General features: G+C 36.9%; 5 protein-coding genes across 12 annotated transcripts; 3 read left to right on the plus strand and 2 right to left on the minus strand.

The window, feature by feature from the left end:
* The first annotated feature begins 10,439 nt into the window (after positions 1-10,439).
* LOC128854862 (aldo-keto reductase family 1 member A1) lies at positions 10,440-36,632 on the plus strand. The gene is made up of 6 exons (XM_054089295.1): positions 10,440-10,614; positions 34,585-34,765; positions 35,551-35,738; positions 35,796-35,912; positions 35,979-36,361; positions 36,439-36,632. The coding sequence occupies exons 1-6, from the start codon at positions 10,543-10,545 to the stop codon at positions 36,467-36,469; spliced, it is 972 nt and encodes a 323-aa protein (XP_053945270.1). The 5' UTR covers positions 10,440-10,542; the 3' UTR covers positions 36,470-36,632.
* LOC128854860 (transmembrane protein 245) lies at positions 36,503-46,986 on the minus strand. 7 transcript variants are annotated; one of them, XM_054089293.1, is made up of 9 exons: positions 46,779-46,986; positions 45,690-46,258; positions 45,052-45,630; positions 44,372-44,912; positions 42,316-42,494; positions 41,840-42,249; positions 41,610-41,762; positions 41,514-41,543; positions 36,503-36,879 (listed from the first exon to the last, which is right to left on the minus strand). In XM_054089293.1, the coding sequence occupies exons 2-9, from the start codon at positions 46,206-46,208 to the stop codon at positions 36,606-36,608; spliced, it is 2,685 nt and encodes an 894-aa protein (XP_053945268.1). In that variant the 5' UTR covers positions 46,209-46,258; positions 46,779-46,986; the 3' UTR covers positions 36,503-36,605. The 7 variants fall into 7 exon arrangements, 6 of the variants coding, with proteins under 6 accessions (XP_053945268.1, XP_053945267.1, XP_053945266.1 ...); XM_054089292.1 differs by having other exon boundaries at positions 42,316-42,506; XM_054089291.1 differs by having other exon boundaries at positions 36,503-36,876; positions 42,316-42,518.
* A 1,401-nt stretch (positions 46,987-48,387) lies between these two features.
* LOC128858677 (alpha-2-macroglobulin receptor-associated protein) lies at positions 48,388-50,271 on the plus strand. The gene is made up of 5 exons (XM_054095132.1): positions 48,388-48,771; positions 48,837-49,052; positions 49,205-49,415; positions 49,496-49,857; positions 49,915-50,271. Exons 1-5 carry the CDS (start codon positions 48,508-48,510, stop codon positions 50,041-50,043), a joined length of 1,182 nt encoding a protein of 393 aa, XP_053951107.1. The 5' UTR covers positions 48,388-48,507; the 3' UTR covers positions 50,044-50,271.
* Positions 50,272-51,423: 1,152 nt separating this feature from the next.
* LOC128854863 (abl interactor 2) lies at positions 51,424-54,509 on the plus strand. 2 transcript variants are annotated; one of them, XM_054089296.1, is made up of 7 exons: positions 51,424-51,569; positions 51,801-51,976; positions 52,042-52,245; positions 52,311-52,981; positions 53,058-53,145; positions 53,658-53,848; positions 53,926-54,509. In XM_054089296.1, the coding sequence occupies exons 2-7, from the start codon at positions 51,843-51,845 to the stop codon at positions 54,087-54,089; spliced, it is 1,452 nt and encodes a 483-aa protein (XP_053945271.1). In that variant the 5' UTR covers positions 51,424-51,569; positions 51,801-51,842; the 3' UTR covers positions 54,090-54,509. The 2 variants fall into 2 exon arrangements, with proteins under 2 accessions (XP_053945271.1, XP_053945272.1); XM_054089297.1 differs by having other exon boundaries at positions 51,826-51,976.
* Positions 54,510-58,240: 3,731 nt separating this feature from the next.
* Positions 58,241-64,050, minus strand: LOC128854864 (kinesin-like protein KIF19). The gene is made up of 8 exons (XM_054089300.1): positions 63,835-64,050; positions 63,595-63,773; positions 63,373-63,519; positions 60,606-60,875; positions 59,578-60,547; positions 59,363-59,511; positions 58,959-59,299; positions 58,241-58,692 (listed from the first exon to the last, which is right to left on the minus strand). Exons 2-8 carry the CDS (start codon positions 63,703-63,705, stop codon positions 58,476-58,478), a joined length of 2,205 nt encoding a protein of 734 aa, XP_053945275.1. The 5' UTR covers positions 63,706-63,773; positions 63,835-64,050; the 3' UTR covers positions 58,241-58,475.
* Between the last annotated feature and the right edge of the window lie 8,039 nt (positions 64,051-72,089).

Below are 72,089 nucleotides of genomic sequence, written 5' to 3' on the forward strand. Positions count from 1 at the left end.
ACGTTGTTTTTTAGCCATTCTTGGTTCACTCGAGCTTTAAGAGACGGTGCCGATTCCTGTTGAAACGTCCATGGTCTGCCACCGAAATGTTTGTCTGCACACGGCTTCAATGCAACCTCCAGAATACTTTCCCGAAAATTTTTCCTATTAACCTTGACGCCAGACTTGATGAAAACGATTGGATAGCGCCCATCTGCGAGTGCTGCCTCCTGGTGGTCGATCGATAACTCAAATTCTCGTATGAACGGTCGGTCAAATAAACCCAATCGTTTTAGAAGTTAACGAATTGCTCAATTTGAAAAATTTTCTCGTCAGAAAACACTACGTTCGGAAATTGACCGCTTTCAACTCCTTCGCTCTATCAAGTTTGACTTATTGCTACTTTGGTGTGAGATCATGCGCCTTTGAGATCTTGTAAGGCTTGACTTTGAGATAATTTTTAGGTATGCGGCGAATGCTAAGGTCAGATATTTTCAGTTCTTTCGCCATTTGATAGGCACTTCGTCGGGGATTTCGCTTAAGTCACTTCTTCACTTTTTGAACCATTTCACGTTACGTTGCAGTCTTTTGGTGACCACCTCCATGATGTTGCGCGGTGCTACCAATATCGTTGTAACGAGTAATGGTGCGATAAACAAAAACTTTATTTACTTAAGATGCTCAAATATAATGCAATCACACTTTCGAAATCCATTACTGATTGTCTTTTTTCGCGCAATATGCTTCCCCGCGCTTGTAAACAATACTCTGGACTGTTATTGTATTTAGTAACCTAACAGACAGCTGATGCTCGTGCATCAGCTGTGCGAGTGGTCTGAAGTTGGTTACACTTTAAGTTTCGAACCCTGTAGGTATACCCCTCTTAATTTACAAACTGCGGAGTACAAGTGGCATTATCACTTCAGCCAAGAGGAGATGGCCGACACAAAGAATTTGGTCAGAAAGAGACGTCAGGCGCTCAAAGGCGCTACTTATACGGTAAAGGAAAAAGGCCTTAGTTGGTTAATCAGAGGCCATTGTCTTCACGGTCGGCATGCTCAAAGATTGAATGTATCTCATTTCGACTATTGCAGACGCTGTAAGAATGAGGAGGACGAAGAGTCTGTCAGACATCTTCTTTGTCACTGTCGTGCGTGGCATGCCGCTGGGTTTAGATACTATGGCTCATCGTTCTTGAATGATACTGAAGGCCTTAGGGAGCCAGATCAATGGGTTTGAACTTAAAATGAAATGGTTTAACGAGGAGTAGCAGGCAAACTGCTACTGTATAATCACAGTGAATCGGCAACGGTCTAAGTGAGCTGGTTTAACCCTTTGCGGTTGATGCCTACAGAGCGGCGGCATTCGCAAGTCATCGTAAAAGTCGATGCCACCAGTCTGCCTGCAAGATGTCACTAAATGAAAGGAAACATTGCCGGGATCCGTCAAAAGCTATACTATTAAACAATAAATAGTTTCAACAAATTCTGTGTTTTCTAATATCCTTATATTTGCTTTAAATCGCTCCGAAAAGCGAAATTTGCTCCAACTAGTTGGTACTCCCATCAGAGAAATTTGGCGATCGAAAAGCGCTAAAGACCGACTGCCGAAGTGGCAGCATTTTTCTTACATTTTTTGAAAATTCTGTTGAGCTGAGAATACTTGGCCGGATTTAACTTCAGTATGTTACCAACCGCTATTATGCGAACAAAGTTATAATAGCCTGGTGCACTAATACACATGAACACGCAAATTCGTACAATTGCGTGATTTAGATTTGTTCGTAAAAGGGAATATCACTATCTCCTTTAAAACATATGGCAATATCTCAAGCAGACACGTGTAACTGATGATATGACCACTTAGGAATTTATGTGAACGTACGCAAATTCAGTGTCACCTTCCACTGGCCACTTCTAATAAAACATTTACTTTCTATAAACTCGGTGGACAACATTTGGCGAGCCCAAACTTAGACTTTTTAATAATTTAATTGTTCCATTATTTCGTGTGCGGGCTAATACATACATTGGGTGCATTAGGGCTGGCCGATTTTTATTATGTTTAAATAGATCTGAAATTGTTGCTTATTTAATATGTTGTACGAATTTATTATTATTTAAAAATGAATTTTATGTGTGCAAAAACGCAAGTTATTATCAAATATAACATTTTATAATGAAAACAAATTAAATCAAAATCATAATGTATCAAATAATGAAATTTAGTCGCATAAAAAAAAAACAAAAAAACTAAAACCTTGTTTTCAGACAATTTTTCTACAATTCTTTCCTCCGTTGAAATTTGAGTCTCTATATAAGTACGAGGTGGGTTCAAGATATAAGGTGAAGGTTTCAAATTTCACGGGCTACGTACATTCGATTTTCGATTATTATATATTTTTGTATGCTGATATGTTGATACACTCATCTCCAAAATATGTTCACGGCTGCAGCAATATACTTGTAGTATGTTTAGTTTGTTTGTGAGAGGCATAAATAAGGCAAGAGTTTTAAGTGTTCGGCGATTTTATGCTATCGACTCTTGGCTCTCCTGAATCACTCAAATCAGTCAAAAGATTGAATTGCTATGTCGATGGTTGAGCACGCACATGTGGTAAAATGAGTTATTTATATGTTAACACTTTTGGCGAAAATGAGTTAACTGTATTTTCTCAGTCTTCAACGTTATAAATACCTACCTGGTTTGCATTTGTTGTAATGACAGCTTAGAATGTAATGAAGAAATACGAGTATGTAAGTGGGTAAAAATTTAAATATTTTTCGGGAATTGTGTTAGTGGATTTTTTAACAATTTTTCATTTCTTTCAAATATCGAATCACTTTTGTTCTCCTCACCTAACCTGAAATAATAAGCACGCTGAGAGTATTCGGTTTCCGTATTGTATCTATCCGTCCATAGTGACGATTTAAATACCTCAAGCAAAAATCTCACCAAGCCAAAGTTGCTGGTAGCTTTACTAACGGAAATCCTAAAATTAATACAATATATTTCGAAAACAAACGGTACCATATCTTTTCTCAAATTACCCAAATAAATATACCAGACTATGTCTCATTTGAAAATATTCTGAAAGGGAAATATCAATGACCCCATTTGAAGCATATGACAATATCTCAAGTACATTTTTTGAACTAATTACACAGTCCTGCGAGGGTGAGTTTCTAGAATGGCTGTACTTGTTTCTTGTAGTTTTTTATGCGCTGAAAACGAATCTGACCTTCAAAATGCTCCATCACGTCAGGATTTTTGGTAAATGAAGCCTAAAAGGTCAAAAAATGGTTATTTTAGCCATTTTTGATCATTTTTTTTGGGATAGAAAATTTTTTTTTTCAATTTTCGACGAAAAGGTCGCATAGTACAAGCTCTTTAGCTTTAAACTCCATTTTTTTAAATTATTGTATGATTTTAAAAAAAAAAGTTATGACATTTTGAGATTAACAGTTTCAGTTACGCCAATAGACGTTATACCCAACGATTCTTTAGACTGAAACTGTTAATTTCAAAATGTCATAACTTTTTTTTTAAAAATCGTACAATAATTTTAAAAAATGGGTTTTAAAGCTAAAGAGTTGTACTATGCGACCTTTTCGTCGAAAATTGAAAAAAAAAATTTCTATCCCAAAAAAAATTATCAAAAATGGCTAAAATGACCATTTCTTGACCTTTTAGGCTTCATTTACCAAAAATCCTGACGTGATGGAGCATTTTGAAGGTCAGATTCGTTTTCAGCGCATAAAAAACTACAAGAAACAAGTACAGCCATTCTAGAAACTGAAAAAAGTTAAATTTCGCAGGCCTGTGTTATCTGTTTCATTTTCAAAATGTGCATATGTGCCAAAAAAAACGATTGGAGACAACGTCAGCGAAAGGCCACCTGCTCTTGCCATTTCTAATAAAAAATGTATTTTCTTCCAACTTGGAGAACAACATCCAAACTTATACTTCTTCACTTCCATAATTGTTTAATTGTTCCATTATTTCACGTGCGCGCTAATACATAAATATGCATGTGTAAGCGCATTAGTACGGGACTCCGCTGTGTTTTATAGATTATTACACTATTATATGCACTTCGTGTATTTAGAAACCAGCATTAACACCGATGAACAAGACTAATTATTTAAAGCCTCTCATTATGTCTGCCCTATTGTATGGCGAAGAAGCTTGGTCGATGACAGGATCCGATGAGGCGTACTTTGGAGTGTTTGAGAGAAAGATTCTGCGGATTTTCGGATCTTTGCACATTAGCAACGGCGAGTATCGCAAGTGATGGAATGATGAGCTGCATGAGTTTTACGGTGACATAGACATAGGGCAGCGACTATATATCCAGCGACTCCACTGGGGAGGTCTTGTGGTCCGAAATGCTCCGGCTCTGAAAGTAATCGAAGTGGTGGTAGTAGAGGCAAAGGAAGACCTCCTTTGCGTATAAGGTTTAGTGGAGAAGGACTTGACGCCGGTCAGCACGAGAAAGAAATTATTGTTTAAGCGCTCGATGTTGTGTTCTCAAAAACTAATAACTTTAAGCAGTTATACAGAAATTACTCTAGAAGCATCAATTCACATGATTTTGAAGACAATCGTAGAATATTTCCATTTATCTATGTTTTTGCGCTCTGATTGGTGATGCAGTGCCATCCTGCTGAACTCAAGGCTTTGAAAATAGGTCGCCTCTATACTGATCGCTATTGGCAGCGATATCTGGATTTCTTCGGGTTTGAGAAAAAGACACCGGCTATGCTCCAGCCCTTAAACTATGTCAAATCAAGAATTTTTCGGTAGATACCAGTTGTTAATAAGTCATTTTTCGACACGGTGTACAGAGTATAGAAGGTGGCGCCTTCCGAAAACCAATCATTTATTTTTCAAGTGAAAAGAAACCCGTGCTGCGAATAAACAAAGAAAGGGAAGAGATATTTGGATTTTCGAATTAAACAAATTAATAAAAATGAAGTGCCGCGTGTGGCATTGTGAAAGCACAAATGATAATAATACCGGTTTTTTTCTTGATGACAAGAAATTGTGTGTATAGTTTCTTGCGTTAGGCATTTTCCATTACTTTCGCTTACTTTTCGTTTTTTTTTGTCTGTTTTTTCGCAGATATTACCAAAAAAAAAATAACATTCAAGCTAAACAAGAGCTGCTTCAGCAGACGATGATGTCTTTACACTAATTTCAGAAATAATTTACTCTATTTTCGTAAAAGCTGTTCGAGTGTAAATGCTTACGTTATAAAATAAGAAACAATGATCTTAAAAACATAATGTATAAGTAACAAATTGGAAATGATGTCGTTTCTATATGCAATCATTTTCAAGCTGATGCAAAAGAATATTAGAATTATCTTATCTTTTTCTTCATACATTTTTCTTTATGGGCTATGCCATCGTATAAAGGATTTCGTCGAACTTTTTCTTTTTCGTGCCTGCTAACAGCAATTAAAAAACTCAAGTGAAACCAAATCCTTTCCTCTTGATCTTTTATTTTTGAATTTTACGCTATTTATTACTTGGTAGGCACAGTTTGAAAACTCCCGTTTGGTCTTAATTTGCTTACCATTGCATATCGATGTGTTTATAACGGTTGATTTTTTAGCTATTATTCTTTTAAACTATTTGTTTAAACAGTTGACGCACGTTTCGTGTTTTGTTTCACTGTCAACCATCTTCAGTTTGGTCTATAATTTAACCATGAATCGTCTTACAAACGAACAACGCTTGCAAATCATTGAATTTTATTATAAAAATGCGTGTTCTGTTAAGAAAGTTTATCGCGCGCTCCTTCCATTTTACGGTCAGTTTAATCGACCCACTGAAGCGGCTATTCGAGCTATTGTGACCAAATTTAGAACCAAATTTAATAACCAAGAAAATATCGCAGCTGTATCGGCCAGTGTTAATGATGACCATCAATTATCGATTCGTCGCCGTTCGCAGCAATTGGGCCTCTGTTACTCAACAACGTGGAAAATGTTGCGAAAGGATTTATGTGTGAAGCCTTTCAAAATGCAGCTGGTGCAAGAACTGAAGCCGAACGACTTACCGCAACGCAGAATTTTTGGTGAATGGGCTCTTGGAAAGTTGGCCACCCAGATCGTGCGATATAACGCCTTTAGATTATTTTTTGTGTGGCTATGTTAAAGCTCATGTCTATGTCTCATGTCAGACAAGCCTGCTTCAATTAACGCATTGGAAGACAACATTAAATCATTTATATGTAAGATACCGGCCGAAGCATGCCAACATGGAAAGAGTATGCCAAAATTGGACTAAGCGGATGGAGCATTTGAAGCGCAGTCGCGGTCAACATTTGCATGAAATAATCTGCAAACATTAAATTATATGGACTATACTATCGATTTAAATAAAAATTTCATACATTTTTTTGAATTTTACGTGTGTTTTTTTGAAAAACTTTCCTATAGCTCTTAAAAATCACCCTTTAGAACTCATACAGTTGCTCGTTTCAGCTGATTTTGCTGCCCTTGTTAACGCGAAATGGTAAATAGTGGCCATCCTATATCTAAGCATACAAATAACTCAAAACTTTACCTGTCTTAGCATCGGTTTGCTCTGGGGGGTTGAATTTCCTGTCTCAATTTTTTTTTCTTTTGTCAGTATATTGCAATTAGCATATGTAGATCAAGGGTACCAATTCGCGCAAATTCGCAGCACATGCGAACTTGCATTAGAATAATATCAGTTTGTGAGTGAAATTCACGTAATTACAAATCACGAAATGGACACAGAAATATCACTGATGATAAAGAAAACGTCACTGAATGGATCCATTTGAGACTAATACAGCGATATTTTTTGTTTCACTGGCACAGATTCGACACTGATGTGTGTAAATTGACCTTAAATCTTTGGATAGAATTTCACATAGAAGTAATTCTTGGTTGGTTTTCATTTTATCTATTCGAAAAATTTAGTAAACTATGTTATTATCGAGAATGTAATATTCTTTTCCTATTCTAAGAAGAAGAAAGAATACTTGATGTACGAAAGTATCTATTTTAGACAGTAAAAAATTTTAAAAGTAAGTATGTACATTATATACAATTTTGTTTGAAAATTATTAATTTATCTATTATGGCCAAATTCTTAAATCTCAAGTAAACTGTTTTTCGGATTAGTGTACCAAAACTAGTTATCACTCAATACAAATAAAAATTGCTCGGCAACCTAATCTAAATCACATAATACGTTCCTATCTATATAAATATTTTATTTTCAACATTTTCATTTCCGCTTTTACATTTGGTAAGCTTCTCAATTACATAATTCCTAGGGCATTTGCATCAATCACTTTTATCAAGAGAAATAGCTACGACTTTAGGGACTCGTACGCAAGAAAACTTTTGTACAACTCTTTTGTAAGGACTTAATTAGGATATGAAGCTATCATATGGATTTCTTTTTATGAAGTTTATAACAGAAGAAATACTGTTAACAAAAAAATACTGATTATCACCTCTTAGTTTGAATTATTTCTTCTCTTTTTTTATGCTTATACATCCAACTATGCCTTGAATGGACCCTTTACTATATCTTTAAATTAGTTGAATTGCTTAAATAAGAACAATTGCATTAATTTTTCCTTAAGTTACTTATTATTTAAAAATGTATTATTTTCGTATGTTAGTTCTTTGCCTGCAATAGGTGGTGGTGTCGAGTTGGTTAAGTTTCTCTGAATTTATTATTTGCAATAACTTATTTATTTGTTGACTTAAAAATAATAATATTGTAATAAATTTGGTATCCCATCTTGTTGCAGGTTTGCATTGAGCTACAGTAATTTGCTTTGCTTGGTATGCAGGTGAAACTTGTGTTGTAGTTTTGAGTAATTAATAAAACTTACGCCACCACCTTTTTGGTTTACAAAGTTCTTCTTGTTTTATTTATTAGTGTTACAAAGTTCTTCTTGTTTGATTTAATAGCATTACAAAGTTCTTCGGAAAAAAATAAAAAATGGCAAAGCTTCGAGTTTCTCTGTTCGCTTCAAGTGTTACTATGTATGTATATAAAAATGCAAATCATCGCAAGAGGCATAGTTACCAGCGGTCTTGAAGTGCTTGAATCGACATCTATGCGATTATCTCTGAATCAACTTGAATATTAACAATATTTCAACTTATTACTTTAACAACTTGTTCAGTGTGGCAGTGAGATCTGTGAGTTTAGTTGGATAACTCTTGCTATCTTGGTTGCTTCTTGATACACTATGCATTCTCTTGATATACTTTTACGAGGGTTTATTTTTATATTTTGTGACCAATAGTGAAAACACAGTAAAATAATAATGAAAATGACTTTATTATTTTTCAAAACACTTCTGCATTGGTTTGAATCAATTTCCATGACACTTTGGCCACTCAAACGTGGATACCTCCAAAACGAGCTGTTTAAAAGCTTCAACAGCTGCTTCAGGCATTGGAAAATGTTGAGCTCGCATTTTATTTTTGATATTCGGGAACAAAACGAAATCATTAGCCAAATCAAAGCTTTAAATTGCGAGACCTATTCATTCGATCTTTTAGGTGCTCATAAACTCTCTTGTATGAACCGATACGTGAAAGCTCGCATTGGCTTGGTGAAGAATATTTCATCGGATGGTTTTCTTTAATTCTACAAAAACTTCAGGCAAACGAATGATTGTTGTACCCTCATAATTGACTCTTTTAAGTTTTTCTAGCGGTAGAGTTACGACATGACCAGATATTCCGAAAAACAGGCAACCATTTGCTTCGAGGTGCTTTTTCCGCGTACGTCTTTTGTTAGATTAAGGTCTGCTTGGAACTGCCATACCATCGACTGCAGTTTTGTTTCCGACTCATTTCTTGAACATTTCTACATTTCTTTATATTAATGGACACAAGTCATTTTTTTAGCAATTGCCAAAGTATCCGATATTCAACTAGAACAAATCTTTTTGCCGACCAAATATATATATAGGTATGTACAGTCTGTGTCAGAAAAAAGGAAACGCGATTATTCATGTAGTATAAAATATATATATTTACATTTTTTTTTACATGAAAGTTTGTACAAAACTATGAGTCGCAATTATTCAATAAACCGTGTGGTCCTCATCGTTGTCGAGTATAGCCTGGCATCGTCTCTATGCTTTGAACCAGCTTTTCTGCGTAGCTCGTCGACAAACAGCACTAGATTTTGCGAACTTGATGCACGAGTTGCTTTAAGTCATGGACTGGCCTTCCGGCAAGATGCGTTTTCATAGCTCCCCACACATTTTCAATAGGGTTGGCGCCTGGGGGCTGCGAAGGCCAGTCTAATACTGTGACGCCATTTTCTTGTTTCTCAATGTGTTTTTCTGAGAGTAGTGGTTTTGTCGATGTAGGACGGTAAGATATGTTCGCCTCGTTCAGTCGGTGTTCGATGGTTTTGATACTCACATCAATTCCTGTTTTTAGCAAGAATTGATCGTGTTTGGCGTAGTCTCAAAGAAGGGCCCCGCTTAAAAATTGGGCGATCACTTTATCCTGCTTTTTGGCGTCACTCGTTTCAAGCCACGATCGGAAAAGTCATCAACATTTTTGTTTACCTTATACCGCTGATTCCACATCACAACAAACTTTTTTGATTTTTTTATCACTTTTGCAGCCACGGCGTAAGATAACTTCGGCCCTTTCAAATGCGTGCATAAAAATACCGCCTCAAAGCGTTGCGTTTACGGGAAAGTTTCGAACAACATTAACCTGTGTTAGCACTGGCGTCGTAGCCCTTGAGTGGGACTATTACGCAGCAAAAAGCACAACGAAATATATCATAAAGTTATAAGAAAAAAACGGTTATTTTCTTCTGACACAGACTGTACTTAATTCCATCTCTTTTGAACTCACTGAAAAACAATCAAATAAATCTATGTATAAGTGAAACCACTATATGTAAGTTTATGCTAAAAGATAACAAACTTTTCGATAAAAATATCGAATAACAGCTCATCCCACATAGTGTTTCAAAGGCGCAAAATATGATATAAAAGGTAACCCTCGTAAATAGATCTTCACAATGTTGTTCTCTGCATTATTGTTGGTTACCAAATAACATTTTCACAGATTTAACTTCCATAAATGATATTATCAAATTGTCACGCCTCCATTTTTCTGTCTCTATATTCAATATTTAAATCGTTTGTTTAAAAGTTTTGATGCCATTGTGCCCTGTATATTGATGCGTAAATGGGCCCGTCACCCATATAGGAAAATTGTTTATGCCAACGTAAGGTGGGTATGCACATGCATATGTATGTATGTATGTGCCATTTATAGAATAGCATTGACTTTTCCGTTTCAGAGAGCAGTTGATAAATTCAGTGTTGAAGAGCTGAGAGTGCATAAAAGTATAAAATGTGCACTGAGAAACCAGTATTTTTCGACACAATATCAGCCGGCTAAAAGTGTATGACCGCATTCAGATATCTTCAGAGTAAAATTGAAAGCAGTATAGTGAAGTTCATGGTTGCTTATTAAGCGCATAGAAACTGACAGGCATTTAATTTATTAATAAACATAAAATGAGTGAAGAAAAATACTTACAATTAAATAATGGCTTGAAAATGCCGATAGTCGGATATGGCACTTGGATGGTAAAATTATAAAATAATAATATTAATATGTACATCTATGTGTGCATTTATAAATAGTGTTCGTCACGATTATTAGCTGCTTATTACGAATTTCATTTGTCATTACTTTATTAAACTTTTATAAGAATGATAAGCGTTTTATGTGTGTTTTATTTATTTCTCTAGCAGAAAGTCTTGTAAAATGAAAAGATTGTAAATGTGCATGAAAGCTTGAAATACTCGTATTATAAATATTATTGCTGGCACTGGTGGGCACAAATCTATATACAACTATATCAAAGTGGGATTGACTTCGATAATAGTTGAAAAGCTTAAAAAAAATTTTCTATTTAATATTTGTAAAAAAAAACTAATTCAAAGTTTTCAATTTACTGTGGCTGCGCAACATGAAAGAAGAGCTGGTGATCATTTCTGCAAATTTATTTAAATAATTTTAATATTCCCCAAAAAAGCCTACGTGTATTACTCCCTTTTTTTGTTGCCAATTTGAAGCTGAGTATGCATGTAATGCCCCAATCGCACGTGCACTTAGTGAACTAAATAAGATCTCGAGTTCTATATCAATTGATTTTTCTTTAGCTAAATACGAATTTGCTAAAACTTTAAACCCTTATTCTTATTCTTTTACTTTCCTCAGTTTTTGTAATTTGTGATTCTTTTTTAAGTAGCAAACATTTTATTTTCCTATAGTCTGCAAGAAACTTGGATTTTCACAAACAAATTTTTTTTAGAATAAATATATATCTATATATATATTTTTTTTTTAATATGGCACTCTTCCTACAAGAGCAAGACAAAACTGTTATACAAATTTTAAATGGTCATAAAACAAAAAAAAACTGTTTTTTCTTTGTGCACAATATTTAACAGTGGAGAGCGCCAGTGTTCCAAAATCTAATAACAATTTTAATATTATCCAAAAATATCTAAAAGTGATGGTCCAATGCACGCTTGCTTTGTTTTGCTTTGCTTTAACCAGTCCTTCACTGCCGTACATACTTCTGAATTTTGGATGAAATATCAGTGACTTTCACGGCATGTCATGATTTTCGTTTTTTAAACCCATATACTCTTTAGTCAATCCTAAGCCCATCTTTTCGATACCCATTCGAAGCTAAGCTTGGTTGAGGGCCAATCATCAACCTTTTCAGTCGACTTTCTTTTCCTTACTCGTCTAAGATTGAGCTAAGAGTGTGCAACTAGCAAATTAACTAATACCACTAAGTTTGTGCATAATAATCAATTTCTATAAGCTTGCATTGAAAATAGGGTGATATCTCATCTTCACATTATTCAAATCACTTACCTACACTTTCTAATTGATAAACAAAAAGACTCACTCGTAAAAAATTAAAATTCACTGACGGATTAAGCCGTCTGCTCACTAGGCAGCTGTTTAGTTTTTTTTTATTTATTTATTTATTTACTTATATAAAATTAGCCGACAACATAAAACTTATAATTGTCTTACGAGCTATAACTGCTAAGCTTATTTCCATTTTTAGATCCGTTGTAAAAATTAGTGATTTTAAGGAATTTAGTTCCTAGGGGTATTGATTCAACTGAAGGGTCATGCGATCTAACTCCAATAGACTTTGTGGTGTTCTTTTTAAAGTAAAGTCAATGTGAATAAGCCAACAATGGTTCCAGCGCTGAAACACAAGTTAATGCGATTATGTGTAAGCGAGCCCTTTAAAATTTTAATTCTCGTCTGACAGCCTGTAGTCGTATTTTGAATACAAATAGTGAAACATGTTTTATTTTTAAACAACTTCTAGGCGCGTCATCTGAATGACCCTTTATAGGTAATTTCTAGCATGATTACATACATATACCCTCAGACGTCTTCTTTATTGTGGTAGGAGATAAATATTCCCTGTATGTTTGTATATAGAATAGACGAATCCTCTGTGGAATATTTGGCCGAGGTCCTTCTCCTATTTGCGTCGGAGGGCCTTAATGCTTTTAAATGAAGTCTTAATAGCAAGATGAAGTATAATTAATAAAGCGGGGGACGCCATTAAATTTAGAAGTCCCCTTTTAAATGATATCAACAATCAAAAGATTTGCTTCTTTTTGAGCTTGCAATTATTAGTACAGAAGTACTTATATTTAAAGCTATTGCCACATTCGTAAAACAGTCACGAGCTTAACTTGTTTGTTACTATTGTCGCAGTATATGGTAGTCATCAAAACCGCCACTACCAACTAATATTGTAACTCAAGAATCTCATTATGTAAATCAATGTATTGCATTTAGAATTGTGACAGAGCTGTCACAATGAGTCCGTTACGTTCGTTGCGGCAACGCATTTGATTAACGTGACTTGTAAAACGTACCGTGGTGCCACAATGAAAGTATTGCTGCATAGGCCATATATAAACAAAAAAAACAAACAGATGTTCTTATCGCGAAAGCAAATATTATATTTTATTGTGTATAAACAAATTTTTGTTGGTTGGGAAATATATTATTTAATTAATAAAGAGGGATTTAATAGAATTTATGGTAGTCGTAGACGTTGGATGCGGCCACAAGTACGAGATTGTGACACACACACTTGGTTAAGCCTAGCCTTTATCGAAAAGGTAATGGGGCATCTGAATTGACTGAATTAATATAAATACCCTTTATTTTCTGCATTTAATTTGATATAATAAAAACAACATTGTGCATTGGACTCAAACACACATAATCCATTCTGCTGTCAGTCAATTTCATTGCCTCAGCGGACGCAACGGACCCATTGTGACGGACCTATATCTCGATCACATTTTTGTGAAATATAATACACAGTTTTTATTATTGCCACCCACGGTGTACAGAAACTATCATTCCCGATTGCCACCAAAGTAAATTTCAGTTTACTTCCTTCATCTAAAGCGAATCTATAGAAGGTGATATTAGTAGAACAGCAAATATGTACCTATATTCCTCTTGGTACACAGTTGTCAAAAATATGTGTTTTGTTTACATATTTCATTGTTTGCATTCTTATCGGGAAAAGAAAGTTCTGATTTGAAGTTTAAATATTACTTTGAATAAAGCTTTATTATAAATAAAAACAGGGTATGGAATATTTTTTTTTCTAAGTATCCAAATTGGTAGAAACTTAGTTGGTGTGGAGCAGAGATTGTTGTATAGAGTTTACAACAAAGGAGAGGATATGTGCGGATCACTTCCAGCCTGTGAAAGGCAGCATTTGTTGCCGGACGCTGTTCCATATCCTCCACCGTTGCAAATATAAGCTCTAACTTTATGCCAGTTTTGCATGTATACTTATCATATATATCGCTTAAAAGCAGAAAACAGCGCTATCTTCTGATAAACAACAACAAACCACTTGCATTGAACACAGATCATTTCGAAATTTTAAAAGCATTTATTAAACCCACCTTCAGCATGAGGCAAAAGGAAAATGGCATGCTCGACACATACTTCTAACTGTGGCATAGTTTGCAAACTCGATTATTGGGTAGCCAATTGATTAGTGATAAAATTCTTTTTTAACAATTTAAAATGAGAGTTCAATAAAATTGGAAATTTGTTGAACGTCTAAGTGTCATGCCCACGATTTTCCACCACAATTTTGTGAGTCAACTTTTGATGACTGGCCATACTCTCATTAATGCCACATGTAATATTTGATTTTAATAATATCTAGTTTATTTAAGTACCAATGAGTTTTGTAATGTACATACATATGTATGCTTGCAAATATGAATACGTATTTACTTATTCCTGCCATAAATTTTGTGACAAATTTTACAATACACAGCACGATAAGAAATTCGCAGATAAAAGATCCGTTACTTTTGCTTTTGTGCATATGTATTGTAGTGACAGACAAAAAGAAGTGGTTGTCCTCCTGTGGTTCAAACCAGTACAGCCATAAAAGCCATAAAGAATTCACAGAAATCCCCTTAGAAAGCAGACAATCCAAGTGAAAAATAATTAGAGATCATCTCCACATGAAAAACTTCCGTCGCTCAACTAGTCATCATTTGACAATGCGCCTGAAGAAGATTCAACTCGACAGATACAGCAGCTTCATTGGTGACACGCGGTCAACGGCCATGAAAATATTCTTTTCACAGATGAGAAAATTTTTACTATTGAAGAAGTCTTTAATAAGTGAAACGACAAAATCTATGGTGAAACTTCTAAAGACGCTAAAATGTTGATCCTAGGGTTCAGAGTGGCCACCATTCAGCCTCCGTAATGATTTGTTGGGGAGTGTCTTGTAAAGGCATTACATCTCTTCATTTCTGCGAAAAAGGGGTTGAATTGAATTTGAAAAGGTCGAGCCAAGGAGCACCAGGAGATTTGGTGGCTCCTAAAACAGGCTAAAGAACCCATTGTATTTAAAGCTCTGGAAAGGGGGTGGATAGTCAAGGAGGGAAGGAGAAAAGTATCAGAGAAAGAGATGGGAAATAATAGAAACAGAGATAGAGATAGTTAGTTCTGTGAGAATTTTCCAGATTCTTTGGCAAATCTGTAAATATCCTCCAGTTTTAGAGAACGAATATTACTCATTCTCATGACATCGGAATCGAATGCTCGTAGCCTTGCTCTAGCAAAGGCAGGACACTCACAGAGAAAGTGCTCAGTGCTATCCGCCTCCTCCAAGCATGACAGGCATACCTGGTTCTCGATGATCCCAATGGTGGTCATATGCTGACCCCATGGGTTGTGTTCTGTAATGATGCCGACCATCAACCGAATATCTTTTATTCTAAGTTTTAGTAGAAAGTTTGACAGTTTTCTGTTCGGACTTGTCACAAAACACTTTGCAGTTCTGCAGCGTTCCAGACCGGACCATCGCTCTTTATGTAGATTGCCTACATAATCGCTGCTCCAATTCTTGATTCCTGCGGAACTGATTCCGATTATTGGATCTGGCCCCTGTGGGGGCACCGCTGAACCACAGTTGGCCAATTCGACGGCAATTTCGTTTCCTTGAACACCGGAGTGTCCCGGAACCCATATAAGTACAAGCCTGTTTTGTCTTGTGGCAGAATTAAGCTTCTTCTTACATTGATGAACAATCTTTGAGGTTTGCTTCGCGTTCTCCAGGGCCTTCAATGCAGCCTGACTGTCACTGAAGACTCCAATCTGTTTCCCGCTCCATCTTCTCTCGATTATCCATTCGGCTACTTTTAGGATGGCAAAAACTTCTGTTTGGAAAACAGTTGCCATTCCCCCCATAGCATAGTTGTTGTAAAGAAAAGAGGATTCTAATTTTTAATAGCTTCTTTGATTGATGCTTTAAAAAACCTGTAAAGGTATTTATTTATTTTATTCTTTTAGTTTTTACATATTTTTTACAATTCGTAGTTTAATTATATTTCAGTTTTCCTTTACCTTAGTTTTCCTCTCTTATTCTTTATTTCTTTCAATTAGGCCTTATATGTGTCCGCGAGCACCGATAAAAATGAAATGAGCGATATAAAAGAGCAAAGCTTAGTTATAGTGACAAGTCATAATTTCGCACAGAGTTGCTCTATTTCGTAAATTTTTACGGGTTGCTTAAGTCGGCAACAATGTCCCCCCGGTAAGCGGACGAATCTTCGGAGCTTGCCTTGTCTTTGCCGATGTCGAGCACTGCAAGCTTTACTGCTGGTCGTTCTAAAACACCTTGCCTCGTTTTTACTTTAGCACGCCTTACTTGTCCATCTTTTGCCATCGTTGTTTCGACGACTATACCTTTTAGCCAAGTGTTCCTTTCTGCGTTTTCATCGACAATCAATACGATGTCACCCTCGCTTATGGGTTCCACTTTTTCAAACCATTTACTGCGACGTGTAAGTGATGGAATCATTTCACGTACCCATCGACGCCAGAATAAATTCGCAAACATCTCGCTTTGACGTAAATTCATTTTTAAGCTAATTTCTTCAGGTTTACAAAACGGCTTGGCTCCATTTGAACTACCCAAAAAAAAATGGTTTGGGGTAATCGGTTCCTGGTCTTCATAGTCGAGCGATAGATATGTCAGCGGTCGAGAATTAATGATCATCTCCACCTCCAGCAAAGCCGAACGTAAACTTTCATCAGAGAATCTCTGCGACGGCGAAATCTTATACAGCACTGCCTTTGTTGTTCTTATTAGGCGTTCCCATGCTCCACCCATGTGAGGTGCAGCTGGTGGATTAAACTTCCAGGCGATACCTTTGTGAGCAAGTTCACGTTCTACGATAGAAGCATTCAGTTTAAGCAGCTCGTCTTTTAAAAAGCTATCTGCCCCGCGAAAATTCGTACCGTTATCGCTATATATTTCAACAGGGCAGCCACGGCGAGCAATGAAATTTCGCAAGCACATTAGACAGGAGTCAGTACTTAGAGAATGGGCTATTTCTATGTGTATAGCTCTTATTGTCAGGCAGGTCAGCAATACTCCCCACCTCTTCTTCGCCTTGCGGTTTTCAGTAACTAAGATCGGCCCAAAATAATCGATTCCAACATATGTAAAGGGACGAGAATATGCGGCAAGCCGGGCTGTTGGTAATTGCGCCATTTGTGGAGCTTGCGGAGCGGCGTTCGCGATTTTACATACTTGGCAATTTCGCCTCACAGCTTTAAATAACGATCGCAGTTTTGGTATAAAAAACAATTGTCTTACCTCATTCAAGGCTGTCTCGTGCTGAATATGGTAAAAGCGTTGATGATAGTGATCTACTATAAGATAGGTTACTCGATGACCAGGTGGTAGAACAATGAAATCACGTTGAGGCTGGTCGCATGACTGAAAATATGTTGCCCTATTTTTCACGCGAATGAGATGCTCGTCGTCCATATAAACTTGCAGGTTTCGTAGCGGACCAGTTTTACATACAGGCTTACCAACTTTAAGCAATGACCAGTCGTCAAAATGTTCCATTGGGATTGTCTTAAAAATAAACAGTTTTGCACGCCGAAAATGGCATGCGGTTAGATGACTGCCTTCCGATGTGATTTGGAGCCGTTGTTTAAGTTTTTCGATGTAAAGCACACAGTTTGCTATAGCTCTATATAGTCGAAGCCAATTCGAAAAATATTCAAAGTTGATATTTACCTTTCGCACGTTGTGAATTAGAAGCTTAGTTCGAAATTCGCTAGGGTTCACCGTACCCAGATCTTCTTGTTCCGGCCACTCTTTAGTAGGTAAAGTAAGGAAAGCGGGACCATTTATCCACTGATGAGCTACCTCAATGCAAGGCCTCGTTTTCGTAGCAATATCAGCGACATTCATTTTTGTTGGTATCCAACGCCATTCACTGATAGCAGTTGCTTCTTGGATTTCAGCGATACGAAACATTACAAATTGTTGAAATTTACGCGGATCACCATGAAGCCACTTTAGAACGGTTTTTGAGTCGCTCCAGATGCAACGTTTCTCAAATTTTATATGATGTGCTTCCTCAACCATGTTTGTTAAACGTGCACCAATTACCGCAGCCTGTAGTTCCAGTCGTGGTATTGAGAGCGGGCGCAACGGTGCGACCTACTGACGACGTGACCTCCAGCTTCAATACGAAAATATGATACGGCTGCGTATGCATTTTCACTTGCGTCTACGAACGTATGCAGTTGTACTTTACAGTCATCCTCGTAAAGGAGTGGAGAGTAGCAACGCGGTACCGACACGCTAGTAATAACGGGAATGTATTCAATCCAAGTTTTCCATTTCAATGAAAGTTCATAATTTAACGGTTGATCCCAGTCTATTCCACTTCGCCAGATATCTTGAATAAGAATCTTTAGATACGAAGTTAAGCAAGCTACTAGTCCCAGCGGATCGAAAACTGACATGAGCACTTGCAATACTTCTCTCTTTGTAGGGACGACCCTGTCCGCGAATACATTGCGCTTAAGCCGAACAAATTTGAGCACGTAGCTGAATGTATCGGATTTTGGTTCCCAGTACATACCAAGTATTTTTTCGAAATTTATGACATCCTTACTGCAGTCAAATGATTTAAGTTGTGGCTCCCCATCTCCATTAAGCGCTGCTAAAACATCTGGCGAATTGCTTGACCAATTACGCATGTTGAAACCACATTTAGAGTGAACATCTCGAACATTTTTTGCCAATTTGATAGCTTCGTCGACGGTTCGAGCCGAATCAATAAAATCATCGACGTAATGGTGATTCTTTATTGCACACGCTACCTGAGAATTTTGAGCAGCGTGTACCGAAGCATTTAGATTTCGCACGTAATGCGCTATACATGGAGAACAAGAAGCACCAAAACTTAAAACGTTGAGCCTGTAAACGTTTATCGGATCATTCATGTTAGTACGCCAGAGAAAACGCTGAGCATCTGCGTCTGGGTGTCGTAACTTAATGCGGTGGAACATTTCTTCGATATCACCGCATATTGCGATTCTACCCATTCGAAAGTTGAATAATATATTTACTAGTGGAGTTAACATATCTGGCCCTTTCAGTAAGAAATTGTTTAGGGATACATCTCTAGATTTTGCGGCTGCATCCCACACAAGTCGAATTTTATTTGGCTTGTGCGGATTGCGGACAATAAAAACCGGCAAATACCAAATTTTGTCACCACGGTCATTTATAGCTTCGTTCGGTAACTTGGTCGCATAATTTTTCTTAACTAAGTTGTCAATTTGTTCCTGCATATTGCGTTGTAGTTCAGGATTGCTAGATAACTTACGTTCCAGACACTTAAAGCGACTAAGAGCTGTTGGCAAGCTGTCTGGCAATCGTACATTATCATTTGACCACAGCAAGCTCGCGGTGTACTGACCCTCATGCAACTCGCAGTTACCCAAAATTTCTATGGCTCGTTGATCTTCCATTGAAACTGGATTTACCTTTGGCACTGAAATTCCAATATTTTCATTCAACATGAAAGACTTTACGAGTTCATGCAAGTTGTTATCGCTCTCGCAGTCGCATTTATGTAAGTTTAATCCGTTACCTTTACTCTGATTATTACCGCCACCAAAAATTGTCCACCCTAATCTGGTTTTCGCCCCTACGGGATCTTGCCATCCACCTTCACGTATCTTCTGTGCCATTATCAAATTGGGGTTATTTACACCAATAATTAGCTTAGGAACTATGTCAATAAAGTTTGGCAAGGGAATGCCTTTTAAATGTGCATATTTTGTTTTCAATTGGTCAGCAATCAATGTTGATGATGACATATTTAAGCTACTAACCGTGTAAACACCTCGGAGTGGATATATTTTCGCACCTTGAATATTACCTGAAATTCGTAAATCGAGCCGTTGCGAATCAGCTTCATATCGGTTTATATCTCCAGTCCAGTGAATGCATAGAGGATCGGGAACGCCAGCCTCACCCAATTCATCTGCAAGTGTTTGATCTATAAGTGTTAGTGTAGATCCATCATCCATAAACGCGTATGTGGATATTGTTTTATTTCTTCCATACAAAACTATCGGTAAGATTCGAAAATATGTGGTGTTGTTGCTGGAAATCGAACGGTGGTTATTCAGCATCGTTGAAACTTCACTATTTTTGTTAACATCAGAATGAAGGAGCCTGTGGTGACGTATTGTGCAGCTATCCACCCCACACGACTTGTTACTCCAGCAGCGGCGAGAGTGTGTTCCCAAACACTGGCGGCATAGATTTTTCCTCTTAACAAAGTCCCATCTCTCATTCATAGTGAGTGCTTTAAACCGGTCACACTGAGGAACCTTATGCGGGTTATTACATACTGCGCATCTGGGCATAGATTTTGCTTCTTCGTATTGTTTTAAAACGGCATCAGATTTATGCGTGTGCAAATGAGCTTCACGCTTGTTAAGTTTCTCTGAGAGTGATGCCGGATTCGTAACACGGCAAGCTGCTTCAGCCAATGTGGACAACCAGGTAGAAAAATCTTCCAAGCAAGGGTTATTCATGCCAGTTGAATAAATTGCCCAGTTAAGTTTTGACTCCTGAGAGAGCTTCTCAACGAATTCCTGCAATAGTAATGGGCTGTTGAGGTAACCGCTTAGTTTGCTTGCATGAATTATTGCTACTATATTCTTGATAGCAAATGCAAAGTCGATGAGTAGATCAAGTTTACCCTTAGGCGATGGTAATTGACGCGCCCTATCAATAAGTACTCTAAGTATTTGCTCAGGACGTCCAAAATACATTCTGAGCGTATTTATAATATCAGGTACCATCTCCGGTAATACCAGTAAATTGCGCACGACCTCCCTAGCCTTACCACGTAGACACTTTTGAAGGCGAACTAAATTCTCGTGATGAGAGTAACCAGCCATTTGTGTGCTCTGTCCATATGCACTAACAAAAATATGCCACTCTTGGGGGTCACCGCTAAATACCGGCAAGTCTTTTGGCACGCATTGCCGCGCTGCAAACTGCGAAGTCGTCAAATTACAGGTTTCGGCTGATTGACTTGCGAATACCTGATTTGGCGAACGTGCTGTACTTGTTGGTGCTGTGAACGTTGTAAATATGTTTGGCGAATTACCGTTGCAGTCTACATGTAAGGCCTGACTACGCTCTGCCGCAGTCCGCGTCGACGGCTGACGTGGTGACTGCATAACCGTATGTACCGGTACCTCACGCGCAGGACATATGTTGGTTCTGTTATTTTGTACAGGCTGCACTGGAGTAGGCGAAAATGCTGTGTTACCGCTCACATTAGTTCCACACATTTTGGTGGGGCCAATAACACATGAACCTTCTATTTCCTCGTCTGCATCTTCTGCGTTTAAAATGCGAAATTTTTCCCGTAAATACTCTTCTCTTAAACGCATGGTCTCTTCTAGTTGCTGTAAACGGAGCTGTTTTTTTCTGCTATGGATTAGCAATTCTTGTGGTGCGCTGAGACTGCCACCGTCGCCATCTAGATTTATTTGTAAATTTTGATCTGCAGGCGGTGCAGGACTAGTGACGTTATACTCACAATCATTTTGCACTACAACTTCTTCAGCCATTGTGTTTAGCGTTGCTGGAGCACCGTTTAATTCCGCCATCATTTAATAAGGTTTTTTAAAGATTTTGTTGTAAAGAAAAGAGGATTCTAATTTTTAATAGCTTCTTTGATTGATGCTTTAAAAAACCTGTAAAGGTATTTATTTATTTTATTCTTTTAGTTTTTACATATTTTTTACAATTCGTAGTTTAATTATATTTCAGTTTTCCTTTACCTTAGTTTTCCTCTCTTATTCTTTATTTCTTTCAATTAGGCCTTATATGTGTCCGCGAGCACCGATAAAAATGAAATGAGCGATATAAAAGAGCAAAGCTTAGTTATAGTGACAAGTCATAATTTCGCACAGAGTTGCTCTATTTCGTAAATTTTTACGGGTTGCTTAAGTCGGCAACAATAGTGATACTTATTACTATCGTTTAAGTACCATCCGGCTCCAGATTTCATTCTTGGACCCACCGGTAAAGAAAATATCCGTCAAACCTCCCTGCATGCATTCTGGATTGCTCTGACATCAAATTTCCTTCCAAATGAAACTGTGGGTATCAGGTCATCTTTAGGTGCCAAAAACTGTGGATACTGCTCCGACAGCAACTTAAAGATTTCTCTGTGTCCCGAAGTTCAATCTTCGTGCCAGAAACCATATTTATGGAGCCTACACATTGCTTTTATTGCTTCCTGTTGTATCTTAAGATCCAGGGAGAGCAAATCAAGCATAGCACTTAGGGCATAACTAGAGGTTGTACTCATGGCACCCGTGATGCATAAACATACATTTCTTTGCAGCCTGTATAGTTCCCGAATTGTGAACTTAACCATGCTCCGTCGCCACCAGACCACAGAAGCGTAAGTAATGATTGGTCTGATAAGTGCTGTGTATATCCATAGGACCACAGCAGGTTTCAGAGCCCAGGTTTTGCCAAAGGCTCTACGGCATTGCTGAAAAATCTTCAATGCACGATTCACCTTCAGTGAAACGTGTGTCTCCCAAGTCAACTTCTTATCCAAGATTACTCCTAGATATTTAACTTCGTTGGAAAGACCAAGTGTCACACCTTTCAGTGCTAGAAGACTGAGTCCATCCAATTTCCGTTTTCTCGTAAACAAGACTATGGTTGTTTCGTTCGGATCAACGGAAAGACCTTGTCTCATACACCAGTCATCGATTTTTTGTCAAGAAAAAGGGGTTAAGACCGGGGCAAAAGTGTACCAGGAGGATGTCTTAGAAAGCGTGGTGAAGCAGTTGAGCAGTACTCTCTTCAATCGGGAGCGTCGGATCTTCCAAGAAGATTCCACTTCAGACCATAAGGCAAAAACCACCCAGCAGTAGCTAAACTATATTCCTGGGTTCATAGCCACAGAATATTGGCTGTCTGGAAGTCCAGATCGAAATCCATTGGACTACAGTTTGTGATCAGAATTGGAGAAAATGACCTGCCGAAGCTTTACAGAAATTTTGGGAGTCTCAAACAATCTTTAGTTCTACAAGAGACCTCAATATCTATGAAAACCGTGCGTGCTACAATAGCAGAATGGCTTAATCGTTTGAAGGCTTCTGTAAAAGCAAATGGTGACCATTTCGAATGAAAATTAAAAACAAAACTTATTCAATATTTACGATATTAAATAAAACTAACTTCATTAAAAAAGTATAATAATTTCATATCTATAACGGACTTAACTTGTAGCAGAACTTATGGCAGGACTAAGTGGAAAAAAAATCAAATTCAGTTAACTAAAATTAGCTAAATAGATACATTATGACAATATAAAATTGATCGCTAAAAGTTGGAGTGCATTTCATATTAAGTTTAAAACAGCTTCGAATATTGAAATATCCGATCAACTCATCCACTCATTTGACGTAAACGTGGCAGCAGCTCTCAACTCCAAATCACCACCAGTGAATGACAAATAACATAAGCCCGATGACCTGCTGGAAAAGAAATATGGATAACGAAAACTAAAACGCAAAAATACTTAAAATTTCTTAATCCTCTTCCATTAACTCGGACAAATTGTGGCCAACACTCTAAATATTAATAAACAGATATGTTGCAAAGCAACTGTCGATTTGATGATCACCCAAGTAAATTGTACCGGTAACGCATTTACATCGGTGAAACCTCTTTTAGGTAGTAACTTGAGAACTGCTGGCGCAGTCAATTTTCTGCACCTACTATTCACTAATATTTAAACAATGCAAATAAACCAAATTCAAAATTTGTATTTGCAAATTTCTTTCTTAAAATAATTAGACTTTGAATTAACCAGTTGGCTTTGGGCATTTGTGTACCCAAAGTAAAAACAAAATTAATTAATTAAAATAAAAATTTAATTAATTAAAACATATATACCGGATGCATACGGTAGTTGAGGGCATGCATATACTACTTATATATGCGGCTTTAATTTCCCGAAAGCATTATTTTTCTTTTTGCTCTTTTTCAGATAAGACGCCCTCCATGTCTTAACTCAAGAAATGAAAAGACTTGCAGTTATCGTCGCAATATGCGCAAATCACACCGATCTATAAATCTCTAATTTTCTTAAGTGCGTCCGTTCATTCGTTCATAAGGTTCATCGGGAATTGACCTGGTACCCTGAAGCGCCTGAGAGGTAATGATTTTTTTCTGACGAAACAAATTTTGACCAAGACCAAAATACCAACCGTAGAAATGGCAGATGGCTTTGTTCCAATCTTACAGAGGTTCCTATTGTCATTAACACGAAGCTTCCAGCCACTGTAATGGTTTTAGGCCGGTTTTACGTGTTGTGAGTAACAAAAGACATGTCATGCCACCACACTTCTTTACTCAAGGATTTCGATTGAATTCTGCAGCATATATCGAAATTCTATAGACAGTAGTCGAACCCTGGAATGATAGTATGCGTGGTGATAGCTCATACATCTTTCAACAGACTCTGCTCCTTCACACAAACCTATGCCGATACAATAACATCGAACTTATGGTCGCTTAACTCCTCAGACCTTGACCCTCTGGATTACTACGTATGAGAAGTAGTTGAGCGGGAAACCAATAAGCCTCCCATTTCCTCTCTGAAGGCTGCAATTAATATATAACAGCCAATATGAATAAGGAGCATTTGATTCGGGCATGCAATCGTTTCCGGACCCGGAAGCCAATACAGATGAAGGAAATTTAATCAAATGATCTAAAGAAGATATATAATATAATTAGTTAATGTTATATAAAAAATTTTTAAACTTCATAAAATTTTGTTCAAAATAAAAGCTAAGTAGTTTCACTCTCAAGTTGCCCTCAAATACCGTACGCACCCTATATACAAAAGCGTCAAACACTATTCACTATTCACTTCTTAAGTTACACCTTCAGACATGTTTAGCGAATTACTCGTTTACTTTTGAAACTGGTTTAAGGTTTTGTTTATATTTTTTCTTTAAATAATTTTTTCTGCTTTCACTGCACTGCAACGTTCAAGATGCTAAGCAACCGTTAAATAAAAAGAAGCTAAGAGTACCATTAAAGACGTTTTTCCGCATTCTTTAGGACCTGTAACAGAGAACAAGTAGGGAAACACAAACAGCCAAGCATACATCTACATACACTTGCGCTCAAATAATTAAGTGCACTACTAAATCAGACAAAAACACTCATTTATAAAAAAATAATTCGGGGAAAGTTGAAAAATTAAAGTGTAATATGAATTTTTCAGAAAACAATCTATTCCACCACAGGTTTTGTGCTCATATAATTAAGTTACAACAAAGTTATTAATATTGTGATTATTTCTATACCTTACATATAAATATATATATACATATATATGACGCTTACCTGCTTTTCTGGGTATTTGGCCGAGCTCCTCCTCTTATTTGTGGTGTGCATGTTTTCCGTTTACTCGCCTACAACTTCAAGTTTACGGTTTTAATAGTGCAACCATGTTTTAGACAATTTAAAATTCGGCTAAATGGGCTGAGGCATATGCAAGACTGAGTAGAATTAAACGTGTTAGCCACAAATGGGGGACCTACAGTTTCATGTCTACTCCGAACGGCAGATAGATCTTTTTATGCTTTTTCAAGGCAGTGTTTGGGAAATTTTGTCTTGCTGTAAAGCCCAAGCAAGCGGCGAATTATCGGCGTGCTATTGGAAGATTTCCTTCCTCATAATTTCAGTCGTTTTGATTTGAATTTGTATAATCGGACCAACACCTGATGATGTAAAACAGCTCCACACCGTATCCGATGGACCCCACCATTTTAACTGTTGTTTATTTTAGTGTACTTGAGATTTAATTCCTGCAGTGGTGAGCATCTCACGTAGGTTTTTTCACCAATCTCAAACACATTAAATTTGAACTCGTCACTTCAGACAATTGATTTCTAAAAATTGGTGTCTTTATTCAAATGTAATTTGTCAAAGATCAAGCGTTTTCAAATATTTTTACGAATACATTGGGTTTAGGTCGAGTGATACAGCCGATTAAACAATATTCCTAAAGTCGTTTTCGAACAGTTAGGGATGATATATTTCTTTCACTTGCTGTGCCACAAAACACAGAAAATTGTTTAATACCTTTATAATGCATGCAGTATGGCATTGAACTATGGTATACGAATCTGTTCGCTGAAAAAATTAAAAATTAAATTGTGTCAAGGGTTAGTTATTATTTTTGGTCTTTCTTTTTCAATTTTATTTCCTAGTGACTTAAATGTATGAGCACAAATGTACATGAATAATTGTTTTTTTGTTGGATTAAGATGTAAAACGACAAAACGCCTTTTTAAATGAAGCTTTCTTTTGTAGGCAAACAATTAGAAACACTTAGTGAGGCCAAGCTTTGCTTAAGCAACAGCTGCTTGCATAGGCCAACGGAATGTAAATAGAAGTAGATATAGTATGTATACATAGGTAAACGGTTCTTCAATAAGGGCGCTGGAACTTTGACAGTGTGTAGCGGTCGTCTTGGGAAAGCTTAAGCTGTCAAATTTGATGTATTGACATTAAACTATGAAATTAAATATTACAATTTATTAAATGTATGCTCTCTTCGCCAATCGTTCCATGCGCCTTGTGCATTTTATGATCTCGTTGCCAATCGAGGCTCATTTCTGATTACGGCAGATGCATCAACGGCATCGTCACTTCGAAAAAAAGCATTGTTTGGTATGAATCAGGCTTTATTCCTCCAGTGACACCTAAAGACCAAATGGTCCACTAAGATGCGTCACCCACAACGGACCCGGGGCGGCCATTTGTTCCTAATTTTATTCACCATTGCAAACAATTTTATTATTTAACTTCAAAATTCGAGCGTTCTTAATTAAAAAGCCTTTATATATGAATGTATGTAGATATCCATACCAAAATGTTCAGAATCGGATGATGAACCAGCTTGACCTGTATACCTATCCATTCAGATCTCCGTCCATCCAAATGAAATCTCGAGTGAAAATTGAGATATGTCAAGCTTTCTTTGACACATGGTCGAGTTTTTGGATTGGTTGATTTGAGTAAAATTTGAATAAAATCTAAAACAAATTTCATTCGTACCCAAATTTCTTTTGGTATATACATAGTGCATACTCGTACGTATGTTGGTGTTAGAAATAAGTTAAATCGTTTGGATTTCAAAAGTATAAAAATATGCTATAAAAACGACTACTATAGAAATGTACCTACGTAACAGAATCTTCCACTTCGTAATATATATAAATATGTGCACACATTATTATTTTTATTACAGTTGGATTTTATTTTATTTCGTACGTAAATATGCACACATATTGTTATTATTTGTATTACAGTTGGATTTTACTTGATTTCTTTATATATTAATTAGAAAGATAATTATGAATAAATATATTACACAACGAAAGGCACTAGTAGCTAAGACTAAGGGCTTAGATTTGGTTTTTAATAACGTGCATTTTCGTCCGTCCGTACGGTTGCCTTCAGGGGAACTAAATTTATTTCAACTTTAATTAAAATGGAGGGAGAGAAATCCACAAAACGCCTGGGTATTCTACCCTCTGTGAGATCGAACTGACGTAAAATCGTTCACGCATGCCGTTATTACGGCAGCTTCTTGTTTTTTATGATTTATATAGTCCGACGTAAGAGTGTATTTCGACATGGAACATTGAACTGTACTTATCTGTGCTGCTACTATGGTAGCTCCTTATTTATCTTTATATTTATTATTTTCTGGATCGAGTTAAATTATTTTAATTTTAAATCGAAGGTTTAATATTCATTTTAGTGCATTTCATATTCATTTATTAAATGCAATTTCTTTTCATTTTTCGTGCTTTTTATATTGTAAATTGGATTTGGGTTTTAAATTCATTTTAACATTTAATATTTCTTATATTGGCGTATTTTTTTAACTCATTTCAGTTTTTTTATTATATTGGTTTTACTTCCCTTTAATTCCCTTCCCTTTATTTTTGTTGCATCTCATAAGACATTTTTATATTTTACTAACTTATTATATTGCAAGTTGGGTTTGATATGGATGAATAACTGTGAATATGTGTGATTTCGCATCACTGATCGTCACTGACTAACTCGGCACGAGTTCCACATAACCGTAAATGAACTGAACTTTTATACCACAACAAAGATTATAAGTAAAATAAAAATGACAAGATTTGGTTGATGATTATCAGTAAGCAAGTGGAAAAAATAACAAGACAATATGATTGTAGGCTTGACTTGCATATAGGTAGCGTGCATATATCAATACTCATAATTCAATATTATGCAAAGAAAGTATGAATACAGAACATTCTTAAAGTTGCTCTTACTTTAGCTGCTGCGAATCGCAGCTGGAATTGAATTCCAGGTACGGATGAAAAACACTCTTGCAGAGGTTAGATAATTGTGCTAACGTAGAATCACAACATTTTGGTGAGCCAATTTTGTGCAAGATAATTTCTCATAAATATAGATAGGTGTCTTATCCAACATAAGTCGGTGTAGAAAAATACAGTTTCTCATTTTGATGTATTATGATAATTAACATCCCATTCACCACGATTTTCAACTGGAGATATGCTCATATTTCATTAGTCCACATACAAAGTGAATAACAGGATTAAAGGTCATATCATATTTGTTAGCGGAGTGAGAATTCAATCGACTGCAGACTAGTTTGCTATAGCAGATTATTGGCAATATCGGTAAGTTCTAGGGCAAGTTTTCATCTGATACCTGTTGTTAACGCTGCAGACATTCTCAAATTTCTTAAAATATTACACACTTTGGATATGACGGAATTTACGAGATCGATACAAGAAATATATATGTATATATAATTGGCGTGGGTATTTGGGCGAGTTCCTCCTCCTATTTGTGGCGTGCGTCTTGATGTTGTTCCACAAATGGAGGGGCCTACAGCTTCAAGCCGACTCCGAACGGCAGATATTTTTATGAGGAGCTTTTTCATGGCAGAAATACACTCGGAGGTTTGCGATACAAGAAATACTAGAGTTAATAACAAAGCCAAGATTTGTAGCTTTCGTAACAAATTAAAGGGATTATAACCAACGCAAAGAAATGGAATAGTGGAAGAATTAACATATTTTTACAAGTAGGTCACACATAAGACTTGTCATTGTTAAGACATAGACCAGTTTTTAAAGCTCTCGAGGTTATAAATGATAAGTCGCCGTTGAAACTAGAACACAAGTCAGCTATTTAGCTAAGAGTTTCTGATAAATAAAGCTGAATATTATTCACATAAGTGCGCATTTTTAAATGTTGGCAAGCACCAAAAATGTCATTGATACATAAACCAAATAGCAGCGGCCCGAAATACAGCTGACAAAAGTGACTTTTACTATGAGAGCTCGGAACCAATTTTTACATGTTGAGTTCTGTCTGCTAGATAACTCCTCATTAGCTTTACTATGAATAAATCGATCCCAAACTAAGGCTTTAGTTTATAGTTCATGATTAACCGAGTCAAAAGCTTTAGAAAGCTTAGGCATAGCAATGTTAGACGATTAGCTTGATCAAGCCTAATGGCTTGAAGAATTTTAACAGCCATGGAACAGCTATGCTTTGCGCTAAAATCAAAATGGAATGGAGACTGCAAACCTTAATTTATTAATTTGCGAAGATATTTGTTTAGACATAAAAGACTCAAAAACCTTATACACTCTTATACAGTCTCTATAAGATATTTATTGGACGAAAATCAGAAGAAATGCATACAGACTTATTTGAATGGAACCACGACTTATGGCCATATTTTATTTAAAATGCTTATGTTTTCCTTCTTCAGCTCTGGTATCATCTCGGTCTTACTGGCACATACCATATTTTTCACGTAGCTCCAGACAAAGAAGTTCAATGGTATTAAATTGCAAGGTCGGGGCGGCTATTTGACTTCGTTGATTCGTGAAATGATGCATGTTTGGAACTTTGATCGTAATGGGGTAATTATTTAATACTCTGTAGGGCAATTGGCAACGTCCCGTTGAAACTATATATCGTTCAAGTCTATGTCATCTAAGTCAGGCCATAAAAAGTTTTTATCATGTCACGATAACGTTCACCATTCACCGTAACAGTGTTACCGGCATCATTTTAGAAGGAGAATGGTTCGATTACTCCGCCAGCCCTGTGGAACAGTTTTGCTTTTTAACGTACCCCCCTTCGGTGAAAATGTGCCTATTATGCCCATACTAGTGAATAATCAATAATAATAAGTAATAACGAAAGTAAGCTGCTTGAACGCAGAAGAGCGAGATAATATTGTTCAAATACAAACACACATACACGCACTGAGGTGAATGGCCTATACAATCAAAATATACTAATGCTAAGGTGAATGGCCTATACACTCTAAATATATCTACTTATGCCTGTATGTAAATATATATATATATTATTATTATTACTTACGCACTTCCTTACTTTTTTCAATATGAGCTGAGAAACGTAGAGCGAATTTGGGCGGTACAGTTTTTATAAGTCGGCGGTTCTTCGCTTTCTGACCACCCTTTTACCTACATAGGTATGTGTGCCTATAAAATTTTCCATATCCAAAACAGAAAAAATGCTTGCACTATTTACACTTCGGTTCATGAGTCATACTTAAATCGAGAACCATGAGGCTTTAATATCGATATACATATGCACATATGTATATTATGTAAGTTCATAGCTCCAAAAATGTCAGCATTGCTACAAAGCAACCTGTTGTGTTAGCTTTTACGATATACTAAAATTAAAGCAAAAATGTAAGCAAGCTAAGAATTCTGGCGATTAGTTTACAGGTAATTGAAGCCGTTAATATTTTTACCCATTGACAATCTTGTACTTTTTAACATATGTATGAGCACATTTGTTCACTAATTTTTTATGTTAACAAATATTTTGACTTTGGTAAATTATTCTCCGTGCCTCCTTTTTTCATCAAATGCTAAATGTGGAAAATTGCCGAACGATGACTTATTACGTCTATGTTAACCGCTTCGTACTTCTGATAAAATTCATCAGGTGGATACCATCTAAATCTGCTAAATCTACAAGCATAGCAAAAAACTTAAAGTTAAGATACCTAAATATTAGCCCCTCGAGAGAACACCAGCTGTGGAAGCTAGTGCACTTGCCCAGGGTTCGATGTGTTGACGCGAAGACCACCTTTCCAGCACAGCACAAGTAGTTAATGGGGGCCCATTCTGCTTCTTCTTATTTCATGGAGAAACTGCCTAACAGGCCTCCCGTCTCGCTAGCATGATGTCTCCAGCAGTACAATAATCAGATAGGGTTGAAAGAGAAGTCAATAGTTCCCGACATTTTCGAGCACACTATCAGTGAGCCAAATCTTCTTACCGGTTCAATGGATGAGCAATACGCTAAGTACAAGAGCCATATCAATCATATGGTGGAATATAACGGCAAATACATCCAGGGGACCCCGAAAGGTGCTGTTTTATCATCACTAATCCGAGTTTTGGAGTTTTTGAGAGAAAGATTCTGCGGAAGATTTTTGTACTTTTGCACATTGGTGACGGCGAATATCGCAGACGATGAAGCGATGAGCTGTATGAGCTTTACGACGACATAGACATAGCGCAGTGAATAAAGATCCAGCGGATACATTGGCTGGGCCACGTCGTCTGAATGGATACAAACGCTCCGGCTCTGAAATAATTCGATGCGGTACCAGCTGGTGGTAGCAGAGGAAGAGGAAGCCTCCTTTACGTTGGAAAAACCAGGTGGAGAAGGACTTGCCTTCACTTGGTGTGTCCAACTGGCGTCGGTTAGCACGAGAAAGAAACGACTAGCGCACTTTGTTAAACTCGGCCAAAATCGCATAAGCGGTTATCGCGCCAATTAAGAAGAAGAATGGTGGCATAGTATGACTCTATGTAATAGAATTCAATTATTATAAATAAAAGTTGGTATACTAAGATGGAGCTGTACATAAATCCAGCAAAAACGACCATTGTAACATTCACAAGAAAATATAAACTTAAACAACTTACTTTACTTAAATGGGATTGAGATAGAACTATAAAGGGGAGTAAAATTCTTCAGTATAACATTTGGAAATCGCACATAGAAGAGATGGCGGGAAAGGTCACAATAATATTCAATATGTATAAATCGATTGCAGAGAAAATTAATAACAGTAATAAACACACAAGGTTACAAAAGCTTGCGTGGGCGTGCATAACAGGAGCCATACGTACATTCCCCACGACATCACTGGAGGTTCTCTAGGATACCCCGTAAGAACTACCAAGCGTTTATCAAAATCGCAAGGAATTTTATATATAATACTTGCTGAACTAACTCTTGAGATCTTGCCATATGACATGTTGCTACCGATGCTCAGTTTTGTCAAACGCTTCAAGGCTGAACTTGGCAATAAAAAGGCTTGAGGAGGATTCTAAGCGTATGTGATTTCAAAAAATATAGTTTCTGATCAACAAGCCATATTCTTCCGTATTTCTACCTTCAGTTCAATGCCTGGCTATATAAAGTCAGTTAAGAAAATTTCCCATAATCTATTTCTTCTTGTAAAGAAAGCAAACGAAAGATGGCGTAATGAAGCCACCTGCAAAAACGCCCGTCAACTGTGGCCGACTCTAAATGCTAAATGCACAGAATCTCTGCTAAGCCAAAATAAACACAGTCTTAGCACATTGATCTCAGTCATAACGGGGCACTGCCTCATAGGTAGACACGTCCAAGGGATGGGTGTGCAAACGCATGACTTCTGTAGAAGTTTTCTAGATGAGGACGAGGAAGAGACAATCTCGCACCTACTGTGTCACTGCCCTGCTCTATCCAGACGCAGGTTTACTATTCTGGGTAAACAATTTTTTAATGATTCAGAAGATCTCAGTTCTACAGAAATCAGAGATATTTTAAAATTTTTGAAAAGCACACACTGGTTTTAGGAGAGATAGGGACAAGCTCCCCACGCGGCATCACAATGGGCTATGAGCCTGAGTGGGTCCCACAGGACAACCGCTTCAACCTAACCTAACCTAACCTATTTATTGTACAATTTGTGGCTTTACGTTGCCCCACAAATAGAGGAATTCATATTTTTATAATGCCCTATAACTTCTTCGATCAACAGTAAGATTCAACTAGCCTTTGAAATGCTTTAAAGATAAAATATGAGAACAAAATTGTTCCAAAGTAATACCCTCTTCCCGACAGTAACATTCAACAGGAATTTTGCCACTCTCTTTCCATCTCAGGAGGAATGGAGTAAGGAATTCTCACTAAACAGATGGCTCCAAAATAGAATGTGGTGTTGGAGAAGGAAGGGTATACATTCTCATAGACTTAGAATTGAAAAATATCTACATCTTCCTAATGCCTGCAGTGTCTTCCAGGCGGGAGTACTGGCAGTTGGGGAAGTTTGTAGGTTACCAATATCAGATTTACCTTTTAAGGGTAATATACGCTTAACACCTTGAGTGAAAACCATAACTTTACCTTAATCTGGGTCTCGGGACATCGGAACATTGAAGGTAATGAACAGATGAACTGACAAGAGGGGAATCTGCGACGTTCTTGTAGAATCGGTATTCACACCACTAGGTGCAATCAACAAGACAATTTCCTCAAAATACCTCCGAAGTGCAGATTGTATTGTAGATGCAGAGACCAGACGACATGCAAAATTAGCAGAACTTTATGGCCCACCTACAGGCTCAAAAAAACGTTAACATTGATCAACATGAAACGAAGGGACTAACGGCAGTCATAACTGGCATTTGGTCTATCAAAGAACAAACGGCCAAAATGGGTATCCCTCACAATACATACTGTTACAGTTGTAAACAACCGGATAAAAAGGAAACAATCTTCTATTACGCCCTGCATGCCCGGCAAACCGCTGTTCGAGATTCTCGAAAAACTGTCCGGTTTAGATGTTAAAAACCTAATAAAATTCTTAAGTCATGCTTTAAAAAACCGTTCAATAAGTTGGTAACGAAGATATGGTAACAAAATGCTGCGGAAGCGCTGGTTGCATTCTGGATGAATCACCACTTCAACCAACCCTCTTTATTCATGAAATGATAACTATCTTCAGGCTAATCTAATTCAAATGGAAATGATTGAAACAAACACAAGCAGTTGAGGTACATTCCAGTCAAAGCATCACCAGCTCTTTAGCTTCCTGTAGAATTACGGGAAATATCTCGCCTGCTCGGTTAAAACAACTCCAACGTCTTCTTAGAACTATTAGCCCACTAATCATATGGCTAACAAAGGAGAGACTCTAATAAGCTTTTAAAATAAGAGGGCGGATCCTCAACTATTTTTTAGCGAAATCTCTAGAAAAGAAAACATGCCCATAGCATTCTTGTTTGGAGTACTTTTTGAAACATTTAGGTGCAATATATTCTTCGCAGACATTTGTTATTTGATTTTCCAACACTTTTTGACTAGTCTACGCATCATATGCACAGTGTCATAATGGAATCAATTATTTTAAAAATCGTTTAATTGAAAATTTTAATTTTCATTTTACTTAATTCTTCTTTTTTTTTTGTCTCGTTTTGTTGCACAGGCAAGTGAAGAGGAAATAACCTTTGCTGTAAATGAAGCTCTCAAGGTAGGCTACCGCCATATTGACACAGCACCGGTGTATTTGAATGAGAAGGCTATTGGAAACATTCTGAAAGAGTGGTTATCTGAGGGCAAAATTAACCGATCCGATATTTTCGTCACTACAAAGTTGCCACCACCAGGTAATTGACATGAAGCATGGAGTATGTTGAACTGTTGCAAAATTAGTGCACTTTCGTTGCACTCTCTGCTTCAAATACGATCTAGCTTTGTAGCCGTTAAAATTACTTCTTGATGAAATTATTTAAATATGTTACTATCTCGAATTTTACCGCATTTTAGGCATCGAAATAATTATATTTTTTTGAAGAATGCAAAATTTCTTTGCCAGTTTCCAAAAGACCATACCTTAAAGCGTCATAATTCACAAGAGTTAATTTTTTCTATCAATTTATGTTAAAAGGCCACACTTATAAATAGATTTGATTTTTTTCACGAAATGGCTCTTAATTTTTATTTATATTCGAACATTATTTAAATAAAAGAGCTTAAGCGCAGTTGTATTACATTTAGCTTTTGAGACATCAATAAGTGTACTATAATATAATTTTTTCAAAATTTTGGAAAACCAAATATTAATAAACAACATAAGTCGGACTTTAAAGATCCAGTGTGCCGACCGTGCCGGAAAATCTGTAATACAAGATGGCGCAAAATTAATCATTCTAACGGAAGATTTATATTTTTTTTTAATGGCGTCTTATTTGACACTGAACTAGACAGCTGCACTACACAAACAGACAAGCAACGGAGCGTGTAAAGGTCAAAATGAAGATTTTCTTCACCCAAAATCTTTTTTTTTTAATTCGTAAAAAAGTTATTAAAAAAAATGGATTATTAATTTTGCGTCCCCCAGTATATGCAACTCAATTATAATGCCACAAATAATTAATATTCCCTTTAACAGCCGATAGGCTCGATCTAGTTGAGCTGACCTTGAGAAAATCTCTGGAAGATCTGCAACTGGATTATGTCGATTTGTATTTGATACATACACCATTTACGGTGGTACTTGACGAAAAAGGCGAATTCAAACGCTATGAAGATGGCTCCATCGTGGTCGATCCCCGCACCGATCACGCAGCTATTTGGAAGGTAAATTGATCGTTTTTTAAAAAGACAGTAGAAAGAATTAATGTTATTAATTTGAAGGAAATGGAAGGTCTTGTTGCAAAAGGTCTAATCAAATCCATAGGTATATCGAATTTCAATCTGAAACAAATTAAAAAGCTAATGGAGCATTGCACCATTCAGCCAGCAGTTTTACAGGTATAAATATCGCTCTGTGTGGTAACCGAAGTATTTTATTGTCAATGTTACTTCAAATTTTTACAGATTGAGCACCACATCTACTTGCAACAACCAGAATTGATTGATTATTGTAAGTCAGTGGGCATAGCGATCACCGCCTACTCGCCACTAGGCTCTAAAGGTGTGGGCGCTTTGAACAAGATGGTGGGTGTAGAGCGTGAACTGCCCGATTTATTCGATGTGCCAGAAGTGAAAAAGTTCGCTGAGAAGTATAATAAAAGTCCAGCACAAGTTTTGCTGCGTTGGATTGTACAAAAGGGTATATCGGTAATACCGAAAAGTACAAATGCGAAACGCATGCGTGAGAATAAGGATATCTTCGACTTTGAACTAAGTCCGAAGGAAATCGAACAGCTCAATAAACTGGATGCCAATGTGCGTATAGTGGATTTTGCATTTTTCAAAGGGTGAGCAAAAAATTAAAAAAATAAAAAATAATAATAATTAATGGCAACTAATACATTTTTACTTTTTTCCTTTGCAGTGTTGATAAACATCCGGAATTCCCTTTTTAAATTGGGTATTCAAAACTGGTCATTTACTTTATTTATTGCACATGCATATACTAATATATAAAATATAATTAGATTCAAAATGGCACATGGAAATATATACATATGTACTATACTTATATTTGTAGAAATATACACCTCACTTATTAGTTTCTGCAGCAGGCAATAGTGTTTTCTTTATTATTTTAAGTTCGATCGCGTGTGGTTTTTCCGTGCTGAAGTCATTACATTCGCTGGCTTGTTGGACGGGTGAATTGTTCTTTTGAGTATTAGATTCGTCGCTTTCCAATCTCTCTATTGGCTTTGCCGTTGCTCGCATCGGTTCACTAGTCACCTCTTGAGCTCCAACAACCGTCTCTTTAGCTTCTTTAAGGACCTCAGTTTCGATTTGGGATACATCTTCACTGCCACTGCTGGATAAAATAATACATATTTTATTAAATATAGCACTTGTTAATAAATATAATAGGTGCTCCTTTAAGGCTGCCTGTTTTAAAGTTGTGCAAATATAATAATGGTTTTACGGGTCTGCATATTATGTTTCGGCTATATGTATGTATATGAAGGTCGTTAGAAAAGTCCGTGCAAAAATAAAAATTAATTGTTTGGGGAAAACATTTTTTTTATTTTTCGACATAGTCTCCCTTTACACACTTCGTTCAACGCTGCTTTAGTTGTGGTTGTTGTCATCACCTCCTCGATTGAGCAAAATCATTTTGTCTTCAAATTTGGGAACAAATAGTACTTGTAGTCCGAGGGAGCCAAGTCTGGAGAATAGAAGGAATGTGAAATAAGGTGGAACCCTGTTTCCATTAATTTTGCGACCACAACTGGTGAGGCGTAAACTGGTGCGTTATCGTGATGGGCATGGAAATCATGCGACTTTCTCGATTCAAACGAATACCAAACACAAAAAAATAGAGCGATCTGGCTTAAACTTGGTGTGTGTTCTTCCAAGAGATGCTACCAATCCACCAATTGTGTCATCTCTCTGACTTTGCACGGACTTCTCAAACGACCCTCGTAATTTAGCACCACAAGTTGTAAAATCCAATACCGTTGAATTTTTTTTCTTGTGTTTCTATTTTTTAAGAAAAGTACATCTTTTCCACGTTTAATAACCCTGGAATAGTTCCTGGACTGAATGGCAAGATTCGACTCACCATTCGGCACTATGCCAAAATGCCATCGAAAACAAATTCTTTATTACAATAAAAACATAAAAAAAAACTCTTTAAAAACACTTTATTACAATATAGACAATTTAAAAATGGCGGCCTTAGGGGAATACTATATTTTTTGCTCGCTATTGCAGTAGGAAATCAATGGAAGAGAGTTAGCTTCAAGCCACTGATGCAGCCAAAAATAATATGCAGTTAGCTTTACTAATATTATAGTACTGGACAATGCACACGCTAACCAACTTGGGATTACACTACTCACATTAGAGCAGAATGTAATATTACATACTATAGCAACAGTATATAAGATTTTAGTATATGTATATCCTATAGTTGTAGACTTATCGGAACAGACAGGACAGTCAACACAGAATGGTAACTGGCTTGAGTTGAATGAAAATCCAGACTATGCTATTTCTCAGATTAACTTTAAAAATGAGCTTCACACACACCTTTGAATTTTTCATAATTAGATCTAAAACCCGTGGAGGGGGTGCCTGAGGCCAGTGGAATATTTTCTAAGCCGATATCTACGCTGAAATTAAAGCAGATAAATCAGCAGGATAAAGCAGAGAGTTCCACAGTGCGGCCCCCTTTCTCACTTATTGCCCACTTCCTATGTTACGAAGCTCACTCAAGCACCATATGGAATTTCATTGATCCCTTACGCTGATGATTTCTCAATATTGGCGCTTAGCAATGATTTTGATGACTTGTGTTCAATGTTCAATTACACGAAACCCAATATTCAAACCTACAAAATCCACGACGGGACTGTTTACAACGAGAACGAAAACAGGCTAACTCCAATTGAAGGCACAAGTTGATGACGCACCATTTTGTTAACACAACTCCAAGTACTGGGCGTCACCTTTGGCAGTTTGCTCTCCTTCTCGCCGCATGCACTTAATTCCTAAACTAAAGTCCTCAAATCGCTAGCCGTTCACCCTTGAGATAAATACAGGGAAAATTGCTAGCGGCATTTAAAACTATCGGTTGTTGTTGCAACAGTAACTTTGCCCTGTGAGAGTAGTGTAATGACCGGTCGTCTTCGTCTAGCTCATCTATCGGTAGGCCCAGGAAACTAGCTGTTTCGACAGGTTGGGTCCAGAGGGAGAGGGGTGTTAGATGAGTGAGTTTTATGGGGCATGTGAAAAGGTGGTTAGTGTCGTGTGGGGTGCCTTCACATGCCGAACATATGTTTAGTATGACGGGGTCGATTCTGGATAAGTAGGAGTTGGAGTTTAACCTGCTACAGTATCCAGAACGTTAAAACTAGCGGTCTGGTAAAACGCTGCAAACGAAACTACAGTTCTGTCATAACACTGAGTCCAGGACTGCAACGAGATACCTTCTGATGTTTCCTGAACACCAGCTACGCTGCTAGCATAAGAACCACCCTAGCGGTTCCCTGCTGGATACGAAGCCAACTCCTAGATTCGCCATAAATCATCTTTTACAACTTACCGACGACATCTGGACATACATATTCATATTAAAAACTCGACCACGGCAGTCAGCTCTACGTAACCAGAACGACCCAGATTTATATTCTGCTCAGGACTGTCATTCCAACAGCATTCTCCAAATATTTATGGAAACTGTGTATGATGTTACAACAACAAGCCACATCGACAATGCAGAATCACGATTCGCGACCTCTACTATCACTATCTACCGGACATCGAGCCACAAAGAAACGGAAGAGAGTGTGCAGTCGGTTTAATATATATCCTTTTCCTGTCTTAGCTATAGGGTTGAGCTGAACGAATTTATTATTAGTAAATGCCTTCTAATGCTTTCAAGGGTAGATTGTACCTAAACTATTCTTCTTCTTCTTTGTTGGCGCGATAGCCGCTTAAGCGAGTTTAACAAAGCGCGCCAGTCGTTTCTTCCTCGTGCTAACTGGCGCCGATTGGACACACCAAGTGAAGCCAAGTACTTTTTCTCCAGAGGGGAGGCCTTCCTCTTCCTACCACCAACAGATGCCGCATCGAATAGAGCGGAGCGTTTATATCAATTCGGACAAGCCATCCGAGCTGAAGGATTCACAGCACTATGTCGTCGTAAAGCTCATACAGCTCATTGTCCCATCGCCTGCGTTATTCGCCGTCAGCAACAGGTCGTGCAGAGGTCCAAAAGTCTTCCACAGAATCTTTCTCTCAAACAATCCAAAGTGAACACTACTATCCAGTGAATAAATTGCGGCTGGTGTAAAGTTGAACATTTTAAGATTATCTTGAAGTAAAATTTGTGGACCTTCTTACTTTGCAGACCGCAAATATGATCTGATTTGCAATATACCTGTTTTTTACCTCATCAAGGCATCGATACGTGAAACTTACTTCTTCATATATTTCTTGACAATAGGATACCATTTCTGTGTTACAATTCTTGATCCGCTAAGCCAAGTCAACCTAACCGAAGCTACTATATGCATATTCTGATATGTCGTTGCCCGTTGCGAAGTGGAAATCCATAAAGATAACTAACATAAAGATATTTAATATTTTGCTGGCTCACTGCTTAGATGGAGCTGCATAAATTTGACATTGGCATTATGTTAAGTGTAAATGCTTTTTTTATTGTATAACAATTCCAAGCTTGTAAAACAAATAGGCAAACATTTGTTACATACATTTTCATTAATTAAAATTTTTCAGTTTTGCTGGAATATACATACATACATATATTATGTTAAAACAAAAATATGTCATGCTACTAGGCGTAAAGCTTAAATTATTGTTATTCTATTTTATTAAGTTTAATTTATTATAAATTATATGATCAACAGTTGTTTTTTGGAAGCAATACCATTCATAAATCTAAGAATCTCGTTGGTCTAAGGCTCCATACGTATTTGTATTTCACAAGTTCTTAAACTATGAACATTTCTTCTCTCCGGACAAAAAAAAAAATTATTTTTTCTCAAAGAATATAACCAAACAAGTAACACTTCTACTTTTAAGGTAAATTTAAAGCTGTACGTTTTATAAAAGATGTATTTTGAATCGTCTTAAAAAAATGTAATACAAAAAAAACTCATTTGACATATCACTTGGGTAGATAATGGGCGGAGCACGTTACATAAAATTTATATAAATTTTATAATTACACAACAAATCAATAAATTTCATTGATAAATTTTTTCATTGTCTGACTGCAAAATTCGTTATCATTATTTATTATGAGTGTAATTTTTCTTTTAGTTTCAGAATCAACTGCTATTTATACATACGCCATGTATTGCAGTAGTTAGGTACATATAGATTTAACACATAAGTAGTTACATTTGATTCTCAAAGTATTCGAGCCTGTTGCGCCACTTTTTACATTAATTTCATTAATTCAATCAATCGAGTCAAGAAGTAAATTTTTAATTGCTGCTATTTCATGCTAATATTATAGTAATTTGCTTAACGTTAGTAGTCATAAAAGGAATGCCTGCGTAAGCTGAAAATATAACAAAATTACAATGCGATAAAATTAAAAACTGTTGAATCGTTTAAATCCAAAAAAAAAAAAAGAAAAGAAAAATATATGTATTATAATTAGAAATGCAAATGAATTACAGGATAGCAGCCGGTTTTTGAACTATTCATAAATAAACCTTTTTATTACTTTTACAAATCAGCGTGGATGCATGTTAACATTGATCCAATGAAGGAGCTCGAATTCAAGAACTCTTGTTAAAAGCTAAATTTATCAACGCTCATAAGTTGAAGTTGCATGAAACGTATTAGCATGAATGAAGTGTGTTAGCAGCAAGTTTAGTGTTTGGCGAAATACATAACCACGGGTAGAGTTATTTGCTTTGAATGCTTATGTCATTTGGCATGTGTCAATGAGTTCAATAAGCAACTCACGTCGCGCGGGTGTCTTCTTCAGAGCTGCGTCTAAAATGGAATTGATTGAGTTTGTAATGAATAATATACTTACGAGTGAATAAATCATTAACTCACCTCAAATCATCATTACTACGCATAGCTACAGCTGCCACTTCAAAGGTGCCAATGAAGAAGCAGAGCATGAGCGGTCCAAAGATTGCACCCTGCCAACCAACCCAATACATGCCGCCGGCAATAGCTAAACCAGTCAAATATGGATGTCCACCGCTGAGCAAGAATAACAAAGAAGGAATTATTCAATAAATTATTTAAAAGCCAAGCATGCACTATAATCGCAACACTACCCCTTCATTTCTGTATAGATGGCTGCCTCAAAGTAGGGCGGCACAAAGAATTGCAACAGGAAGAGCACGAGTCCAGCGTAGAAGCGATCTTGTGCCAGCCATAACTCTAACAAAGCGGGCAAAGCACACCAATAACTGCCCAGAAATGGAGCCGCAGACAAAATCGCTGCCAGCGCCGATGGCAGAAAGACAATACGGGCGCCAAACACTGTATGTACCAGCCACGTGAAGAGGCCCGTAAAGATGGAGCATTTAAACATGGAAATTAGCACACCCGAAATAGAGTTTTCCAACGCATCGGCGATCTTGGAGCCAGATGTAGGCAGTCCCAAATATTTGGTGATTTGTAGTGGCGCATATTTCGTATTGCTGCTGGACAGCAAATAGAATAGCGCTGTGAAGAAGACAATCTGTGTATGTATATGAGATTATTTAATTACAGTAAAAATTAAAGGGAAATGCATAACACTATTTACCATATCGAGTATGAATTCCACACAAGCCTGACCTCCAGACATCAACAAAGATAAGATTTCACCGGTAAACGTCATTATCATCGAGAGATTCGTACGAATGATGTGCCACAGAGATTCAGCTACTTCCAGTATGGTCTGCGTATTGCTCTTCGCCCAACCGATAATGCCCTGTTTAGCCACTAAAACTAGCTCTTTAAAATGTCCTTCATTAAAAACACATTGCAATTGGTTAGCTTTTGAAACATGCAGTGACCCATGAGAAATTACAAGGAAGGGGAAACAAACCAAAAACAAGGGAGTTCACATATTTGCACATATAAGTTATATATTTTTTGTGTACATATTCATATACTTTCGAGTGTTTTGTCGGCAAATAGCAGGAGACCCTAACGTGTCTTCCCTTTGTGCCTTAGTTTTTGGTAAGATGATGATTCAATATTCATACGAATATGTGCGATTGATTCTTAAGCGGTATAGAAATGGATTTCATCGAAAACTCAATTGAATTTGAACTTTGTGGGTACTCATAAACAGTAGAATTGTTTAGTAATATATCAAGTCTAACGCAAACTTGAAAAAGATAAGAATTATAATGTAGGCATACATAGCACCAGGAAATGATTATGAAGAGATTCGTCTATGATTCCGAACATTCATATTTCATAAATATTTATTCATATTGTTGTTGTATTATATGAGTTGCTGCTTTACTTCAAAAATTCAATACCACGTACGTATTTAGTTAATTCATTAGTATTTACAAGCATTTTGTGAGTGAGTTTAGTGTTTTCTTTAAAAAAAATCTGGTTAAAATAATAATGAAATAATTTGGTTATTAAAAAAAATACCAATGTCCCTCTTTTATATCACCCGTCACCAGTAATATTATTGTATTTTATTCAAGAGGCATATATCTAAAAATCATTGCCACTTTTTTGGCACTTATAACAGGCACTTTATAACAGCAAAATTACTTAAGGGGTAACACCACTGTACACGCGTAAAATAAACACGATTTTTAAAGAATTTTTTTGTATAGAAGGAAAGGGAAAACAATCACTCTGATTTGGGAAGTTATTACTTATATACTAAAATACAAAACTACAAAGTTTGATCGAAAAATTTTACAAAATGGCAGCCTTGGAGACATTTTTGTAATGTGGTTTCTCTTGAAGGAGCTCCGCGGCACGCAGCACAGAGGGTGCAAATTTTAATCTGGAACAAAGAAGCATTTTTTTTCTTAATCTAGATAAGAATAGCTAGAGAAACACGTAGGGGATTTAAAAAATATTTATTTTTGTGGAATTAGCAAGCATTTGAAGGAAAAAACTCTATTTTGGACTAAAAAAACGGGACTTAAATAATTATAACAATCGTTTAAGTTAATCTATCGAAAATCTCCTACGCTCTTCTCTTAAGAAGGTTATTATACAGACGTAGTGAAAAACCTGATTAAAAATATTTAAAATTGTTTGAGTTATGCTGCGTGCCAATTTCAGAAAATGTGTTTTGAGAAAAACGCGTTTAAAGTTTGGAAATTTGGAGAAGTCGTTAGGTAGCAGTCACTAACGCTTGGTTAAAAGCTTAAAATATTTATGAAATGAACTTCGGCAACGTATAAAACTTTTTGTTCTGTATTTTAAAAGGTTCAAAGAATTTTTTAAGCTTATAACAAAAAAATCAATTTTTTGAAATTCCTACAGTGGTGTTACCCCTTAAGCAAATGAAAGATGAAAATCATACAAATACTCGCAAGGTTTTAGAAATTTTCATACAACACGATTTTGTTAATGTATAAGAGTTGTTGTTGTTGTAGCAGCATAAACATTCCCAATACATATACGGGGAATGTTGCTAAAGTGACAGTCCTTGCCGGATATAAATCCGGGTCGTTCCGGTTACGAAGGAAAGGTGAATACGTGTAGATATGTATGTACAGATGTTTGTATAGATGTTAATTATGCGATGTGTAAAGTAGTTTTTATGCAATTGGGTTAATAGAGGATTAAGTAAACAATCACAAATAACGGTATATCGATATTGATTTCATGCTTACCTGGATTATCAACAATTTCACCGAATGTCGTCTTTAGCGCATCAGTTGGCACACGTGGTCCATATGAGGAATCAGATTTATTTACATCAATCCAATATTGTATCAAACGATCCCAAACATCTAAAATTTGTTCCTTCAATTTGGTTGCATGTACTGAATCCGCTTCAGCAAGCCAATCATCGATATACGTTTCGATTTTCCGACGTCCATAATGATGTGCATTATCCAACGCATCATCTAGGGAAGACTGTATATTCTCCGGCAGTATATCGACTAATTCAGGACGATCAGTAATTGTTTTGTTGATCAGATCTTTTCCCAGATAAGCAACCTCAATTGTTTCCGAATAAATATTCACGCAGAAAAATACTCCCAAGAAAGTAATTATCAAGAGCATAAGAATAATCATCAATATGGAAGTAACTAAATCGACGGAGGACTTCAATGAGTCACGTATGATTGCGTTTATTTTATAATTCAATTCAAGCACTCCAGGCAAACAAAGTGGCAATACGGCAGAGTGATGATCGATAGCCCACGACTGGAAGGAAAAGAAAATAGGAAGTATTGAATATATTTCTAGAAACAACTTGTCTAAAAAGCAAGCACAGTAACAGTCACCAACAATTATTGAAGGGTGCTTAATTACTGTTCAAAATAGTTCTTTATATTGTTTGTACCTTCAGTGTTTCATAGACTTCATTGAGTTTATTTGAAATGAATGTCGTAAAGCCAGTCACATTGCCCAATGTGTATAACAGATGCAATGATGTGGGTATTGCGGCCAATATGAACATCCATATGTTTCGGTACAAAAATGTGGCTACGCATGCATAAAACAAACACTTAAAATACATATCACTTAAATGTTGGCCATGCTTTTCGTCCACCAACTCTACGGTATCCAAGGAATCCATCGTTTCACTCATTGATACATCCTCAGCATCTGAATGTAAGCTTTGCTTCTTTATACTAATGTTTCTCACGGACTTTTCAAAATCTGTTTTGTCGAGCAACTTCTTTAGTTTATCTATACAACTGCTGGACCCCTCGACAGTACGCATATGATAAATAATAGATGCACCCACGTATAACATAATCGAAATAAAAGCAGGTACTTGCAGTGCCCCTAAAAAGCTGCAACCGTAACTGACGATAGCAACCCACAGCGACTGACCAGCCATGACAAACTTAGGACTATTTTCTGGTTTCCACAAAAAATAAACCGAAGTCAAGTAGACTACGATTATTACAAATAGCTGTAAAATTAACCATATTTTATTTATATCGAATTTTATTTTAACTACATTTTACTTACCATGTAAATATTCAGAAAACCAATTAATCGTACGAAAGTAGTATGCGAAAACACCACAAAGCGCCAGATGGCACAGAGAAATCCTTTGGGCGCATACAACATCAACAGTTTAAAGCACGCAGCCAAGCCAACACCTGCTGTCAACAATTGCCAGTGTTCCCGCAACCAACTCACCAGCAAGCTGCCGCAGTACTCGGTTGCTTCGAGCGGGGCCAAACATATCGACACCATAACGTTTGAATCACGGTCTTCTAGGCGCTCAAACCAACCGTTTAGCAGTTGTGCTAAACGCCGTTTGAAAGGAAAAAGAACTGCGCCCATAAGAAAAGCCCAAAGAAGTGGACGTACAAATGGGCCGAGAATGAAACAGACAGCAACGAATGCAGCAATGCCAGCTGCTATTAGAAAATTGTACATTGCTGCTTTGAATGTTTCATTATTCTGTGACCGCATACGCATCAACTTATTGAGAACGCTATCGAAAGAGCGATCTCGGCGGATAGAGTCGGAGCGATTCATTTTGTTGAAAATGCTATGATACGGTTTAAAGGCTGATCCAAAGTTCAAGGCTGTAATTGAAAATTAAGTTTAATATTGTAAAACATCAATTATTTTGTAGTAGCGTCCAATATATTTTATGAGCAACTAGTCTAGTATCAGGATAAGCCTCTCCCCCAAATCGTGGAGTGCGCATCGATTTTGTCCTACAACCGCAGAGCTTCCAGTGTTATGCCTGCAGGTTGTTTTTTTTAGAGGCATTGTAATATAAAACAATGAAAAAGGGCATTCGATTAATTCGATTAGAAGAGCAGCAAATATCTATAAATAGTTGGTTGATCAACGCCGATGACGTATGCCTTTTGCGGCCACACCTTTTACCTTAAATAGACCAAATAACATCTAATTCGCATACCATTTGCACAAAATCACTCAATATACAATTCACAGGGTCTTTTCTTGTACAGCCCTTACGGATGGAGTAATTTGTTTCTTAAAATCAACCACGCACGCAACCATGACGTCAGTTCACTTGCCATGCACGCTCCAATTCCACGCCCATGGCCCTGCCTTCTTGTGATAAAAACTTACTTATTTCGTTGTGCTACTCAAATGTTCTACAATGCATCCGATTTATTTCCTAGTTTGACAGTTAGTTTGGGCATAATGCTTGCCGAAAACAGATTGGATTCCCACATAAACAACTTGTTTTAACCGTAATTTATTTTGTTTTCATTGTTTAATCTGCAGCTACTTTAATCACAATCAAAGTTGCCGTCATCTACGACACATTCAAATACCGTGTGGGTAACAGCTGATTAGATATGTTGGAAAAACATCGATGCATCGAATATATTCCACTCAAAGCATTAATAGTCGATATATCGATGTTTTATAAAACTGAAACCTCAAATATATTTAACGGCCATTTCACTCTTTCAATTATGCAAAATTTCAAATTATTTCCTAAATTAGTTACAAAGTTAATTATGTTTTGGAAAAGGCCCATATGCTAAATGTCCCTACTGGATGGTTGATCGCAGACCCTTCATATCCGTTGCATCCGTTGTTACTGACTTCATTCAGAAATTTGAGAGTGATAGTCAGTGAAAAGCTATGCAAAATACTATAAGAACAATAATCGACAATATTTCATTTCACTTGGTTACAGAAATGTTTTCAATCAAGTATTCGTACGGAAATGGAGTGAAACGCGTCAGCTGATTACCACTTATTTCATTTAGAGAAAGGGAACAAGTGAGAATGACGTAAAATCGACAATTTCGTTCGAGAACTTGATGGAGTTAAAGTTACAGAAATGGGCTACTGCAATCAATTTTATAAAAAGTTAAAAATTAAAAGAAAACGTTTATATTGAAATTGAGAAAACAATCGTTATTCATAAAGCGCTAAAATTTATATAAGTAATTGAACGAAGAAAACAACACAGTAAACATTATCTAGTGGATGTCTTGATTGAAGTGGGACATTTGTGTTTTTTTTTTAGCTGCATAAGAACTATCGATGTCGATAACTATGGTTTGACAACTCAGAATAGCGACTCGTGTTGACATTTCTGCTTAATAAGGTTTGGCAGGTCATCATGAATCCTTTAACGCTAGAACAAATGTGGAATTTACTTAAAAAAATAAATCTGCTTGCGGAGTTCATAGAGCACTTCGACCATTTCATGGTCAGCGTACTCGGCCTAGTGAGAAAGCAATTTTCAACTGGTTGACCATTGAGGAAGAGGCCGCGGTTACGGCGAATGGCGAGCGCAATCGAGCCATGCTGACTGAATTTTTGTTTCCAGAAATTAATCAACTAAATTTGGTTCCAACAAAACGGCGCAACCTATCACAAAGCGCGGTTAATATCGATTTATTGCAAATCAATTTGGTTACAACTTTCTTTTAGAAGTGGCTCTGCTCACTGGCCCCCTCATTCGTGCGATTTAACGCCACTTCTAACAATTGGTTTTTTGAGAGAGTTTGGAGTGTTGGCTTGTTTTATTCATAATAAATTTTAAAGAGGTACATTTATACAACATATTTTCCACCATCGTGAGCATGCAATAAATACTTTTTACAGATTTATCCTTAGTTAGTTTTTAAAATATCTTTAATCGAACAATCTAAACTTCACTAATTATTTACTTCGTTTCAACTTACGGGTAACCGGTTCCCTCATGGTGTAGGTATAAATTAAATCTGCACTATCATTTCTTGGTTTGAGTCGGCACTTTTTGGTATATTTTCGAAATTTGGGTATTTCGTGGAGTTAGTAAATCCTAAAATAAATTAAATCAGAGAAAAGCAAAATGAGAATATTATTCCATGTTCTCCTGGTGCTGATGCTTCTGCAGCTACACTTGGCTATTGGAGATAAAAAGCAGAGTAAAAAATATTCTCGCGAGGCTAACGATCCAAAAAACACGCAACAAAAATCGTATGATAAGAGCAGTCGGAAGACAGATGAAAGCGAATGGAAATTGACGACTGAAGCTTATGACCCTGATTTCCGCAATCTGCAGCGCCCTTTCCGCATTGCCAAATTGAATCTGGTCTGGGCCAAGGCACAAAATGTGAGTGACAAATATTTTGATTTTACAAAAATGTTAAAAGTGTTTTGTATTTATTTGGCTCCTAGAAATTGACGGAACCAAAGTTAAAGTCTTTGTACATGGAGCTGAAAATACAGGATAAAGAAGAAATAACATGGAAACAATTAAGCTCTCAACACAAAGACAAAGAAGGCCTTAAAGAGGCTGAATTGCGGCAAAAATTGATTGGTATAATGAGTACATATGACCTACTTGAGCATTTTGAAGATACCCAGGATAAAGATAAAGTCAAGCCATACAAGGTAATAAATAGAGGAAAAATGAAAAATCATGAGCACCTCTGTATTTTACATATTGAGGGGTTAAAAGAAGAAAAAAAAAACCCTATTTTCTTATGCTAATATAAATTACCTATAGCAAGTACGTGTGCATTGTATAAAAATTTCCCTTCCAGAAATTTCATGACCCAGACGATGCCCATTTAAACAAAAGTGCATTCAAGGATAAGAAACTTAATCGCTTATGGGCAAAAGCTGAGGTATCTGGTTTCACCAAAGAAGAACTCGACTCACTTAAACAAGAATTTCAGCATCATCAGGATAAGGTAGATGTTTATTATAGTTTGTTGGAAGATATTGGTACCGCGGATACTAAAAAACATGAAAGTAAGAGCATACCTTCCTTTTCACACACTACCTAATCGGTATTTATTTTGTAACTAATTTCTACCGCATTCTTTCTCAAGATGCCATAAATGAAGATGAGCTGGATACATTTAATATGGTTTCAAATGATCCCAACAATAATGAGATTAATACCCCTGAAATGAATTTGAAAAAATACGAAAGCGATATCAACCAGTTGCGTGATAAACATCGCGGCATTAAGGATCACTATGAACGCTTGGAACGTTTGGTTTCATCAGGACCGCATAGTCAAGACTTTATTGAGCCAAAAGTACAAGGCTTATGGCGAGTGGCGCAAGCGAGCAATTTTACTGAAAAGGAATTAGGTTCAATTAAAAATGAATTGCATCATTTTGAGAGTAGGCTGATGAAATTGCGTAATCTTCATGTAGAACACGCGATGCAAAAGGAAAAATATAAAGTGAGTGTCCGGAAAAAAACCCATATTAAAATAATCTTAGCTAACTGAATTTTGCAGAATGAAAAGCACAAGGACAAAAGCGGCCGTTTCGAAGAAATGGAAGATCATATCAAAAAGCAGACGCGGAAAGTTGAGAAAATTCAGGATACCATCGAGAAGACAATTTTCAGACACACTGAACTATAGTGTTTTCCCAACTTCTTTGTATTGTTGTCATCCGCGACACATACATTTTGATATTTTAAAAATAAAATTCGAATAACTCTTAAAATTTAAGTAAAAGTAAGCCAAATTCGCATGTGTATTTATAATGTATTATATTTACATTTCGATATGAATTTTTGATACTATTCAACAGATGTTTGTTTGTCAAAAGTTCTACCACAAACTAATAAATACATTTAATTAATATAATTTACCGAGAAGCTGTAATTGATTTCGCTATTGGTTTAATAAATTAGATTGGGAAACCAAATTTATCCACAATTTATCAGATGGAGTCTTATTTAAAACTTACTCTTTCTCTTTTCACGCTTTTATTGAACATTGATAATATGTAATTATTAATTTTTTTATGATCGTATTGTGACTTCATCATATTGGAATCTACACCATTTCTCCCCACCGGCGTTTACTCATTTTCTGGCAATTGCCTTGAAAGGAAGTGAATTACAGAATTAACGGTACGAAAAATTTAAATATCCGATCGAAACTCGATCACCTTATGAAATGTACGTAAGTGTTTAAAATTTGTTTATAATCACAACCATTTTCCGCATAACGACAGTTTTCCCTCAATTCAATATATAAGATGTTTCTGTGGATAATGATAATTTTCATAAACTTATATGAGGGATTATAATAATTAATGTAGCCAACATTTGAATAACTATGCTTATCAAAAATCGGTTGAAAAAATCGAATCAAATTTGTAATCAGCTCATTTTAAGAGATGTATGTAAATAATCTGCTGAGTTTAAAACTAGTTGTGCCCTAGCAGGACAATTTTCATGTATGTATTAAGGGTTAAAAATTGAATGTTAATAATATAATTATTTCCCTCCCAGTCATATTTCACTAACAATATAGTTTTTCGCATACTTTTCTTGACTTAAAAAAGCACTATTAACATAAATTGTAGAAAGCCATTTTGCATACGCTCATATTAAGTTATTTTTTATCTTTACATTCAAATTTGCTTCACAGATTTGATGTGTTGATATTTTGGCTGTAATAAACAATCGCTATTGGAGGCAGGGTCTTAATTAATGAAAGAGGACTTAAAGATATACTTATCGTTGGTGTGCACTTAAAAGTATTATTCGGTTTCACCGCATGATCTGTGATTGTCTGTAATATACCATCATATGAGTATATCTACTAATTATATTTCATTAAAAGGTCTTAAATATATACAGCTCTTACTATATATAATAATATTATATTTTATATTAATTTAATACGAAACATTTTCGAATTCCGTTTAGTGCGATTCAATTGATTCACTGCTACCAGTTTTATAGTGATATGCAACCCTTAAATCCATTTGACATTTTGCTTTGTGCATATTTTCCATTGTCCATAATCAACGTTCTCTGTAGTTCGTCATCGTCGAAGTTGGAAAATGTGAACTTATATTTATTGTGGGCAATTCCTTAAAATTATTATCCAAAAGAGTTGTAAATTCGCAAAGAAGATCTTCAAACTTCGAGGTAAATTTATTGTTAATTTAAATGGGAAGTTAAGATTTTTTTATTTCCTATGGTGTCGTATGCTAGGGCGCTCCCAATTTACTGCAGATTGCGTCGACGTCGCCGTCGACGTCGGTGATTACTTCTATTGACAAACCTGCAGTACATTTGTTTCGGGCGACAACACCCGCGTAGAAGTTTTCCGTGATTTTGATAATTTATGTATTATTGTGGTTTTTTTTTGCATTTTAGTGGTATCAAACTATTTTCTTGACAGTTACCGTATGGTCGGTCATGGCCAGTGAAAACATAATGGACGAATTGGCATCATTGATACGTACGGAAATTCCGGATGGCAGACAAAGTTTGCGTGATAGCTATACGAATTTGGAACGTGTGGCAGATTATTGTGAGGACACTTACTATCGGTGAGAATTTGAAATAATGTGCTGGAGATTTCGAATATGTATTTGTAAAACCATTTGATTTTTAGTGAGGAGAACAAAAAAGCAGCACTTGAGGCTACCAAAAATTACACTACACAGTCATTAGCTAGTGTCGCATATCAAATCAATACCCTCGCATACAGCTATATGCAGCTGTTAGAGCTGCAATCACAACAATTATGTGAAATGGAATCGCAAATGAATCATATTGCACAAACGGTGCATATACACAAAGAAAAAGTGGCACGCCGGTAAAATCATATAAGCTTTTATTAAATTTTATCATAAAACTCAATGCATTATCATTTTTTTACAGTGAAATTGGCGTGCTAACGGCTAACAAAGTTAGCTCGCGTCAATTTAAAATCGTCGCGCCTATTAATCCAGAGAAACCAATAAAATATGTACGCAAACCCATTGACTATTCGATACTGGATGATATTGGACACGGAGTTAATTCATCGCAAACCCGTCAACAAAAGCATCGTGGTTCCAGTCACGGATCCATACAATCGCTGGCAACATCCTCGCTGGCGCCTTCTGTCGGCCCGCCACCGACTACAAAACCACCGACACCACCGCAAATGACGCGTGGTAACACTGGTACATTGGGCAAATCTTCGATGAGTAATACTGGTACGCTGGGCAAGAGCTCGCGAGAATATCGCACTCCACCAGTTGTCAATCCGCCGCAAGTGCCTTCGCACTATGCGCCTAACTATCCAATTGGACATCCGAAACGTATGTCGTCTGCTTCATCAAGCACAACTGTCACTGGAATTAGTAGCACCGGTATTGGTGGACCTGGTAGTACTGCGGGTGCTCCAACTGGTGGCAGTGAACGGGAACGTGGTGGTGGCTACAGTGCGTTGCCAATGCCGCCTAGTCAGCAAATAGCAACGCATGTCAATTTACCATCAGCGGGTATGATGCAATCATTGCCTCCACCGCCTCCTACAACATACGATGATCGAAGCAGTATGCCGCGTAAGTGTTAAAATAAAATACGAGTAAAACAAATAGGATAGTGATTTTGATTGCTTTTTATTTGTGTTTGTTTTAGCACCACCATCGCCACTTACTGTTTCGCAACACGAAATTAGCGAACAAAGTCACATTGGTATGCATACATTGGGTAGAAATCACAACAGGTAAGAATTAGTTGGATTGTTGTATATTTAGTCGAAACTCGATATCTTGAGAAGTACCAAAATACTTGATATCTTATATTTTAAATAATCCGAGCGAAAATCGTAATACCTTCAATACCGACCTGCAAAAGTTTTCAGATACCATAATCAAGTTATGGCTCAAGATATCAAGATTCGGTTCAATTTGTGTTTTCAAATCTTACATTTTGTACATTTTTATTGTCCTCCTATTGCATCAAAGAAATGGAACCAGGTAAATAGAAATTTTTCAATATAAATCACATTCATTTGTAAATAGTAGTAATTATTCAGTTTTTAGTTAGAATTCCAATCCAAAACCAAATTTTAATTGTCATTTAATCATCAGAAAGCACGGAGACAAAAAAGGTGTCGGTTTTAACTGCAAAAGAAATTAAAATTTTTAAATAACATACATCCCATTTCTTTGTTAACATTTCAAGCTATGAAAAAATTCCAATTTTGAAAAAAAAAAATATGTTCTCTTTTTGAAGAAACAATTTTAGTTTGAATTTCGCACGACCTGGCTCGCAATCGCCCCCTTTACCACCTCCACCACCACCGGAGGAGGAGCATCAAGACTTTGGGCGTCCACGTACATCAACGGGGCAAGGCCAATTGGCACCTATCGTCCCAGAGGATCAGAACTTACCTGGGTGGGTTCCAAAGAATTACATCGAAAAAGGTAGAGCACTGCAATTCCCTCCATGCATATATTCACAGGAACAAAAATTGTATGCACTTTTATTTCTGTAATTACAGTTGTCGCAATTTATGATTACTATGCCGATAAAGATGATGAATTGAGTTTTCAGGAAAGTTCTGTATTGTATGTGCTAAAAAAGAATGATGACGGTTGGTGGGAAGGTGTTATGGATGGTGTGACCGGTCTATTTCCAGGCAATTACGTTGAGCCATGTGTGTAAGCGGAAGAAGCGTGTCGAAAGCACTTAGTGTTTTTTAAGTGGGTTTAAAGGAAGGTGAACACAAGAAATTCCACGCAAGTGCATATGTACACTGCCCAACTGAAATGCTATGCCGCAAAATGGAGTATAAAGTATTTCTATCCTTTATAGCAAGACATATTAACACTGATAATTAGATAACTGTTTGAGAACGTTAAAAAAATTCCATTTTCAATTTCAATAGCATTAAAAAATCTGCGTTTATAAGAGTAGCTCTTGTAGTTTAAAATTCTTAAATAAGCACAAAACGAGTGAAAAAACGTTAAATGTATTGCCTTTTTGATCAGAAATCAACGTGTACACAATACAACAAGGCTCGAATATAATCGATCTGTATCACAGTTGAAACAAAAAATAGACGCAAGGCAAATATTAAACAAATGGCATTTTTATAGCATTTTTTCTACAAAACACGTCAACCCTATCCAGATAAATTAAAACTAAAGGGAAGAAAACATAGAGAACAATAATATACTAGCTGCAATTAACTGAATTAATTCAATTATGTATTTTATCTAACGTATAGTATTTGTAAATGAAGCGCAAAACGCTCGCAACGATTCCTTTTTATACGCCTATGTATGTAAATTTTTATTGATATCTGTCTTTGAACTATACTACACAAACAAATTTATATCTATATGCATATGTCAATGGCACTTGATGCTTGCATACTCTTCCAAAAGAAGTAAAAAAAATATGTGGTCAGCGCAATTAGTGCTAAAATGAACTAATGTGTGAAATGAATGCATTATACGCTTTTGGCCACTTAATTAAGTCACTTCATCTTTTTGCAATATTCACAATATTTGTCGTGCTATTTTTATTAACAACATTAAATAAGGTTTTTAACTTGAATTTATAAGGTTTTTGTAGTACAGTAACTGGTATACATACTTCTATAAAAAATTACCAAAAAAAAAAAAAAATTTGTATGGAAAATATCACGAACATTGTAAAAAGATAAAGTGACTTAATTATGTGACCGCAAGCGTATCTACCCATATGTAAGTGTGAGTATTTACTGCGTAAGGTTAGTTTCATTGAGAAGTTCGCACATAGCGTAAAACTATTGTATGCATTGCATTTTATTTATAATTTATTTATTGTTGGAGCTTTTGTGCACACAGTTTTTCGTAAATGAAATACTTTATTACCTCTTGGTATAGCTTATGCTCAATTATTATTATTATATTTTCACAATTCTAGCTGCGCGGTTGATGAGTGCAATAACCAATGCAGCTGGAGAAGCCTTTGCTGTGCTATAATTTCATTTATTTAGTTAGACGTGAATTTATTGCAAATACAGAATATACAAAATATAAAAATCAAATGAAATTACGCATACGTACATATAAATATTAATACTATTATATTAGTTTAGATAATACAAATAACCACAATGATAATAAATGCTAAAGATGGAAGAAATAAATAATATATATGCTTTGGGTGTTTTTTAATGCATACCTCTAGATTATTTTGTTGCTAGCCGTTTTGATTGCTGGTGTGCTTTTTTTAACAACATAAAACATTCTCCATACATTCTTGGTGGTGGCTGATAAACGCTCGATATGAAATAGTGTCGCTCCGATAACATAAACCCGACTGTCGTGGGTTAAATATTGAACATGCACATGTTAATAGGGATATTTTCTGTAATGAGAGCAAATGGTGCGCTTTCGACTCGTTCGGATATTATAAACTCAATTGTTTGTTTTTGAAATTATAATTTTGTTTGGAATTCTATAGGAAGACAAAAAATCGGCGTTCTTTTGCCAGTGCAGGAGCCCATCATCAGCCTAAGTATCACACACCTACCTTTCGCTAACTTATAGTGCTAAGCTAGACGTCCTAACGTATGGCGCAAAAGCTTGGACGATGACAATATCCGATGAGGCGTCCCTTGGAGTGTTTAAGAGAAAGATTCTGCGGAAGATTTTTGGAACTTACACGTTAGCGACCGAGAGTATCGTAGGCGATGGAACAATGAACTGTATGAGCTTTACGATGACAGAGACATAGTGCAGCGAATAAAGATCTAGGGGCTCCGTTGGCTGGGTCAAGACGTACGAATGGATACAAACGCTCTAGTTCTGAAAGTATTCAATGCGGTGGTAGTAGAGGCAAAGGAAAGCCTTCTCTTGGCCTCCCCGTTGGAAAGATCAGGTGGAGAAGGACTTGACTTCATTTGGTGTGTTCAATTAACTCCGGTTAGCACGAGGAAAAAACGACTGGTGCGCTTTGTTAAACTCGGTCTAATGTGAAATTTGACATTAGACAGCGCGTGCATTATTGCGCTGTCAAGTTCTCAACGTAAAAGCAAAATTTACTCTCAAATGGTTAAATTTTGTAATATTTCTCGTATAATTCTTGCTTTACATCAACTCATCTAACATCTATTTTTTGGTCCGAGGCAATTGTTTAATGTTTCTAGACTCGAATCAACTAAAGCAAAAAAATAATTCTAGTTCCAGAGAAGTAGTTGATGAACTTTCTCTTCCCAGCTTCCGGTGATTTCACCTCGTGCTATCGCGCAGGGGCTGTCTACCCAAAACATCACTACTGAAATTTTTCTTCCCATCAGCTTAAGGATGTCATAGAACACCTTCTCTAGCTTATAATTAAAAATCCGTTTAAATAGAGCCTTCTTACTTGAATGGCTATCGAAGTTTTTGGCAATAACAGCGGCATCAGGGATTTTGTAAGGTCTAGGCTGGCACAGCCTGAGATTTGCGGACGCTCAGTCAAGGCGAATTCGTCTTAGGTGGTGGCACTAGAACAACAACAAAGTTTTCTACATTGGAGGTAGATTGTAATGAAGAGTACGAACTACGTTAAAAAGACGGCATGCAGTTGAAGCTAGAAACATATGACAATATTGTGGACGCAACGGCTTTCGTCATTTCAATTTGTGCTGATTTCTTAATGCACACGGCGAATAAAAAAACAAACAAATAGATTCGCGTTGTTATGCAGTTTGGTGTCAATTCCATTTATACCTACAACCTAGGTTTAGGAGTTGGGGCTCTATTACTTCAGGCTTCTTCTATGACTAAAATTTTCTCTCCTAATTCGACCTCTTCAATCACTAAGTCAAAAAATGAACACCTCTCCAAATCAAGGATTTTCCACAGAATAGCTGCTTTCCATTTACATTATACTCACAAATTCGCAAGTGGAGTTCTCTTGAGGATGCTTTAGCTTGTGTAAAGACGTGAAGAACAGTTAGCCTATCGCTGCAGTTGAATAAACTTTTATCGATTCCGTGATCGAGAGACAAGTTAGCTTGGAATTCTACTCACGAACGATAGTCTTTTATAATCAGCTTATCAGTTTTGAGTTTTGTTTGGATATTACTCTCCTATTGAGCGGTATGCTGTATATTTGACCTCGTTGGTGTATTCAAGTTCTCATTCGAGGCTTTATTAGTGTTTTCATTCGAGGGGGGATGTTCACGAGGCGGGTCCCAAACCCAACGCACAACCAGCTATCTTAAGATGCTTCGCTTTTTCACATTCGCTCACTTTCGAAAGGGGTGTTCGGAAATCCAACGAAGAATCTCTCTTGCCAACAAGTGCTACTTTGGACTAAGTAGGCAATTGAGTAGTAAAGTCCTCTCTCGACGAACAAAACTAAAACTCTATAAGACACTCATCATTCCCATCCTAACGTATTTGAGAGAAAGATTCGACGGAAGATTTTGGACCTTTGCACGTTGGCGACGGCGAATATCGCAGGCGATGGAACGATGAGCTGTAAGAGCTTTACGACGACATAGGCATAGCGCAGCGAATAAAGATCCAGCGGCTACGTTGGCTGGGCCATGTCGTCCAAATGGATACAAACGGTCTGGCTCTGAAAGAATTCGATGCGGTACCAGCTGGTGGTAGTAGAAGAAGAGGAAGGTCTCCTTTACGTTGGAAAGATCAGGTGGAGAAGGACTTGGCTTCACTTGGTGTGTCAAACTGGTTATCGTGCCAATTAAGAAGCAGAATAAATATTTTCAAGTACTTATCGTCTGATTAGGTTCACATACGCGAAATTTTACAAATAAAATAAAAAGCAAATTTTCAACCGTTACAAACAGGACATCAAAACCCATACTGTTCTTTGCTGCTCATTTATTCGAAAATTTACAATCATTAGTTTATAATCAATTGCAAATCAAACGGATTTTTGTCTTAAAATTAAAGCCATAATATGAAAAACAACGAGTAAAAGTACACATTCAATTTTCCCTGAGCAAAAACTTATGTTTGTATTTCTTAGACTATTTTTACATTTTTGTGCTTTTTCTGCGTCTTTAGCAAATTTGTATGTACTCGGGTTGTTCGTTATCAGGATCTATGTGTTGGACCCTTGGGTCGCCATGCGTATTGAGGTAGTACGTCGCGTAGACGGTGCAGTGGTCGCTGATAACTTAGGTAAACGTGGATTAACAAGTGGTCCCATATGCCGATCTGGTCCATCTTGAAAAGAGCTAAGCCCGCGGTTGTCGATTGGTGGCAAAGGTGAACCAGGTGACCATTCTGAGCTGGAGCTGGAGCCAGGTGATTCGGAACTGCAAGTAAAAAGGGAACAATGAAGCGAATTCAAATATGAAAGCCAAAAGTGCGAGAGCTATTATATGAAATTCGCTTTTCTTAATGTCAGATAGTTTGTGGTGAGCTTGATAGAATTAGGTTGAAAAGGAGTTAGAAAAATTCAACATTTCATTAACTCGATTAGTTAAAAAACAAGCTTTCGAATCCTTGAAAAGTCCGCACTCAAACAAAAAAATTAAAAACTCAAATATTTATTTTCCCGTAATTCCTCAAAAACTCTTACCCCGCTGTGTAGATAGGCGGTAATTTACGCTCGTACGAGGTGGCCGGCGTAACAACGCCAGCATGTATCTCTTGCTGATATAAACCGTAAAGTTCGCGTAGTTCTTCAGGCAGCTCGACATTACCTTCTTCAATTAGACGGCGTTGTGAGCTGATTATGTCTTCACATAGCCGACGTTGACGTTCGGCGCGTAACAGCTGTAGGTCGCGTCTTCTTAGCTCGGCCTGTCGAGCTAGGCGTTCGGCTTGCAGAGACACTTTATCTGCTTCTAACTCATGCACCCGACAAAGTAGTGCCAACAGTTCACGTTCTTCATCGCTGGTAATGCGTTCGGGAAGTTCCTATTAGGTGCAAGTTGAAAGATTTTTAAGAAATAAATTTAAAGTTGCCTTAGGAGCGCTTACATCTTCCAACTGCACGCCTTTCTGTCGACACAATTCAAGCTCTTGCTCAGTGCGTTCACGTATTTCTTTATAACGACGAGTCTCCTTCTCGATTGCTGAGAGTTCACCCCAAGCGTTCTTCAGTGCTATCGCACCTTCAGATTCTATATCTATTATGAGAAAAACAGCAGTGTCGTTATATAAACGCTCCAAACTTAGTGCTTAAATATACTTACCATCATCTGCCGGTGAGTCATAAAGCTTCCCCATGCGACCTTGCCAATGCGAAATTATCATATGCTGACGCTCGGCATCTAGCTCTAGTCCAAGTAGGTGGCTTTCAGCCTCGAGCAATTTGCGTCGCAGTTTCATTTGTTGCTTAAAGGTTAGCACGATTTGTTCTCGCAAGTAGCGCAACTCTGTTTTACGCTTCTCGTCCTCTTCGGTGGTGCGTGTTGGTTGAGCCGCTGCGACTGCTGCCGCACCGCTACGTGGTCGTTCTGTGAGCATTTTGCTGCGCAAGCGTGTCACCTCTTCACGCAGCTCAGATACGAGGTTTTGATAGTGCTTGGTAGGAAAGTCTTTCACTTCATCAAGGTAGACGGAATTCTGTAGGCGCGTCGAAATGCTATTCGCGCGGTCGGCATATACAAGTGTGTTCTTCGTTTCGTCACGGTGCTTGCCTTCGGGAGCAACATGCGCAATCATAACGGTCTTGCATTTACCACTTAAAGCCTCCTTTAATAAACGAGTAAGTTTTGAGTCACGGTAGTTGACATAACGCGCTCCCCCTGACAAAGCATTGATGCAATTGCCCAGCGCCAGGAGACTGCGATTAATATGCGCACCTTCTTGTAAACGTTTGCCGCGATTCTTTGTCTTTTTGGCCCGTTCTGAGCCAGCAAGATCGGTAAGAAATAAACGGCCTTGTTTTGTACCCAAGGGAGTCTTAGTTTGTACAGTAATACTGAGGAGTGCGTGACTGCGTGACGAAGTTTGATTAGCCGCTGTCGGTTCCATGGTGCGTGCTTTGTTGCCTTTAAGCAGCAACGATACGACCTCTTGCCGACTAGTGGTGGTGATCTCTGAGAGACCGGCAACAGTTATGCGTTGACCGCGATGATCTTCGCGCAATTCCAATGGACCACCAGGATTCAATAGATCTCGAATGAGCTCATTGTATATTTCCAGATAAGAAATGGATACCTACAGGAAGTTATATAGTAATTCAATAAGATATGTATGTATAGAAACTGTGACTTACTTTGCTACTATTACTCTGTGCGTTGTCAATATTTTGAAATATTTCTTCTATGGCACGAACCATCAGACCACTTTCATTGTTATTGACATCTACGTCATAGGTTGCGGTCGCGCCACGTTCAGTAGCCGTTGAAGTAGTTTTCTTGCGGCATGGACCCAACATGGTGTGTGTTTTACCAGAACCGGTGGCGCCATAAGCGAATACAGCGGCATTGTAGCCATTGAGTACATCCTTGACTAATGGAGCCGTTGTTTTTTTATAAACCTTTTCCTGAATTGAATATAGAAAGGCAATTCGATTATAAAAATATAAGGAGAGTTTGCACTCCACTAAAAAGCTGTCTGCGAACAACTTGAGTAACGCATGAGAGAAAAGCGTTAACTGACCAATGTGAAACTTTGGGCCTTTGGTCTCATCATTCCGTCATACTGGATTTAAAGTCTGACTAAATTCTGGAGCAACAGGCTATCAACTTACAAAATTTGGGAAAACATTTGAATGGTTTAATTTTCATAAACAAACTACCAGAGAAGGACTGAGATTAATCTCGAAATTTCTCGAGGACCTGGAATCGCCTCAACCATAAAAATTTTCAAGAGTGGCACCGTCGATTTCAAAACTTAACTTATTTTTGTCATCTGAAAACACTGTTGAGCATACCAATAAATCCTTTGAGGAATGGGATATTACATTGCGTTTGAGAAAAAGCAAATATGAAATACGGAATGAATACAATTGATTCGATCTTGTCGAACAAAGCTCCAAGCATTAAGAACAACGCTGCGACCGTATGCAAGTATGGGCACCACTTGTGTGCCGAATAAAACCGTCCCCGTGAAAAACCGAGTTTCGTGAGTCCGAAGAGACCTCCCGCAGACTTTATATGTATATATATATATATATATATATATATAATTGGCGCGTACACCCTTTTTGGGTGTGCGTCTTGATGTTGTTCTACAAATGGAGGGACCTACAGTTTCAAGCCGACTCCGAACGGCAGATATTTTTATGAGAAGCTTCTTCATGGCAGAAATACACTCGGAGGTTTGCCATTGCCTGCCGAGGGGCGACCGCTATTAGAAAAATGTTTTTATTCATTTTTCTTTCACCGAGACTCGAACCAACGTTCTCTCTGTGAATTCCGAATGGTAATCACGCACCAACCCATTCGGCTACGGCGGCCCCCGCAGACTTTATCCTTCCAAAAAAATATGCGTATACAGTTACCGAAAAAGTAGACGTCGCCACCATAGCCTTGCGTGTTTTGTGAGCTACTACCTTCTGTTGCTACAGGCTCAAATACTTCTGTAGACATGAAATATCAAAATAAGGGACAAGTTTTTTTATGGAGTTTTCCTTTCAGTAGACAATTATAACTCTCCCGGCGTATATCTGCTTAAAGCTCCTCATAAAAAAATCATCTGCCTTTCTGATGCGGCTCTGGACTGCAAGTCACTCCGTTTGTATTGCAACATCGCCACAAATTGAAGGAGAAACTTGGATTGGCAATGGCTGTCTTCGTCACTTCTCTGACATCAGAATATAATTTTTCCAGTGCTGCCAACGTATGTTTATTTGTACCTGTTGCTTTACATGGCGGATCGAGGACATCTTAAATATACTCATTACGTACATACACCGAAGAATAAATTGAATTACTTGGATTGGTGATCTAACGGTCTATGGTTCTCCGACTGAAAATATCGAGGGCGGTATGCCTTACAGTAGTATGAATATAGTCTCTATACCAAGTTATTCAAGTTGAATGTAATATTTGATGTGTATTTCTAATATCGGCAGCGCCTAGCAGGCAGTGGCAAACCTCCGATTATATTTCCGCCATGAATAAGCTCCTCATAAAGAAAAAAAAAAACGTCTGCCGTTGCAGGCGGCATTAAATTGTAGGTCCCTCCATTTGCGGATCAATATCAAGTCGCGCGTCACAATTAGGAGGAGGAGCTCGGCCACACAACCAATAAAAGGGCCAAATAAATGTGTATAAAGGGTCTTTCAAAAATGACGCCTAGATGTCAGTAGTGAATAATTCCTAAACGGTACTTTTTTATGTCATTTTTATGACCTTTTCCGCGAACTTTGTTCTTTAAAAACAACATAGTGCAAAATTCGTAATTTTTTTGGTGGAAATAATCGTCGCAATGAGTGGATAATTCAAAGTAAAAGTTGGTGAAAAAATTTCTAGTGGCTTTATCGAGGATAGAAAAAGGATTGGCAGACCAAAACCTGGACGTTCTGTTGAGAATATTGCTGCTGTAGCGCCAAGTTTTGCTTAACAACTTTCCACATCGAATCGATATTTCGCCGTTCTCAACAATTAGGCATTCATGAATCGATTGCTTGGCGGATTTTACCTGTAGACGTGTTCATGGTCGACATTTAAATGATATAATTTTTCACATACAAATTTTAAGAGCCGAATTTAATAAAAATAGTGAAACCTAAAAGAATCGAAATCTTCATCCCTTTTATTGAAAACCCCTTTATATACATAATATATTATAAGAAATCACTTACCATATGTGCATTTTAAGAAGTAGAAAAATAGCTGATTGCACTTATGTTATATGAAAGTAGCTTTATCTTTACAGGCAGTTACTAGGATAATAGGATAAATCGTGTTTTTAACAGAACACCTATTCCGAAAAATATAAAGTTGCTTAGAAAGCGACTATATATATTATTTGGCAACCGTGCAGCCGTGGAACGTGTGCCACCCATAAGGAAAATTCAAAGTTAAGTTATCTACCTGTGTATCGGTTTCCTTAAAAACATGATCATATGAGTATTGTCTGGGACGAGTTTTGCCGCCATCATCGAAAAATAGTGATTTATCCGAAATTACATCAATACAATGATCGGCACTTTCTGCGCTGGGACGCACGCGAACTACAACCTGTAAAAAAAAAATTAAAAAAAAAACAAAGTCAACAAATATTTTGAGCAAAATCACAAATAAATCACTACTAACCACTAAACGTTCCTCTTGGGAACCACTAGCCGTTGCTAATCCACGACCCTGCGCTGTCGACGAGGTTGAACTGCCGCCACTGCTGCTTGACCAACAACCATTTTGTGCCATTATGCGCGCAGCAAAACGCGGCGGTTCACTGCTGGAGCGAATCGTGACTAGTGCTCGTATATTAACAACTGGAAGTTACAAAAATCAGTGTTATTTACATATGTCCATACCTATCTATTGTATATTTACTCGCACGTATTTGCAGACATGAAAATCATTGTAAAGGACCGATGCAGATGTAAATACGAGTATTAGCGCGCTATTTTATGTTTTGGTATAAATACGTGCCTTTTTATGTTATAAAGTGTGAAGTGAAAGACAGATTTTAGGAAAATGACAAAAAGTGACAAGAGCGAAGTTTCGATCTGAGGGAAAGAAAAATATAATAATGTGGCAAGAAAAGTAAAATATAGTAAAGGGTGATCAGCTTGGAGGTACCTTTTCCTATAGAGCTTTTTTGACAGATCATGCGTGATTACTGTCAAACTAAATATAAAATATTTTTTAGTATTTATTGACTTTTCATCGTGGAAAGACTTACGCCTCAACAAAGTTTACAAATCGTACAATTGCATTACGAAAATCGACGTTCTGTGAAAAATGTACATCGAGCGCTCAAGTTAATTTATGGTGTACATCGATGAGGCCCACTTTTGGCTTAATGGCTACGTTAATCAGCAAAATTGCCGTATTTGGGCTGAAAAGTAACCCGAAGTCATTCAAGAACAGTCATTGCATTTATTGAAAACAATCGCAGTTGCGGCCAAATTTGAAAGGCACAACTTGAATTTTCGTTATTTTATTTCCATTTAAAATTCGATACCTCTAAATTGATCACCCTTTACACTTTATATACACGCATATGAATTTGGTTTAGTGAAATAATTTCGTCCGCATTGTCGGACTCTGCCAAGTTATCCCGAATTTGTGTATTGTCTATATGCAATATTCTTTGTGAAATTGTTCAGGGATTATAGTCTCCTCACAAAGGGATTTCATGAGGGGAAAAATGGGGGTAAGAACTCAGAATCATGCATTGGCTTTATGCAGCAGTAGTTAAGTCAATTCTCTACTATGGTATCGTTCAAAGCCTCGCATCTGTTCGCATAACCGGTGCAATGTCAACCACGCCATCGAAAGCATTATATGCAACATTAAACTCCCTTGCAGTAGATCTGCACAGTAAGATCTTAATTAGCATTTCGGAGCTATACACTCCCGCCTACAATTGACATTCTAACGTTGTGATAAGTGGGAACGGAACGATATTTGCGGCTTCCCGACTACTGCAGTATCTCTAAACGAGATGGCTCGGAGCCAACCAAAGGAAACATTGCGACATTGATGGGAACTGCATGGCCGAGGAACTAGTGAGACTTGGCACCAAGCTAACTGATGAGTACACAGAACAATGACATAGGCCTAGTCTTACAGTCTTCTAAGCTACTTATTTTTGAGAAAATTGTAAGATCAGCATATGAAAGATGGCTTAATAAGCCCACCTGCCTAATCGCTAGACAATCGTAGCCGACTCTCAATGCTAAACGCACAGAATACCCACTAAGCCAAAATACTCGTAAGTCCATTTTTTGTACACTCACTTTCGGTATAAAGATGCACCGCCTAATAGGCAGATATGCCCAGAGGATGGGCATGCAAATACATGACTTCTGCAAAAGCTGTCTAAAGACGCGATCTCGCAGTTTCTGTGCAATATTCAGCCGTAGGTTCACCATTTTAGGTAGACAAGTTTTTAATGAGTTGGAAAATCTCAGTTCTGCACAAAGGGCAACCATAGTGGCCCACCACTAAAACCTAACCAAGCCTAAAGAGGTTCAAGCCCTTGTATTTTGCATCTGAAATTTGTACTTTACCTTTGAAAAGTTGAAGGGGGCCTTTTTCCAGAATAATATGATCACAATGGCGCTTACGATACTATAGCAATCACGAAAAAATTACAAATAATAAAACGATACAAGAATTTTTGATTTCTTCTTTCACTGCTATTATGCAAAGTGGGAAGGTGGAATCAATAGAAAGCACTAAAAAATCAACATATGCGAAAAATTGTCGCTTTCGATCATTTCCCAATCAGGGCACTATATGCACTGTATTATCTATTACAAAACTATTGAAAAACTAATGGAGGTGGATCAAATCCTATTTGTAGAATACAGGATAAAAATGCCAATTTTAAATAAGCATCTTAGAAAATTTATAAGTTGTGTACATACCTAGATTCAAGTTCACTAAAGAACAACAATTAGCTACCAATGCATTTTCCTGTAGGGTAAATGCAGCAAATAATAAGTCAATCATTAGCATACTTGGCACGTGTGAATAATACATAGGAATTAATTTTTTGTTTTTTTTGTCATGGCTATGAAAGCCATTTGATCGAAATTGCTTTGCTACTTCCACTTATTGATTAGAAGGTGCTAAAAGCTTCACGCTGTCATATCAAACGCGTTCATAGTTGCGCTTCTTGTTGTACAAATGGTCAGTTAAGTCTAAAAATCCTTTGGATATCATTAAGTGTCATTAAGGCTTCTATGACTACATAAGCAAATTGGGGCGTTGAGTGAACCACAACAACAATGCTAGTTTACAATTGACAGCTCCACTTGGATTCACGACCACAGTTAAATAAAATAAAAAATACAAAACTTATATATTTAATTAATGCATTTTAATGCATGCGAGCAAATTCCAGTGTATTGTCATTTATAAAAAGTATTTCAAGCTTCACGCATTTGGCAAATTGACCTTAAATAACCTTGCGGTTTATTATATTTACTCTGTAAGAAATCTTGGGGTATATTTAATCGATGCTTCGCATGGAGCAATCACATAGTTAATGCCGTAGGTAAAGTAAATGGTATTTCAAAAGTGACGCCTAGATGTCAGTAGTGAGTAACACCTAGCCGGTACCTTTTTTATGTCATCTTTGACATTTGTCAAGTAGACAGATGTATTTGATGATTTTATACGAAACTTTGATCTTCAATAACGACATAGCGGAAAATTTGTAATTTTTTTGCTGGAAATAAACGTCCAAATAAGTCGACAGTTCAAAAGTTGGTGACAAATTTGAGGAAACTGGTTCTGTCGATGATAAAAAAGGACCAACAACTGGACGATTTGTTGAGAATATTGTTGCAAAAGCATAGCGGAAAGTATAGCTGAAAAATCTTAAACATCGGTATCTCGATGTTTTCAAAAATTAGGCACCTTTACAAAACTGAATTAACATAAGAAGCCAACAGATCATTATCAACCCAGAAATTTCATGAATTATAGTAGTTCTTTGAACATGATGCTGGTTTTTACGCAAAATGATCTTTAGTGATGAATCTCATTTCACACTGGTTGGATTTGTCAAATTGTCGCATCTGGGGAGGAGAAAACCCCCGAGTAATATCAGGAAAATCACTAAAATGTACTGTTTGGGCCCGTTTTTCTTCGAACACGAAATTGAAAGAGCTGTTACTATCAATGGACATCGGACTATAGACAACTGATTGAAGATTTTTGGTGGCCTGAGCTTGAAAGAATAGACATCTTTATTTCCAACAGGATGAAGTCACAATACTCACAACACAAGTAAACATTGCATTATTACGATTTAAGTTTCCCGGTCGATTAATTTCACGTATTGGTGATATAAGCTGACCATTTAAATCATACGATCTAACTCTTTGTTGTGTTTTTTAAAAAGTGAATTCTATATGAATAAACGGCGGCAGAATGGGTTGGTGCGTGACTCGGAATTCACAGAGAGAACGTAGGTTCGAATTTCGGTGAAACACCAAAATTAAGAAACAATTTTTTCTAACAGCGGTCACCCCTCGGCAGGCAATGGCAAACAGTGTTGCCAATTTAGCGACTTTGTCGCTAGAATTGGCGACTTTTGCTTGAGTCTTGGCGACAAAAAAAAGTTTTGACGACAAAAATGATTTAACGACTTATCTGGGGACTTTTGGGGAGCAAATCAAAACCGTTTTAGGCAATAGATACTTTTCTGTCAACTTGATTACCCGTGAATGCCCTTTACCTCCCATACTCAAGAGTAACAATTTACTGATTATAGATAAAATAACGCACTACCTATTGGTTGAGAATTTTGATTTTCAATCCGTCGCCATTTTTTTCAAATGAAAATTTTCGAAATTCCGTACAACGATAACTACATTTATACAAATTAACTAGCAATTTAAATTTTGAATTCCAGATGATCCGGTATTTCAGGAGATTGAAACTAACTTCCGATGGTGTACAATTTCAGTAGAGTTGGTATTACTGGTTTAATTATTATTCATCTAAAAATTTTAAGTACGTAGCTGGCCTTTTGTGCACCTCTCAGAATGAAATTTAGGATCCGCCCCTGATGAAGTTAGCGACTTTCTAGCGACTTTTGATATTGGCCCTAGCGACTCAGATTTATTGGTGTTGGCAACAGTGATGGCAAACCTCCGAATGCATTTCTGCCATGAAAAAGCTCCTCATAAAAATATCTGTCGTTCGGAGTCGGCTTGAAACTGTAGGTCCCTCCATTTGTGGAACAATATCAAGACGTACGCCACAAATACGAGGAGGAGCTCGGCCAAACACCCAAAAAGGGTGTACGCACCAATTATATATATATATAAACCAACAACGATTCCACAACCTAAATACAACATCCGTATCGAGATTGCTGAACTCAATGCGATAATGTGTGAGCGAGTCCTTGAAAATTGTAATTCTCGTATGACAGCCTGTAGACGTGATCATGATGTAATTTTTCTCATATAATTGTTAAGAGCCGTATTTTGAAAATATTGAAACTTGAAATAATCTAAATTAACATTCAAAACAACATCTAGGTGGGTTTTTGAAAGACTCTTTATATAGAACGCTTCGATCCCTTTGGTATATTAAATATTTCAGACTTAAAAAAATTAGATTGCTCTAAGCCAAAGCTTTTTGGATTTCAACTTTATTATATGGTTGTAAAATGTTTGCTAGATGTGATAGAATTTGTATTACAAAACTGTCAGAGAGCTGGTAACTCTGCAACTAAATAGTCTTACGAGCATTGTGGCAGACATCAGACCCGCATGCGGGGAGAAGATTTGTAGTGTCGGTCGAGTATAGGAATAGTTACATAACTTTCTTAAATGAAAATATTTATTTATTATTAATTGAAACTAAAGTGAAGAGTTCTCCTGACATTATGTTGCACAAAATATTGATATCAAACGAACCTCAGTATCCCAGGCTACACTTCATTACGTGAAGGCCATTAGTTCATCTTAGTTCTTAGACGCTAAATTTTAGTCATTATCATCAATACCAGAACGCCGATTCTTTGTTTTCGCTATTTGTCTTTAAAACCAGTCAAGTTAAGTAAAGCTGAGAAATACTAAAAACTCGCTGCGTTTTACAAACGAGCTTCGGAAATGTTATATTTTACCAATTGCTAAGTGCTATTGTTTGCCTCTTGTCTTTTTCCATTATTGTCTTCTTTTTCATCTTTACTATATAACTTTTTCTCTCTCTCATAATTTAACTGTACTCGTCTTAGAAACGAGATTTAGATTTAAAATTCCAATCCAATACTGAAATAGGTAAAGCCAAAACTTGTTATGTTGAAAAGTAATAAATAAAAATAAATAAATTTGATGCATTTGCAATGAGAAAAATAGGTTACAGAAAATTCATCATGGCCCTCAGTAGCGATGCGAACACTCGCAGTCGCTATGAGTCTCTAGTAAAACAGGTACACAGGTGTCCAAGTTCACTGTTTTTGTGTTTTTGTTTATATGGGACTGGTTTCCGATGCATTTTTGTGCGCTAAATACGAAAAGTGCCCATTACGTCACTGCTTTGAGAAAACTGGGGTTAAAACTCCATAAAAACATTTTTTGGGTGTTTCTACTACGACTTTTCGCAAAAATCTGACGATCTAGAGACTTTAACCCATAAAATAAAAACTCTTTTCAAACTCTTTAAGATCCCGTGATTACTATAGAATTGCAAATTATTATTATTTATAGAGGATATATGCAATATAACCCTAACTTAATTAAATTATTAATATTAGGAAAATTAGGGTCGCTGATTACAAATCCGATGTAATTTTTGCCAAATTCAAAATGGGGGCAATCAAATCTCAAGATGTGCGGTTTGCTGACTTTAGTTAAACTTTCTGATTTTGCCTCCGCCTTATTGAATTCCAAAACCACGACTTGGTGGACACTTTAAGGTCACAGAATAGTGTTCAGCAGATAAAAATACATAAGTATTCCAGTCTCATACCAAAAAAAAACCGTGTAGAACTGTGTAATTTATTTAAACCGCTTCGGAGTAAATTTTGCTGTGTGTCATTGTGGAAATAAGCGTAGAAAATGTACTTCAAAATTTAGGATCTAAAAGTTGGAGTCAGAAAGGAAGGATAATTTAGATACATACATACATATACACTGAATTTCAATCAGTTCTCGAAGCAATTTTTGATTATCTCTCATAACTTTGTGGTTATTTATTAAATACGTCATATCCTGGGTTCAAAAAATCAGGGCTACACGCCTTACTCGAGAGGATATTTGAACCATTGTCTCCCAACTCAGGCTAAGATTGACGCGTAATGTATACAAAATTATGTACTTACATATGTATATGCAATAAGACTGACTATAAAAAAGCTTTTTAATTTGATTTCCCACGCATTTTTGTATCTTTAAAATTCTACTTCTGAATTTTCTATTATTCAAAACACTACTGTAAGTATTATAGCCTAAACAGACTTTGACGTTAATCCGGATTTATGACTGAATTCGAAATTGTCTTAATTCTTAATCGCAACTAATGCGGATAGACAAACATACTTAATTCTAATAATTTAAACGGATTAGGAGAATTTTCGATGACAACATTACCGAAAAATTACAGTTAATATCAATTGTGAATGAAAAATAATGAAACTTTTAAAGTAAAGAGCAAGAAAGACTAGATGCGATGCACTAACACGTTCGAAGCTGTATTGATTTGATAGCAGTTTGAGAAATAGCAATTTCAGATATTTTTTTAAATAAATAATTATTTTTTAGTATCTTCTCTTCTTCTTAATTGGCGCGATAACCGCTTACGCGATTTTGGCCGAGTGTAACAAAGCGCGCCAGTCGTTTCCTTCTCGTGCTAACCGGTGCCAGTTAGACAAACCAAGTGAAGCCAAGTCCTTCTCCACCTGATCTTTCCAACGTCTCTTCCTCCACCCCTTACCACCAGCTGGTACCGTAAAGCTCATACAGCTTATCGTTCCATCTCCTGCGATATTCGTCGTTGCCAACGTGGAAAGGTTAAAAATCTTGCCCAGAATCTTTCTCTCAAGCACTCCACGCGTCGCTTTATCGGATGTTGTGATCGTCCACGCTTCTGCGCCGTTCGTTAGGACGGCCATGATGAGAGCCTTGTAGAGCGTTCGTTTTGTTGTTTCTTAGTATCAGGGTAGCTAATACCCATATTTGTTGCCTATTGTCCATCTTTTTCAATTATCCAATAAGCAAATCAGCCGTTTACTAATCCGCGTAACGAGCATCAGTCACACTACAATTTTAATCAGATTTAACTGTGCCGGTAGTCTCGATTAACACCGTCGTTTGTTTAGTCTATTATTCGCACAACTGTGTTAGGACCTGTTTCTCTTTCTCGTTCTCTTTTTCGATATCGATATTTTCATTCTAAAAAAGCTTAAATCCTAAAATACGTGCACGTGAAAAAATTTCTTTGCTAATCTTCTTAACATTTATTGGAAAATCACTTTTGATGCAAACGATTACTGATTTGTTTACACAAGCGAGAGGTACTGCATTCGAAAGAGAAGGCATTACGCTAAACAACCGGCCTTTCTTGCCATTTAGCTGGTGCGTGTGTCAACTATAGCAGCATCAGTCAAGGTGGTGGGGACCCAATTCTCAAATTCAGTGACAAATTGTTTGGTTCTTCCCAATTCTCGTCGACGCGCTATTTATTTCATAGTTGCGTCTCGTATATGTATTAAAATGTTTTTAGGAATAGTAAGTTTGATATTTTTAAACCCAAACCAAAGTTATTCCATAAGTTTCGTGTAAGAATTTCTTCAGTTTTGTGTATGTATTTGGAAAAATTAAGAGCTATGGGAGCAACACAGGAAAGGCTACACCGCCTTAAAGTATGCATAATTAAACACGACGTGTACGTAGTACTTAATAACTTCTTTGCCTCAAAGGTAATTGAAGAAAGAGAAGTGTTGTGAATAGATGCCGTTAGATACGCCCATTAATAGGTCAACCTTGAAAAGCGATTAACTTAATCACAACATTTGTTTTGCTTATAGCAAGATAAACCAAAATAAATAAAAAAGATTAGGAAAGGTTTACAAACATACGTTTGCTTAATGTTTTTGTTGAGTTGATTTTGGTGAG

The sequence above is a fragment of the Anastrepha ludens genome, chromosome 2 (genome assembly GCF_028408465.1).
Source record: "Anastrepha ludens isolate Willacy chromosome 2, idAnaLude1.1, whole genome shotgun sequence".
Lineage (NCBI taxonomy): Eukaryota > Metazoa > Arthropoda > Insecta > Diptera > Tephritidae > Anastrepha > Anastrepha ludens.

Coding starts and splice junctions, on each gene's coding strand:
- LOC128854860 (XM_054089289.1), bottom strand. CDS start 46,208: ATGAATCGCTCCGACTCTATCCGCCGAGATCGCTCTTTCGATAGCGTT. Junction 44,913..45,051: donor AAGTCTATGAAACACTGAAG/GTACAAACAATA, acceptor TTTTCCTTCCAG/TCGTGGGCTATCGATCATCA. Junction 41,763..41,839: donor ATCTATACAGAAATGAAGGG/GTAGTGTTGCGA, acceptor ATTCTTGCTCAG/CGGTGGACATCCATATTTGA.
- LOC128854864 (XM_054089300.1), bottom strand. CDS start 63,705: ATGGCACAAAATGGTTGTTGGTCAAGCAGCAGTGGCGGCAGTTCAACC. Junction 60,876..63,372: donor TTAAGGAAACCGATACACAG/GTAGATAACTTA, acceptor TATTCAATTCAG/GAAAAGGTTTATAAAAAAAC. Junction 59,300..59,362: donor AAGGCGTGCAGTTGGAAGAT/GTAAGCGCTCCT, acceptor TGCACCTAATAG/GAACTTCCCGAACGCATTAC.
- LOC128854863 (XM_054089296.1), top strand. CDS start 51,843: ATGGCCAGTGAAAACATAATGGACGAATTGGCATCATTGATACGTACG. Junction 51,977..52,041: donor TGTGAGGACACTTACTATCG/GTGAGAATTTGA, acceptor TTTGATTTTTAG/TGAGGAGAACAAAAAAGCAG. Junction 53,146..53,657: donor TTGGGTAGAAATCACAACAG/GTAAGAATTAGT, acceptor CTCTTTTTGAAG/AAACAATTTTAGTTTGAATT.
- LOC128854862 (XM_054089295.1), top strand. CDS start 10,543: ATGAGTGAAGAAAAATACTTACAATTAAATAATGGCTTGAAAATGCCG. Junction 10,615..34,584: donor TCGGATATGGCACTTGGATG/GTAAAATTATAA, acceptor TTTGTTGCACAG/GCAAGTGAAGAGGAAATAAC. Junction 34,766..35,550: donor TACAAAGTTGCCACCACCAG/GTAATTGACATG, acceptor TCCCTTTAACAG/CCGATAGGCTCGATCTAGTT.
- LOC128858677 (XM_054095132.1), top strand. CDS start 48,508: ATGAGAATATTATTCCATGTTCTCCTGGTGCTGATGCTTCTGCAGCTA. Junction 49,416..49,495: donor GGATACTAAAAAACATGAAA/GTAAGAGCATAC, acceptor TTCTTTCTCAAG/ATGCCATAAATGAAGATGAG. Junction 49,858..49,914: donor TGCAAAAGGAAAAATATAAA/GTGAGTGTCCGG, acceptor TGAATTTTGCAG/AATGAAAAGCACAAGGACAA.